Source organism: Bombina bombina, chromosome 7 (genome assembly GCF_027579735.1).
Source record: "Bombina bombina isolate aBomBom1 chromosome 7, aBomBom1.pri, whole genome shotgun sequence".
NCBI classification, from domain to species: domain Eukaryota; kingdom Metazoa; phylum Chordata; class Amphibia; order Anura; family Bombinatoridae; genus Bombina; species Bombina bombina.
In genome coordinates, this window is record NC_069505.1 from 158,666,953 (window position 1) to 158,739,041 (window position 72,089).

The following is a 72,089-nucleotide window of genomic DNA, read 5'->3' on the forward strand; positions in this document are numbered from 1 at the left end:
TGTGTAACTATATGGATGGCGTCCTGGGCTTTTTACACTATGAATACACTGCGAGTACAGGTATCTTATATGTGATCGAATACAAATAGACACATTATGTTATGCACTTTTGCACACTGAGTCTCGCCTGATTAGATCCAAGTACAATGGCATAGGTATAAGTTCTTTATTCTGCCTTATCCTAGCTTATTCCCACTTATTCCTTGCTTTGCAATTAGCATTACATACTCTATAGTCCTACACATGTATATAAGTAGTCACATGCACGTATACACATTACTACCACAGTTTTTGTACAAAAATGTGTATATATTTGAATGCCACATGCGTTTTATTTGGATATTTTGGTGATTTAATACTGGGCCAGCATACGGCTAATGGCAATTAGCAAATTGATTGAAATGCTATTAGGCTCAGATGTTATTGGTGGAGCACTGTGGGGAGGGGCTTATGTATGTCTATATATTGTTTCATTGTTCACTATTTCTTTGTCTGAGAAAGGGGTGAAAACCTTGAAATGTCCCACAGTGAAGCTTGGTGAAATTTGTAAAATCAAAGAGTGCATTTTCTTCATTTATCTATATATATATATATATATATATATATATATATATATATATATATATATATATATATTTATTTATTTATTTATTTATACTGTGTGTGTATATATATATATATATATATATATATATTTATACTGTGTGTATATATATATATATATTTATACTGTGCGTATATATATATATATATATATATATATATATATATATATATATATATATATATAAAATGTGCAGTCATTTTTGGATGAATGCACATGGGTCAGAAAAATGGGGATTTTATTTAGATTTAATGAAATGAATATCCAAAAAATGCACCAACAAAAATAAAGAAACCGAAAATCTTCAGTATTAGCTTTAGCACATTGAGGTTCTATGCAGTCAATTGAGGAACATTGTCTACCAAAAAAAAGTGTGGGGCAAAACAGCACATAAGATAGGGGGGGTGTAGTGGTTTCTGCATCTGATGAGAGCTCTGATGTGACCCCATACTGGCATAAGAGGAGTGCAAGGCACCAGGCATGAACAGAACACCATTTGCTCACAGGTAGGGTTGCGACCTTGGTCATGTTTTTCTGGACACTTATGAGTTGCACATGCTGCAGGGTAAGCAGGGAGGACCATGTATTGTGCTGTTTATCAGCACTATTCCTGTGATGTCCTGCAGCATGTGTAACTTATAAGTGTTCAGTAAAACATGGTTGATGTGGCAACCCTACTCACAGGTCTGATTTAGACCCATCCTAGCATAACTGGAGTAGAGCTGGCCATGCAGCCGTGTGCTCATACTAGATATGATATCAGCAGCACGTACTGCATAAAGGGACAGCAAGAAATGCAATGTAAGAAGGGCATAATTGTACACTGAGAAGGTTCATACATGTGCCCAGGGGTCTTATGCTGGCAAATATTGCCACAAGAGGGGAGCAGCAAAACCATAAATCTTATCAGAAGTATGGTATGTGGGTAGTCATATCATACTTCTAATAAGATTTATGGCTTTCCCGCTTCCCTCTTGAGACAATATTTGCCAGAATAAGACCACTGGGCATATGCATGAACCTTGCTGTCCCCTTATACAGTTTGGGTACATATTTGGCATAAGGGAGGACTACAGCCTGTAAGCAATAAGTTAGGGAGGGTTCAAATCTGCTGCATTGGATTTGGCTGAAATAAAGAATATCTGGTTGCAGCTTGTAGTCTAATTATGACTAATGATGATGAGTCTGACTGACAATTTGACAAATAAAGTGTGCAACTGCGCCTTTAATATGAATTAGGAACTGTTGCACCAGTGACTGGTGATGTTAAAATAAAAAGTAAATCTCTCTGAAACCCCGTGCAGGACAGCTGAGCCTGCTGGCAGAGGTAGGTTGGTGCGGATGGGTCACAAGACTGGCAGCTACGTAAGTGAAATTAGACGGTAGGTAGCTCATCTCTTTATTAGTACAAAAGTTAAAAGTACCAGAGCCTGTAGTAATAAAGATAGTATATGGAGCCATTCTGCGGTTTTGATGTCATTGGCTACTGGCTGGGCAAATCTTACAGCATGCTTGTTTTCCCGGTATAAAAAAAAATCCCCAAACTTACAATTGAGATGCTCCTTCCCTCTCCACAATCAGCCATATGTGCAACATCCCACTGTCGCCACTCCTAACTCAGCTGCTGTGAGGATTGTGGCACACTGAGGGCTCAGAGATTGTAAACGCCCCCTGTGATGCTTGGCCTTAATTGTCATGTGCATGGGGACTAACAAATTAATGTGCGTCCACCTGGCTGCGCTTGTTAGAGGGAGCATTGCTCTTGATCTGATAGTCAATTGTGCTTTTAAGAGGTGCCGGTATGGCGTGCAGAGGTGCCGATAAGGCATACCATTGCGTACTGGCAAAAAAAGCCCTGTAATATATTTATATTAATAAATACCATTATACATGTGTTCCTATGGATCCCTATGTAAAAGCACTTTCTGCCCATTTTTTTTTATCTAACACCTCACATCTCATAACTTTGCGCCCTTTTTAATGCAATGTTACTGTACTGTGACATGTATTTTTGATATGTTTTATACCACTTTAGGTTTGCGCATATTTTAACACTAGCTTTTCCTAAGCAGTGTTTAACAAATCACGATTTACTTTCAACTTGTAATATCAAGGGTATTTAAAATGCATGTAGCAACAAATCTGCTTACCATACTGCATATTGACATTGATGCATTATTAACATATTTATTATTGTAATTTTTTAAGCACATATGTAAGCATGACTTATGTGACATAAGTCATGCTTACATATGTGCTTAAAAAAATGTTTTGGGGGGGGGAATGAGGAATGCGAATATGCGATAGTGTTTGCACGATATTGAGGTGTTAAGTTATGGGTGAATACGGAAAAACACGATCGCAAAATAATAAAAAAATATTCCTATTCTAATACCCTTTTAAAAAAATAAAAAACCCACCCCAAAATAAAAAAGCCTAATCTAAAATAAACTACCAACGGCCCATAAAAGGGGATTTGTATGGACATTGCCCTTAAAAGAGCATTCAGCTCTTTTTCCTGCCATTAAAAGGGCATTCAGCTCTTTTATGAAATGCCCAACCCCTAATTTAAAGATAAAAACCCACCCCAAAATGAAAAAAAAACATTACACAAAATAACAAACGAATTATCAAAAATAATAAAAAATATTCCTATTCTCATACCCAATTAAAAAAAACACCCCAAAATAAAAAACCTAATCTATAATAAACTACCAATAGTCATTAAAAGGGCCTTTTGTAGGGCATTGCCCTATGTTAAACAGCTCTTTTACCTGAAAAAAAATAAGTCCCACTAACATTATACAAACCCCCACTCCCCAAAACCCACAAAATAAAAAAAACTATCTAAAAAAACCTAAGATAACCATTGCTCTGGAAAGGGCATTTGTATGGGCATTGCCCTTAAAAGGGCATTTAGATCTTTTGCATTGCCCTGAAAAGGGCATTTAGCTCTTTTACGAAAAGCTCAAACCCTAAACTAAAAAAAACCTACCCAAAAAAAGTTTAAAAAGTCCTAACACTAACCCCTGATGTTCCACTTACAGTTGTTGAAGTCCCTCTTGAAGGATTTTGTCCCTGCGGCTCCATCTTCATCCTAGCCGCAGGCGGCTCCATCTTCATCCAGGCGGCATCTTCTATCTTCATCCCGGCGACATCTTCTGTCTTCATCCCAGCGGCACAGAGCAGGTCCATTATGAAGACATCCGGCATGGAGCATCCTCTTCATACGGTCACCGCCGTATACTGAATCTTCAATGTAAGGTACGCAATTCAAAATGGCATATCTTGCATTCCTATTGGCTGATTTGATTTTGGAAATTCAAATCAGCCAATAGGATGAGAGCTACTGAAATCCCATTGGCTGTTTAAATCAGCCAATAGGATGAGAGCTACTGAAATTCTATTGGCTATTCAAATCAGCCAATAGAATTTCAGTAGCATTTTGAATTACGTACCTTGCATTGAAGATTCAGTGTACGGCAGCGACGGTATGAAGAGGATGCTCCATGCTGGATGTCTTCAGGATGGACACCCTCCGCGGCACCGGGATGAAGATTGAAGATACTGCCTGGATGAAGATGGAGCCACCTGCCACCTGGATAAAGATGGAGCCGCCTGGATGAAGATGGAGCCACCGGGATGAAGATCCTTCAAGTGGGACTTCAACAACTGTAAGTGGATCGTCGGGGGTTAGTGTTAGGATTTTTAAAACTTTTTGGGTATTTTTTTTTTTAGTTTAGGGTTTGGGCTTTTCGTAAAAGAGCTAAAAGTCCTTTTAAGGGCAATGCCCATACAAATGCCCCTTTCAGGGCAATGGGTAGCTTAGGATTTTGTTAGAGTAAGGTTTTTTTTTGGGGGGGGGTTGGTTGGGCGGTGGGTTTTACTGTTGGGGGGGGTTTGTGTTTTTTTAACTGGTAAAAGAGCTGTTTAACTTAGGGCAATGCCCTACAAAAGGTCCTTTTAAGGGCTATTGGTAGTTTATTGTAGGCTAAGGTTTTTTTTATTTTGGGTGGGCTTTTTTTTTTATAGGGCTATTAGATTAGGTGTAATTCTTTTTTATTTTTGATGATTTTGTTTGTTATTTTTCGTAATTTAGTGTTTGTTATTTTTTGTAATTTAGTATTTTTTATTATTTGTAATTAGATAGTTTGTAATTTTTATAGTAGTGTTTGAATTTATTTAATGCATATTTTATTTTTATTTAATTGGTAGTTAGTTTAATATTAGTTAAATAGTTATCTTAGTTTAATTGTTAGTTTAAACTTACGGCTAGATTACGAGTTTTTCGTTTTGAGCTGTGCGGTGCTAACGAGCAGTTTATGCTCACCGCTCACTTACAGACAGCGCTGGTATTACGGGTTTTGACAACCCAGACAAGAAGTGAGCGTTGAGCAAAATTCTGCTCATTACCGCACTCCAATACCAGCGCTGCTTACGTTAGCGGTGAGCTGGTGTAACATGCTCGTGCACGATTTCCCCATAGGTATAAACGGGGAGAGCCGGCTGAAAAAAAGTCTAACACCTGCCAAAAAGCAGCGTAAAGCTCCTTAACACAGCCCCATTGATTTCTATGGGGAAATAAAAGTTATGTCTACACCTAACACCCTAACATGAACCCCGAGTCTAAACACCTCTAATCTTACACTTATTAACCCCTAATTTGCTGCTCCCAACACTGCAACCTACATTATATTATTAACCCCTAATCTGACGCTCCGGACGCCGACGCCACCTACATTATACATATGAACCCCTAATCTGCTGCTCCCAACATCGCCGACACCTACATTATATTTATTAACCCCTAATCTGCCACCCCCAAATGTCGCCGCCACCTACCTACATTTATTAACCCCTAATCTGCTGCCCCCAATGTCCCCGCCACTATAATAAACATATTAACCCCTAAACCACTGCACTCCCGCCTCGCAAACATTAGTAAAATATTATTAACCCCTAATCTGCCGGCCCTAACATCGACGCCACCTACCTACATTTATTAACCCCTAATCTGCCGCCCCCAATGTCGCCGCCATTATATTAAAGTTATTAACCCCTAAACCTAACACCCCCTAACTTAAATATAATTAAAACAAATCTAAATAAAATTCCTATCATTAACTAAATAATTCCTATTTAAAACTAAATACTTACCTATAAAATAAACTCTAAGATAGCTACAATATAACTAATAGTTACATTGTAGCTAGCTCAGGGTTTATTTTTATTTTACAGGCAAGTTTGTATTTATTTTAACTAGGTAGAATAGTTACTAAATAGTTATTAACTATTTAATAACTACCTAGCTAAAATAAAGACAAAAGTACCTGTAAAATAAAACCTAACCTAAGTTACAATTACACCTAACACTACCCTATAATTAAATAAATTAACTAATTTAACAACAATTTAATACAATTATCTAAAGTACAAAAACAAACAAACACTACATTACAGAAAATAATAAACAAATTACAAGATTTTTAAACTAATTACACCTAATCTAATCCCCCTAGCAAAATAAAAAAGCCCCCCAAAATAAAAAAAGCCCTACCCTACACTAAATTACAAATAGCCCTTAAAAGGGCCTTTTGTGGGGCATTGCTCCAAAGTAATCAGCTCTTTTACCTGTAAATAAAAAGTACAAATCCCCCCCAACATTAAAACCCACCACCCACACAACCAACCCTACTCTAAAACCCTCCCAATACCACCTTAAAAAAACCTAACATTAACCCCTTGAAGATCACCTTACCGGGAGAAGTCTTCACCCAACTGGGCCGAAGTCCTTAACGAAGCCGGGAGAAGTCTTCATCCAAGCCGGGTGAAGTGGTCCTCCAGACGGGCAGAAGTCTTCATCCAGATGGCATCTTCTATCTTCATCCATCCGGCGCAGAGCGGGTCCATCTTCAAGACATCCGACGCAGAGCATCCTCTTCAATTGACGGCTAACACAGAATGAAGGTACCTTTAAGTGACGTCATCCAAGATGGCGTCCCTTCAATTCTGATTGACTGATAGAATTCTATCAGCCAATCGGAATTAAGGTAGAAAAAATCCTATTGGCTGATGCAATCAGCCAATAGGATTGAAGTTCAATCCTGCTGGCTGATCCAATCAGCCAATAGGATTGAGCTCGCATTCTATTGGCTGATTGGATTAGCCAATAGGATTGAACTTTAATCCTATTGGCTGATTGCATCAGCCAATAGGATTTTTTCTACCTTAATTCCGATTGGCTGATAGATATTTATCAGCCAATCGGAATTGAAGGGACGCCATCTTCGATGACGTCGCTTAAAGGTACCTTCATTCTCTGTAAGCCGTCAATTGAAGAGGATTCTCCATGTCGGATGTCTTGCAGATGGACCCGCTCCGCGCTGGATGGATAAAGCTAGAAGATGCCATCTGGATGACCACTTTGCCCGGCTTGGATGAAGACTTCTCCCAGCTTCGTTGAGGACTTCGGCCCGGTTGGGTGAAGACTTCTCCCGGTAAGGTGATCTTCAAGGGGTTAGTGTTAGGTTTTTTTAAGGGGGTATTGGGTGGGTTTTAGAGTAGGGTTGGTTGTGTGGGTGGTGGGTTTTAATGTTGGGGGGGGATTTGAACTTTTTTTTTACAGGTAAAAGAGCTGATTACTTTTGGGCAATGCCCCGCAAAAGGCCCTTTTAGGGGCTATTTGTAATGTAGTGTAGGGTAGGGCTTTTTATTTTGGGGGGACTTTTTTATTTTGTTAGGGGGATTAGATTAGGTGTAATTAGTTTAAAAATCTTGTTATTTGTTTATTATTTTCTGTAATTTAGTGCGTTTTTTTATACTTTAGATAATTTTATTTAATTGTATTTAATTGTTGTTAAATTAGTTAATTTATTTAATTATAGTGTAGTGTTAGGTGTATTTGTAACTTAGGTTAGGTTTTATTTTACAGGTACTTTTGTCTTTATTTTAGCTAGGTAGTTATTAAATAGTTAATAACTATTTAGTAACTATTCTACCTAGTTAAAATAAATTTGCCTGTAAATTAAAAATAAACCCTAAGATAGCTACAATGTAACTATTAGTTATATTGTAGCTATCTTAAAGTTTATTTTATAGGTAAATATTTAGTTTTAAATCGGAATTATTTATTTAATGATAGGAATTTTATTTAGATTTATTTAAATTATATTTAAGTTAGGGGGTGTTAGGGTTAGATTTAGGGGTTAATAACCTTAGTATAGTGGCGGCGACGTTGGGAGCGGCAGATTAGGGGTTAATAAATGTAGGTAGGTGTTGGCGATGTTAGGGACGCCAGATTAGGGGTTAATCATATTTAACTAATGTTTGCGAGACAGGAGTGCGGCGGTTTAGGGATTAATATATTTTTTATAGTGGCAGCAATGTCCGGTTTGGCAGATTAGGGGTTAAAAAAATTATTTTAGTGTTTGCGATGTGGGAGGGCCTCGGTTTAGGGGTTAATAGGTAGCTTATGGGTGTTAGTGTACTTTTTAGCACTTTAGTTAAGAGTTTTATGCTACGGCGTTGTAGTGTAAATCTCTTAACTACTGACTTTAAAATGCGGTACCGGTGTTGACAGGAGAGAGTCTACCGCTCACTTTTTGGCAGACTCGTAATACCGGCGCTATGGAAGTCCCATTGAAAATGTAGTATACGCAATTTACGTAAGTGGATTTGTCGTATTTCCAAGTCTGGCCAAAAAAGTGAGTGGTACACCTGTACCTTCAAGACTCGTAATACCAGCGGGCGTTAAAAAGCAGCGTTGGGACCGGTCAACGCTGCTTTTTAAGCCTAACGCCAAACTAGTAATCTAGCTGTTAGGTTTTTTTATTTGACAGGTAAGTTTTCATTTAATTTAAGATAGGGAAATTGTAATTTTAATATAAATTTAGGGGGCGTTAGGTTTAGGAGTTACTAGTTTAAATTAGTTTATCACGATGTGGGGGCTTTCGGTTTAGGAGTTACTAGTTTAATTTAGTATACTTCGTTGTGGGGCGGCTTGCAGTTTAGGGGTTAATAGGTTTATTATAGTAGAGGCGGTGTAGGGCTTAATAACTTTAGTATAGTGGGGGCGATGTGGGCGGATGGCATATTAGGGGTTAATAATATTTAAATAGTGTTTGTGATGCGGTAGGGCGGCGATTTAGGGGTTAATAACTTTATTATAGTGGTGACGATGTCAGAGAGCGGAGGAATACTGGTTAATAAATATTATTAGTGGCGCGATGTCGGGAGCAGCAGATTAGGAGTTAGTAAATTTAATATAGTATTTGCAATGCGGGAGGGCCTTGGTTTATTGGTTAATAGGTAATTTATGAGTGTTAGTGTACATTTTAACACTTTAGTTATGAGTTTTATGTAACAGTTTTGCTGCGTTAAACTCATGACTGCTGCTCTCAGATGGCGGTACGGATGTTGTCGGTATAGGCTGTAACGCAAGCTTTTTAGCCAGAACGCAAAACTTGTAATGGCAGCGCTATGGAAGTCCCATGAAAAAACGTGCGTTACAGGCTAAAAGGCTTGCAGTACAGCTATACCAACAAGACTTAAAATGGCTGCGGTGCTGTTTTAACGCTGAAATTACTATTTAAAACACGAACGCACAACTTGTAATCTAGGTGATAGCCTTTACTGCATTGGCTTTATCAATTGCACATACAGCATAATGCTTCGAACATGCACAGGATGCAGAGTTAAAAATAGTTGCTTTATTAGCACCTACAAATTTGGATAATTTTAAATACATCATTTACTTTCTATATATACTTATATAAATCACCAGCTTGAAACAGATACAGACAATGACTTCATTAAAGTATTTTTAAACATTTGATTTATTTTTACAGATCCATGGAAACCAAAATACCTCATACCTACATGTTAATTGATAGCTGAACAGTGAGTAAGACTGTAACATGAAATACCATTTATTACCTTAATTGTTTTCAACTTTCTAAAACATAACAATTCATACATTATATAACAACAACACATACTTCCAGATGGGTATTATGTATATAGACAGAACAATTTCTACAATGCACACGAGAAAATAATCAAAACAGAACACGCAAAAGGACATATGTTTCTAAGGCTCTCAAACAGAAATTAAGACCCATATGCTAGCATTTCAAATAGTTTAAGTGGTAAATGGAAATCATAACATTGCAGGTAATGAAATTAGTTTGATTAATCAAAAAGCAATTTTCCAGTTTCATGTGCATTTATGCGTTTAATAAAAACAAATGTTTAGGAGCAAATATCTGCCATAATTATCTTATCTTTCTAATAAGTGAAAACGGTTGTTGTTTTCTGTTAGTCCATTAAAATACTTAAAGGTACATTCAATGATAATGAAAAAAACATAATTTATGTGAGAACTTACCTGATAAAATCATTTCTTTCATATTGGCAAGAGTCCATGAGCTAGTGACATATGGGATATACAATCCTACCAGGAGGGGCAAAGTTTCCCAAACCTCAAAATGCCTATAAATACACCCCTCACCACACCCACAATTCAGTTTAATGAATAGCCAAGCAGTGGGATGATAAAGAAAGGAGTAGAAAGCATCAACAAAGGAAATTTGGAAATAATTGTGCTTTATACAAAAAATCATAACCACCATAAAAAGGGTGGGCCTCATGGACTCTTGCCAATATAAAAGAAATGAATTTATCAGGTAAGTTCTTACATAAATTATGTTTTCTTTCATGTAATTGGCAAGAGTCCATGAGCTAGTGACATATGGGATATCAATACCCAAGATGTGGATCTCCACTCAAGAGTCACTAGAGAGGGAGGGAATAAAATAAAAACAGGCATATGCTGCTGAAAAAAAATAATCCACAAGCCAAAAAAAAAAAAGTTTATTTCATTTTTGAAAGAAAAAAACTTAAATCAAAAGCAGAAGAATCAAAGTGAAACAGCTGGCTGAAGAACTTTTCTACCAAAAACTGCTTCCGAAGAAGCAAATACATCAAAATGGTAGAATTTAGTAAATGTATGCAAAGAAGACCAAGTTGCCGCTTTGCAAATCTGATCAACCTTATGCTTCATTCTTAAAAGCCCATGAAGTGGAGACTGATCTAGTAGAATGAGCTGTAATTCTCTGAGGCGGGGCCTGATCCGATTCCAAATAAGCTTGATGAATCAAAAGTTTCAACCAAGAAGCCAAGGAAATAGCAGAAGCCTTCTGACCTTTCCTAGGACCAGAAAATAAAACAGACTGGAAGTCTTACTGAAATCTTTAGTAGCTTCCACATAATATTTCAAAGCTCTTACCACATCCAAAGAATGTAAGGATCTTTCCAAAGAATTCTTAGGATTAGGACACAAGGAAGGGACAACAATTTCTCTACTAATGTTGTTAGAATTCATAACCTTAGGTAAAAATTGAAAAGAAGTCCGCAAAACTGCCTTATCCTGATGAAAAATCAGAAAAGGAGACTCACAAGAAAGAGCAGATAATTCAGAAACTCTTCTAGCAGAAGAGATTGCCAAAAGGAACAACACTTTCCAAGAAAGTAGTTTAATGTCCAAGAATGCATAGGTTCAAATGGAGGAGCCTGTAAAGCCTTCAGAACCAAATTAAGACTCCAAGGAGGAGAAATTGATTTAATAACAGGCTTAATATGAACTAAAGCCTGTACAAAACAGTGTATATCAGGAAGTATAGCAATCTTTCTGTGAAATAAAACAGAAAGAGCGGAGATTTGTCCTTCCAAGGAACTTGCAGACAAACCCTTATCCAAACCATCCTGAAGAAACTGTAAAATTCTAGAAATTCTAAAAGAATGCCAGGAGAATTTATGAGAAGAACACCATGAAATGTAAGTCTTCCAAACTCTATAATAAATCTTTCTAGAGACAGATTTACGAGCTTGTAACATGGTATTAATCACTGAGTCAGAGAAACCTCTATGACTTAGTACTAAGCGTTCAATTTCCATACCTTCAAATTTAATGATTTGAGATCCTGATGGAAAAACGGACCTTGAGATAGTAGGTCTGGCCGTAACGGAAGTGGCCAAGGCGGGCAACTGGACATCCGAACCAGATCCGAATACCAAAACCTGTGTGGCCATGCTGGAGCCACCAGCAACACAAATGATTGTTCCATGATGATTTTGGAGATCACTCTTGGAAGGAGAACTAGAGGCGGGAAAATGTAAGCAGGATGATAACACCAAGGAAGTGTCAGCGCATCCACTGCTTCCACCTGAACATCCCTGTACCTGGACAGGTATCTGGGAAGTTTCTTGTTTAGATGAGAGGCCATGAGATATATCTCTGGAAGACCACACAACTGAACAATCTGAGAAAACACATCAGGATGGAGAGACCACTCCCCTGGATGTAAAGTCTGGCGGCTGAGATAATCCGCCTCCCAATTGTCTACACCTGGGATATGCACTGCAGAGATTAGACAAGAGCTGGATTCCGCCCAAACAAGTATCCGAGATACTTCTTTCACAGCTTGGGGACCGTGAGTCCCACCCTGATGATTGACATATGCCATGTCTGAAAACAAATGAACAGTTCTCTCTATAGCAGAGGCCAAAACTGAAGAGCTCTGAGAATTGCACAGAGTTCTAAAATATTTATTGGTAATCTCGCCTCTTGAGATTTCCAAACCCCTTGTGCTGTCAGAGATCCCCAAACAGCTCCCCAACCTGAAAGACTCGCATCTGTTGTGATCACAGTCCAGGTTGGCCAAACAAAAGAAGCCCCTTGAACTAAACGATGGTGATCAATCCATGTCAGAAAGTGTCGTACATTGGAATTTAAGGATATTAATTGTGATATCTTTGTATAATCCCTGCACCATTGATTCAGCATACAAAGCTGTAGAGGTCTCATGTGAAAACGAGCAAAGGGGATCGCGTCCAATGCTGCAGTCATGAGACCTAAAACTTCCATGCACATAGTCACTGAAGGGAATGACTGAGACTGAAGGTGCCGGCATGCTGCAACCAATTTTAAACGTCTCTTGTCTGTTAGAGACAGAGTCATGGACACTGAATCTATCTGGAAGCCTAAAAAGGTGACCCTTGTCTGAGGAATCAAGAAACTTTTTGGTAAATTGATCCTCCAACCATGTTTCCGAAGAAACAACACTAGTTGATTTGTGTGAGATTCTGCAGTACATAAAGACTGAGCTAGTTCCAAGATATCGTCCAAATAAGGAAACACCGCAATACCCTGTTCTCTGATTACAGAGAGTAGGGCACCTAGAACCTTTGAAAATATTCTTGGAGCTGTTGCTAGGCCAAATGGAAGAGCAACAAATTGGTAATGCTTGTTTAGAAAAGAGAATCTCAGAAACTGATAATGTTCTGGATGAATCGGAATATGTAGGTATGCATCCTGCAAGTCTATTGTGGATATATAATGTCCTTGCTGAACAAAAGGCAGAATAGTCCTTATAGTCACCATCTTGAAAGTTGGTACTCTTACATAACGATTCAAAATTTTCAGATCCAGAACTGGTCTGAATAAATTTTCCTTCTTTGGTACAATGAATAGATTTGAATAAAACCCCAACCTTGTTCCTGAGGAGGAACTGGCATGATTACCCCTGAAGACTCCAGGTCTGAAACACACTTCAGGAAAACCTGAGCTTTTACTGGATTTGCTGGGATACGTGAGAGAAAAAATCTTCTCACAGGAGGTCTTACTCTGAATCCTATTCAATACCCTTGAGAGACAATGCTCTGAATCCATTGATTTTGGACAGATTTTATCCAAATATCCTTGAAAAACTTTAATCTGCCCCCTACCAGCTGAGCTGAAATGAGGGTCGCACCTTCATGCGGACTTAGGGGCTGACTTTGGTTTCCTAAATGGCTTGGATTTATTCCAATTTGAGGAAGGCTTCCAATTGGAAGCAGACTCCTTGGGGGGAGGATTGAGTTTTTGTTCCTTATTCTGACAAAAGGAACGAAAACAGTTAGAAGCCTTAGATTTACCCTTAGGTTTTTTATCCTGAGGCAATAAAACTCCCTTTCCCCCAGTGACAGTTGAAGTAATAGAATCCAACTGAGAACCAAATAAATTATTACCTTGGAAAGAGAGAGAGAGTAATCTAGATTTAGATGTCACATCAGCATTCCAAGATTTAAGCCACAAAGCTCTTCTAGCTAAAATAGCTAAAGACATGGATCTAAAATCAATTTTGATAATATAAAAAATGGCATCACAAATAAAATGATTAGCATATTGCAGTAAGCGAATAATGCTAGATAAATTTTCCTTCTTTGGTACAATGAATAGATTTGAATAAAACCCCAAACCTTGTTCCTGAGGAGGAACTGGCATGATTATCCCTGAAGACTCCAGGTCTGAAACACACTTCAGGAAAGCCTGAGCTTTTACTGGATTTGCTGGGATACGTGAGAGAATAAATCTTCTCACAGGAGGTCTTACTCTGAATCCTATTCGATACCCTTGAGAGACAATGCTCTGAATCCATTGATTTTGGACAGATTTTATCCAAATATCCTTGAAAAACTTTAATCTGCCCCCTACCAGCTGAGATGGAATGAGGGCCGCACCTTCATGCGGACTTAGGTGTCAGATTCTACAGTGTAGCTTATGCTGTCTCTTTAAGCAATTGTCCTTACTCCCTATATAACCTCCCACTTCTCTTACCTCATTGCTGGATTAATGTTTTCACATCCCTGCATGAGAAAGCTTCTCAGCCAATCTGCTATCTGACATAGGGGAATCATTCTTCTGCTACACAGAGCAACCACTTCCTGTGCTGCAGCTCTCTCCCTTTCACACAGAACCACCTGTGTGCAGGACTGACGTCATCAGCTACTGCTACAACTCTCACCTCTCACTCTCAAGCTTGTTACTTGAAGTTCAGCATTCTCATACACACTGAACTCTTCTGTTCCTGGGAAGCCTGTAGCAGCACTGGACTCTAACTCACTAAGGTCTAAGGCAGGTCGTATAACTTATTATCTTATGCTAAGTCAATTTAGCTTCATGCTTAGTAACCTGTGAATTGTTACTGAAATCTCTCTCATTTATACCTGATTGTATTTGTATGGTTACCTTCTGCTTAAAGCTATAACCTCCAAGTCTGCAGTGACTCTGGAGAAATAGTTATAGGCAAACATTAAGACAGATAGTTTAATATTACCAATTGCATATTGTAATTAAGCTATATGTAACATCTATCACTTTGCTTAAGTTAACCTATTCAAGTAAGCTGCATAAATTCTACAGAACTGCTTTCAGGAAATCCTCACAAATACAAGTACACTCACACTTTTTGTTCAGGGTTATAACAGATTAATCCAGCCTAAATTTGTAGAGGTTGAAAGCAGTTATGGAATTAACTGAAATCACTAATCAAGTCACAGCACTTTCACAGTGTATGGATAACGTTACCCAGTCAATTAGAGAATTGAAAACTGAGTATCAATTGTTGAAAGATTGTGTTAGAGAAATGTACGCTTCAAAAACCGCTCAACCTGAACCGCAAGTTTAATTACCTGATAAATTTAGCGGTAATAGGTCTAATTTCAAAGAATTTAGAAATGCATGTTTACTCCTGTTTGAGCTCAAGCCTAAAACCTATAGCACTGATCGCCTTAAGGTTTTAACCATGATTTCCTATTTAAGGGGAGAGCCTCGCAGTTGGGCTGATAGTTTATTTGAAAACCAAAATACCTTATTGGATTCTTTTCAAGACTTTCTAAAAGCACTTTCTTCTCTGTATGACGATCCTTTCAAGCAGGAATCTGCTGAGGCTTCACTCAGGGCCTTAAAACAAGGCCGGCATCCTGTGGAGGATTATATTTCACAATTTAAAATATTCGCCATTGAGTCAAAATGGAATGAGGCGTCACTGAGACACCAGTTTAGAAGTGGGCTTAGTGAAGATATTAAGGATTAGTTGTCCCGCACAGGCGTACCCCAGAGACTGGAGGATCTTTGCAATCTCTGTACCACTATAGACCGACGACTACGTGAGCGTAAACATGAGAGGTCTAATACGTCAGCTCCCTACAAAAGGTTCACCCCCTCTCCATCAAGTTCCAAGGAAACCGAATCACCTATGGAAATAGGTTTTATGCGTGGTCCTCTCTCCACTGACGAGAAAAGTAGAAGGCGGGCATTGAGACTATGCTTGTACTGTGCCTCCCCAGAGCATGATGTGTCATCTTGTCCACTTCTTAAAAAGACAAAAGCTGGTAAGATAGAATTTAACACACTTAGTCTGTCTCTATCTAAACATTCTCATTCTCATATAACATTACCTCTTACTTTGCAGTGGGATCGCCACCACATAGAAGTTGAGGCTCTTATTGACACAGGAGCGTCATCAAGTTATATTGATATTCATTTTGTCAATTTAAATAAAATTCCCTTCCTAGCAAAACAGTCTCCTGTCTCCATTAATTTAGTTGATGGCTCTTCTCTCTCCACAGGCCCCATTACACATGAAACAACACCTTTATTACTCTGTACTAGATCTGGACATAGGGAATCGATATCTTTCAACTTAATTCCAAGTCCTCTATACCCAATTATCCTTGGGTTGTCTTGGTTACACATACACAAACCAACCTTTGACTGGCAACGTATGACTGTTGATTTAACTTCTTCCTACTGCACTCAGTCTTGTTTTCCATTACCTCATATTTTACTCACAATGGATGTTATATTACCTAGTGATCTAGAGGATTTTCAGGATGTGTTCAACAAAACAGAGGCACAGGTTCTTTCGCCCCATAGGTCATACGATTGCCCCATTGACCTTTTGCCTGGTGCAACAATTCCTGTTGGACACATATATCCTCTATCAAGACCTGAATTAGATCACTTAAAGTTATACTTACAAGAAAACCTAGCAAAAGGTTTTATTAGACCATCCACGTCCCCAGCTGGAGCTGGAATCTTTTTTAGGCCCATAATTGACTATCGGGAGCTAAATAAAAGAACAAAGAAAAACCGTTACCCACTCCCGTTAATACCCGAACTTATTGAGAGGTTACGCACTGCCAAGATCTTTACAAAATTGGATCTCAGGGGTGCATATAACCTCATACGAATGAGGGCTGGAGATGAATGGTTGACAGCATTTAGAACTCGATATGGCCTTTACGAATATACTGTCATGCCGTATGGCCTTTGTAATGCTCCAGCAACATTTCAATGCTTTATTAATGACATCTTTCATGACATCTTAGACAATTTTGTAGTCGTGTACCTAGACGATATACTTATCTTCTCTGAATCCCAACAACAACATTTAACTCATGTTAGAACAGTATTAGCTTGTTTAAGACAACACAAATTGTACGCCAAATTAGAGAAATGTGAGTTCAACAGGCCTAAAGTGACATTTCTGGGTTATGCTATCTCAAGCACAGGAATCACTATGGACGATTCAAAAATACATGCTATAACACAGTGGCCAACTCCTAAAACCAAGAAACAGGTACAGAGGTTTCTTGGCTTTGCCAACTTTTACCGAAAATGTATACATAATTTTGCACACACTGCTAAACCTCTAACTGACCTAACTAAGGGAAAAACTAATTTGACTGGACTAAAGACTGTGAAAGGGTATTCGAAAAACTAAAAACAGATTTCACCACAGCACCCATTATGCAGTTCCCAGACCCCAACTTACAGTTTATTGTCGAAGTGGACGCATCAGATTATGCTCTCGGGGCTATACTCTCGCAAAAAACATCTTTATCAGATAAGTTACATCCAGTAGCATATCTCTCCAGACTTCTGTCTCCTGCTGAACGCAATTATCCCGTGGGAGAAAAATAATTATTGGCAATTAAAACTGCATTTGAACAGTGGCGACACCTTCTAGAAGGTGCTACTTTCCCTGTTATAGTTATAACTGATCACAAAAACTTGCAATATTTACAGCAGAACAGAACCCTATCTTCCTGACAACTACGATGGAATCTATATTTCTCTCGTTTTGACTTTCTGATTATGTACCATCCGGGAAGTCGTAATGGTAAAGCGGACGCACTATCCAGACGGGATTCTAGACCTTCTTCTGAAGAAGTTCCATCCACAGTCATTCCTAGTTCTAAAATTCTGGGATTACTTATATCCCCACATCCTGAATTCCAAACCTGTCAAACCCAGGATTCCTCAAAGCCACTGCATCTCTTGCAAGCAAAGGCGGACGGCTTATACTACCATGGAAACCTCCTTTACATACCACCGCAATATAGGTTACAACTCCTTTACTCCTGCCATGACTCTCCAACATCTGGACACTTAGGTCTTAATAAAACTCTGGACTTACTACGACGACACTATTGGTGGCCAGCGATGACCTCAACAGTTCAGGAATACATCGCACAGTGTACAACCTGTTCTACTTCCAAACCGTCTCGTCATTTCCCTGTTGGGTTACTCCAATCTTATCCAGTACCCGAAACTCCCTGGAGCCATATTGCTATGGATTTTATCGTTGACCTCCCAAGCTCTTTTTCCTTCTCTACAATACTAGTTGTTGTAGATCTTTTGAGTAAAATGGCACATTTTATTCCAGCAGTTGGGTTGCCGACAGCTCAGGAAACCAGTGAGTTATTCATTAAAGAAGTTGTTCGGTTACATGAACTTCCCACGGTGAACCTCTCGGACAGGGGTTCACAGTTTACCTCACGTTTTTGGAAATCTCTTTGTCAAACTCTGCATATCACTCAAAAACTTACGACCTCTTACCATCCCCAATCCAACGGGCAAGTGGAACGAACAAACCAATGGTTGGAGCAGTATCTGCGTTGCTTTTGCTCAAATCAACAAGAAATGTGGACAAAGCATTTAGCTTTGGCAGAGTTTGCCTACAACAATGCTACCAACTCCTCCACTCGACTTAGTGCATTAAACGTCAACTATGGCTTACATCCTAGAATCTCTAATTTACCCATACTTACCAAGTTCCAACCCAAAAGTGAATGATACAGTTAACGATATCTCTCAAACTTTCACCATTGCTCAACAAAATATACAACACGCTCAAAATTCGCAGAAAAAATACTATGACTTACGTCACACTCCTCAACCAACGTATCAGATAGGCCAAATGGTATGGTTGTCAACGAAAAATTTAAAATTACATACTCCCTCAAAGAAATTGAGTAAATTATTCATTGAACCATTTCCAATTGTGGATATTAAAAATCCTGCTACTGTTACACTTCGTCTTCCCGACATCTATAAAATTCATCCCACATTTCACGTCTCTCTGGTAAAGCCTTGTCTTTCTGACAAATTATCTGCAAATGCAGTCTCGCATACAGTCTCACACAATCAAGAGTATGAGGTGCAGTCTATCATTGACTCCAGACGTAGACGCGGGACACTGGAATACTTGATTCACTGGAAGGGCTTTGATCATTCTGAGGATACTTGGGAACCAGCTGCTTCTGTATCTGCTCCGAGATGTGTTTCCCTGTTTCATCGCCGAAACCCAGACCGTCCAGCTCCCTGAACCCTCTTGGTGGGTTCCTTTTCGGGGGGGCTATGTCAGATTCTACAGTGTAGCTTATGCTGTCTCTTTAAGCAATTGTCCTTACTCCCTATATAATCTCCCACTTCTCTTACCTCATTGCTGGATTAATGTTTTCACATCCCTGCATGAGAAAGCTTCTCAGCCAATCTGCTATCTGACATAGGGAAATCATTCTTCTGCTACACAGAGCAACCACTTCCTGTGCTGCAGCTCTCTCCCTTTCACACAGAACCACCTGTGTGCAGGACTGACGTCATCAGCTACTGCCACAGCTCTCACCTCTCACTCTCAAGCTTGTTACTTGCAGTTCAGCATTCTCATACACGCTGAACTCTTCTGTTCCTGGGAAGCCTGTAGCAGCACTGGACTCTAACTCACTAAGGTCTAAGGCAGGTCGTATAACTTATTATCTTATGCTAAGTCAATTTAGCTTCATGCTTAGTAACCTGTGAATTGTTACTGAAATCTCTCTCATTTATACCTGATTGTATTTGTATGGTTACCTTCTGCTTAAAGCTATAACCTCCAAGTCTGCAGTGACTCTGGAGAAATAGTTATAGGCAAACATTAAGACAGATAGTTTAATATTGCCAATTGCATATTGTAATTAAGCTATCTGTAACATCTATCACTTTGCTTAAGTTAACCTATTCAAGTAAGCTGCATAAATTCTACAGAACTGCTTTCAGGAAATCCTCACAAAAACAAGTACACTCACACTTTTTGTTCAGGGTTATAACATTAAGGGCTGACTTTGGTTTCCTAAATGGCTTGGATTTATTCCAATTTGAGGAAGGCTTCCAATTGGAAGCAGACTCCTTGAGGGGAGGATTGAGTTTTTGTTCCTTATTCTGACGAACGGAACGAAAACGGTTAGAAGCCTTAGATTTACCCTTAGGTTTTTTATCCTGAGGCAGAAAAACTCCCTTTCCTCCAGTGACAGTTGAAGTAATAGAATCCAACTGAGAACCAAATAAATTATTACCTTGGAAAGAGAGAGATAGTAATCTAGATTTAGATGTCATATCAGCATTCCAAGATTTAAGCCACAAAGCTCTTCTAGCTAAAATAGCTAAAGACATGGATCTAACATCAATTTTGATAATATAAAAAATGGCATCACAAATAAAATGATTAACATATTGCAGTAAGCGAATAATGCTAGATAAGTCAGAATCCAATTCCTGTTGCACTAAATTCTCCAACCAGAAAGTTGATGCAGCCGCAACATCAGCCAAAGAAATTGTAGGTCTGAGAAGATGACCTGAATATAAATAGGCCTTCCTTAGATAAGATTCAAGCTTCCTATCTAAAGGATCCTTAAAGGAAGTACTATCTTCCATAGGAATAGTGGTACGTTTAGCAAGAGTAGAAATAGCCCCATCAACTTTGGGGATTTTTTCCCAAAACTCTATAGATTTTGCTGGTAAAGGATACAATTTTTTAAACCTTGAAGAAGGAATAAAAGAAATACCTGGCTTATTCCATTCCCTAGAAATCATATCAGAAATATCCTCAGGAATAGGAAACCACAGGAGGTTTAAAAACAGCATTTAAACAATTATTAGACTGAACGTCAATAGGACTGGTTACCTCAATATCCAAAGTAATTAACACTTCTTTTAATAAAGAACGCATATACTCTATTTTAAATAAGTAAGTAGATTTGTCAGTGTCAATGTCTGAGGAAGGATCTTCTGTATCAGATAGATCCTCATCAGAAGAGGATAAATTATTATGTTGTTGGTCATTTGAAATTTCATCAACTAAATGAGAAGTTTTAAAAGACCTTTTACGTTTATTAGAAGGTGAAAATGCAGACAAAGCCTTCAAGATAGAATCAGAAACAAATTCTTTAAAATTTACAGGTATATCATGCACATTAGAAGTTGAAGGAACTGCAACTGGCAATGTACTATTACTGATGGATACACTATCTGCATGTAAAAGTTTATCATGACAGCTATTACAAATGACATTCGGCGAAATAATTTCAACAATTTTACAACAAATGCACTTAGCTTTGGTAGAACCGATGTCAGGCAGCAATGTTCCATCAGAAACTTCTGAGGCAGGATCAGATTGAGACATCTTGCAAAATGTAAGAGAAAAAACAACATATAAAGCAAAATTATCTATTTCCTTATATGACAGTTTCAGGAATGGGAAAAAAATGCAAATAGCATAGGCCTCTGATAGAGAAAAAAGCAAGAGGCAAACATCAATGGGGTATTGAAATAATGAAAATGTTTGGCGCCAATTATGACGCACAACGTAACGTAATTTTTTGGCGCCAAAAATAACCGGAAATGACACACTCGCGTCACTAATGACGCAACCGTGTGAAATGATGAAGTTGCGTCATAGATGTATTTTTCCGCGGCAAAAATATTTTCGCGCCAAGAATGACGCAATAAAGTTTAGCATTTGATGCACCCGCGGGCCTAATGCTGCCCGCAATTTGCAAGAAGTAGTCAATTGTAAAAAAGACTAAACCCTAGGTAAGAAAAAAAATTCTTTAAAAGATGTTTATATTACCCAAATATGAAACTGACAGTCTGCAGAAGGAAATACACGAACCTGACTCATGGCAAATATAAGTACAACTTCAAAGTGTGGAGCTACACCCAATTAACCCTATTAAATATTCCAATATCACAGGTCAACGATATCTTTAATATCATTAGTTATATAGTGAGCAAGCTAATGAGTATAGGGCAGGCTCTGAGAAACAGATAAAAAACACACGATGTGGTAAGGCTTATCAAACTTGAATAGACATCCTCCCAAAGAAATGACAGTTAGTAGTTGCGTCTGAGCCAGGCAGATGATATAAATAGCACAATCAAACAAAATGCTTCAATATCCCAAATCATAGCCAATTGAATAATCCGTTTGAAGATATAAGTTCATATGCAAACCATCTGAATCCAAACAGACAGAATGAAACATAGAGGTAATAAAAGGATAAGTTTTCACCCCTCTATAGCAGCTCCACCCGTGTATCAGTGCGGTATCTTCAAGGGGGACCAGCCGGTATGAGGATTCCTTACCGCTGCTTCAGCGTTGCCTTCCAGCTGGTACACTCACCTTCTTCCAACCGCACGCCAATTCACCAGGCCACGAGGAGCGAGAGGGCAGTGACGTCATCTAGTGAAAAACAAGCTGTTCTGGGATCCGACATCCAATGTAGGCCAATGGGATAGGAGTTGTGTCTGTAGCCAGCAGGTCCGTGTACAGCACTGGCCCTATATCTCACGGCTCACTATATCTGTGCAATAAATGAACTGTAAATATATAGTTCCAGCGCCAAGAATGCCACTATACCAGCTCCTATGTGCAAAATCTCCCGATCAGATTTTAAGTTAAACAAAAGGTATATGCTAGAAGGAGCGCTTTGATCTCTTTAAAGGGATCTTAGCTGTGTATAGTCTAAGGGTAATTAAGAAATGATCTGTGTATGTTTAAAATGTATACATATTTATTTCAAATATTAAAAGTTAATAAAACCAATCACAACTGCTAAAAACATATAATGATAATTCACAGTACTAAATTCTTGAAATACCTTAAAAAACTTATGTTGACACAACAATATGTGCTATATGAGTGTAAAAGTAATGCTGAGATTTAAAAAAAATATAAAATATAAGAATGGTGACCTTTAGGTGTACACCCTGTTAGAGTCAATTATCACACGCGGCGTGAGAGTGAATAAAAAATTGGAGTAAAAAATTGGAGTAAAAAATTAGTGACACAAAAATATAGTTCATGTGAAAAAATAGTTCACGTGAAAAAAATCATGTGGAAAAATATCAAGTGAAAAAATATATCAAGTAAAAATAGTCCAAGTAAAAGTGAATGTTATTATCTTTTATGGTGTCTTTTTGAAATTATATCCTTGTGATCCGTATCCTAAGAAGAGTTGTCCAACTGTTCTTCAAATGGCACAATTATAATCCACTTTGGGTGTATCCATAAAGCTTTAAACCTAAGTGAAAAAATAAACATACATAGTGCAATATGCTTCGCTAAAAGTGGCTGAATAGGTATTAAACTCACCGATTAGGGACCTGAGCCGTGAATATCAGTAACAGTCTACGCGTTTCAATCCTCCTGGATCTTTCTCAAGACTGATATTGGCTCTAATGGTCCCCTACCTTAAATAGGGTGTGTGTTCTAAATTGTGGTCCGCCAAAGGGCGCCAAAAACCGCTTCCGTTGGTTACCTTTGACCCGGAAATGTCTCCAGTTTTTAGTATCAGCGGTTGTTGCGCAAAACCGGAAGTGTTATTACAGCCGGAATCGGCACTTCTTGCCTGTGTATGAGAGTATATGGCACGAAACCGGAAGTGACGCTTCGCTTTGTGACGTCACTTCCGCAGTTTCACTTTCGTTCCAAGCGTATACTAATCCAATTGGTACCTTGTTTATAGAAACAATTGGAAGAATATTCACTTTCAAGTCCCTTAATCATGAGAGTCTATACCTTTACATAATACAGCCAATATTACTTGTGCTAAAAATATCAAACATAATTATGTTTAAAATTATGTTTAAAATATCGGACACAGTTATGTTTAAAATGCATAATTCTAATTGGAGTAATATGTGTAAATGGTAGTGGTAGAGCTCAGTGTGGGCTAAAGTTAATCTATAATTCTTAGTGAATTACCACAACTACCTCATACCTTCCTATACATACTACTATCTAAATATAGATGAATGACTAAGTTAACAATTTTGAGGGGAGGAGAGAGATGGAGTCGTGTGACCTACGTTAAAACGTGGCCCCCCATATACCCTTCTAAGACATAGACTGGGTCAGTTAGTAAAAACATTTGACTCGGCTTGTATTGCAATCTATATCTTAATCCTCAAAGACTATAGTGTAGTGCGATCCAGAGAGATCTCTATTTGAGATCATTCTTGGAGGAAAATATGGATACAAATATAAAATATAAAAATATAAAAATATATAAATATATAAATATAAAAATATATGAGAATAATAGAGAGTACTAAAAATATTATAATAAAAATATTATAATAAAAAAATATCCTTGGAAGTGGATTATTTGTAATAAATAATGGATAAGTTAGGAGCCTGTTGGGGAGGATTTTTTTAGAGAGGTTTTGTTTTATAGTAAATGTAATATTTCTATATTACTATTGAAACCTTTGGGGAATATGCAGTCCATATTGAAGATCCATTTTGACTCTTCTTTTAAAAGTGACTTTTCAAAGTCCCCTCCTCTCCAATTCTTCTTTACTTTACTTATACCCATGTATCTGAGAGTTTTACTGTTACTGTTGTGGAATTCTTTAAAGTGCTTAGATAGGGAGAAGTCCTCCTTCTTCCATTTGATTTGTAACAGGTGTTCCCTTATCCTGTCTTTAAGTTTCCTGGAGGATTGGCCTATATACTGAAGTCCACAACCACACTCTATCAGATATATAATACCACTATCCTGACATTTTATCACATCATTCATATTAAAAGTTTCCCCTGTTATTTTGGATTTGAAAGTCCGTGCTTTTTTGCCATGTTTACACGCTTTACACGAGTGGCATGGGAAGAACCCTTTTAATTGTTGGCCTAGGACATCATTTATTGTCTTCTTCTGAATTTTTGAAACACTTGGTGCAAGAATACTTTTCAAGTTTCTTGTTTTCCGATATATGAACCTTGGTGTCTCATTCAGATCTTTTCCGATAATGTTGTCTTCTTTTAGGAAATGCCAATTTTTCTTTATGATCTTTTCGATTAAAAATCGATTTTCGCTATATTCAGTTATAAAAGGTACTTCTATTCCTGTGCCATTCTTACATGTTTTTTCTTTGTCTTTATAGTGTAACATAGGTCCTCTGTCCATGGTTTCAATTTCTTTTATGGTCTTGTCTATAGTTTCCTCTTCATATCCCCTATCTAAGAACCTCTTTTTCAGGATCTTTGATTGTTCCTTCCATTTATTAACATCGGAACAGTTTTTTCTGATTCTCATCAGTTGGCCTTTGGGGATATTAGCCTTCCATCTTTGAAGGTGGCAACTAGTTTGGTGAATGTAGTTGCAGCAATCTACTTCCTTGAAATAGGTTGAGGTCGAGATTTTTCCTTTCTCCATATTGATATCTAAATCCAAAAAATGAATGTTCCTTTTACTTATCTCATATGTAAACTTTAAATTTGCGGTATTCTTATTCATCACGTGTATAGTGTGTTCCAGATCTTCAATACTTCCTTTCCACACTATTAGGATGTCGTCTATATACCTTTTGAAGAGGATCAGGTCTGCGCCCGCTGGGCAGGAATCCCAGAATAGGTTCTCCCATTTGCCCATAGAGAGGTTTGCGTAGCTGGGCGCAAACCTGGTCCCCATGGCTGTACCGCAAATCTGGTTATAGAATTTTCCTCCATTATGAAAATAATTGTGTGTTAAAATGAAAAGAATGCTATCCAAGATAAACTCTCTCTGGTCGGGACTCACTTCATCGTCTTTTTCTAGGAAATAGCTGACTGCCTCTATACCCGAGTTGTGTGGAATACTCGTGTATAGGGCAGTCACATCACAAGTGGCTAAAATATAATCCTCTTCCCATTCTAGATTGTTTAATGTATTGAGGACATCAGTTGAGTCCCTTAGGTAGGAAGGGAGAGCCTTAACATATTTTTGAAGTTTCTTGTCGATGTACTCTGACAAATTACATGTAATGGATCCAATGCCTGAAATTATAGGCCTACCCGGGGGGTTGGTCAGACTTTTGTGTATTTTGGGCAGGTAATAGAATACAGGTATTCTAGGGTGCTCTGTCCTTATATATCTGTATTCGTTTTGGTTCAATATCCCCTTTCTTTTAGCTGACATTATCATAATGTCCAAATCTTTTTTATAAGATTCTGTGGGGTCTTTTGTTAAAACCTTATATGTCTCAATATCGCCCAAAATCCTTTTTGACTCTATTTCATAATCTTCCTTGTTCAGGATTATAATCCCTCCCCCCTTGTCCGCTGGTTTTATTACGATATTTCTATTTCTCTCAAAGTTTGTGATGGTCTCTAATTGTGTTTTGTTCAGATTATGATGAAATTTCTTAAGTGACATATTATTCAATTTCTTTATCTCATTGCAGACTATATTTTCAAGTGTCTCAATGTGAGGCCCTTTTTGTGTTATAGGGAAAAACGTGGATTTTGGTTTTAAAGTTGTGTGTCCCGTCTTGTTCTGGCTGGGTGTTAGTGTTCTATTATTCTCTAATGTGCTGTTAGATCTTTCTAACGCTGATTTACAAAAGAACCTTTTGAGCGTCAGTTTTCTTATCAATTGTTTTACATGTGTATATGTTTGAAATTTATCAAGACCTCTAGATGGAGCATAAGATAGACCCAATGATAAAACCTCAATGTCTTTCGGATTGAGATCAATTTTACTCAAATTATAGATCCCTTTCTGTTTGGGATCTGTATTACTGGTGGATGGTGTTATGGTGGACTCTATGTGTAATGCATCTTTTTGTTTTTGTTCATCTTTTAGTCTTTTCTGCTGTATTTTTAATCCTGCTCTTCCACCCCTGTGGTTTTTCTTTTTAGAACCGGACTTTCTTCTATGTCCTGTGTTCTGTTTTTCCTTTTGGACTGTTTGTTTCTGTCTATTGGGGCCAAATTTCCTTCCCCTAAAAAATGATTTTCAATCTGTCCTTCCTTATTTCCAGATGTGTTATTAATTGTTTGTCTTGGGGTGGTTGGAGTAGATTTGTGTGTATCTCCCTCATGTCTCAGAGGTTCAAACCTATTTTTGGGTGATACTTGAGTTTCATCCCAATGGTTTCTAACACCTGTATGATGTATATTCTTTTGTGGGAATCTTTCATTCTGTTCTTTGAATTGTACTCTAGGATTTGTGTTCCTATAGTTTTGTCTATGATAGTATTATTGGGTATAGTTCCCTCTTCCTTCATAGGAAGGAAATCTGGTTTGGAATCTATTATCCCACCTAGGTGGTGATCTGTTCCTCAGTCTCTCTTCCCTCATGAAGTGTCTCGGTGACCTACCTCTAGGATATTCCTCCCTCTTTGGATACCAGGGGGATCTCTCTCCATAATGACCATATCCCACCTTATCCATAGGGCTTTGATAGTGGTTGGAGTGATAATTCATGTGGTAATTTGTATAGGATCTGTTGGATGGGGATTTGTAATAAGAGTTATGTGGCTGATCCCACCCTTGTTTATGTCCTCTATTACCTTCTCTCATATGTTCTCTAGAGCTAGGGTGGTCTTTAAAGTACCTATCCCTTGATCTTGGATGGTGCCTTTCATAATTACTCATATTTCCACTATGATTATGTTAGTGGTTATCATCATTAGCCCACTGTCTTTGTGGGTTTCTATTACCATTTTTCTTTGGAGCCACCATTGTCCACTCAGTTTCTATATGTGTAATCTCATCCTCTCCTGATGTTTCATTGTTAATGTTTGTGTTTGTCTTCATATTCATTTCAACACTGTTCTGTGTAGCTATGTTCAAATCTCTATGTATTTTCTTTGTTTTCTTTGAAATAATTTCATCTTTAATTTTCTTTATTCTAGAGTTTAATTGCTCTTGTTTAGTCTTAAATATATTAAGGTCATTGATATGCTCCATCTTTGTTTCCTCTTCCTTTATATTTTTATCCAAGTCTTTTAATAGATATGTTTTTTTTTAATATCTGCTATCCCTTTAAAAGGACAGTAAATTTATGTTTAAATTGTTTTTATTGATTTTACAAATAAAAAACAAGACAGAAATCATTTAGAATAAGTACAACAAAGGTCTTCAAGATTCAACAGTAACAGGAAGAAACGGAATGGCCAATGTAGATATCATTGTAAGAGCTGCCTAGGGTATCAGGTCGCCATCAACCCCTGGCACAACTTGTTAGATAATAGGGCCAAACCATCTTGAGAAGATATAATAATAAGACCAGATAACTCTTAGTTCTTGTGTTCAATAAAAAAAAGGAGGAATGAGAAGTAGGGTAAGATGAAAGATGAAAAAGTAAAGGATAAAAAATATAGAGTGTAGTTATGCCCGTTGTTCTTGTGTATAATTCTAGTCAAGTAATCCGGAATTATGTTGGGTAAATACACGGAGAGTAAAGCATAAGACAGAAGGCTAGAAATGATAGGACAAGGTTAGGTTAGGACATCCAGACCCCCCTCTGAGCAATGTATTTACTGTGTTCTGTGTGTCTGTGATATCTCAAGAGAAATAGCTATACAGCTAAGTTTCTGTTTAGTGTCCAGTAGAACCAGACTTTCTCAAATTGTGTTTGTGTATCTAGGATGTGTGATGCAGACTCATACATACGGTGGGTTAACGAGATCTTGTTCCTCACTTCCTCCCATGGGGGGGCCTTCGTTTTCCAGTATTTTGCAATACTCATTCTAGTCACCGTGCAGGTGATCTTAATGAAGGTGTTTATGTGTTTATTAAATCGAGGGAGGGGTTTGTGGAGGAGTGCTTGTGCTGGAGTGAGTTGGATTCTCTCCTCTAGGACCGTACCCAGGAGGGAGGATAGATGGTCCCATGTGGGCTGGATTATATTGCAGTCCCACCACATATGGCGGTATGAACCAATTTCCCCACATCCTCTGTAACAGAGTCTATTGTTGGTGAGGGACATGTGTTGAGTTCTAATCGGGGTTAGGTACCATCTATACATAGTTTTAATAGTGTTTTCCCGTAAGTTTGCGCTTAAAAGCCCCGAACAGGCTGAGTGAAATATTTCATCCCATGTCTCTTTATGTTTGTTGATATCTAGGTCGGCTTCCCATGTCATGGCTAATGTGGGTTTAGTAGCATTGTTTAGTGCTTGAATCTCTAGGTATAGTCTGGAAATCATCTTTTTGGGTCTATATGTCGATCGTATTAAGTTTTCTATGGCCGTGAGTGTGTTGGTTCTATTTGATTTTAGATGTTGTTGAATAGCTGAATTAACCTGAAGATATTGGAACCATAAAAGTTTTAGTGGGGCTATTTGTTCCTGAATTTGTGTGAATGTCTTGGATTTACCCCCCTCCAGCCAATCTGCTACCCTATACAGGCCCTTGTTTGCCCACTTATCCACTACAGTACAGACTTCGCTAGAAAGGATGCATCTGAGTGGGTACATAATTGTTTGAGAAGGTAATATCTTCTGTTGTTTTGTTAGTAGAGACCATAGGTGTTTAGCGTGATCCATTATGTGTGAGCGATATCTGTTGGTGGTGTGTCCGGGGTGAGTTTTTGCCATAGAATGTCATCTGCATGAGTGGATCCCCCTAGATCTGCCTCCAATTTGGTCCAGAGGACCAGTTTCTCTCTGATTCCTAAGAGTAGTGTTTGTGCTAGCCTTGAAGCTCTATAATATTCTAATAAGTTGGGGGCTCCTATGCCTCCTAGTGTCCTGTGTTTTGTAATTAATGAGGTTGGGATCCTGGCTGTTTTCTTCCCTCTAATGAACGCAATTAGTTCCGCTTGTAACTTTTTTAAATCTAGTATCGGGACCTCTATGGGAAGTGTCCTGAAAAGATATAGAAGGCGGGGTAAAACAGTCATCTTAATTGTCGCCAGTCTGCCCATCCACGAGAAATTGTACGTCTTCCACTTATTCAGATCTTTCCTAATATTTCTATATATGACGTTATAATTATATTTATATAATTGGTTGATTTGGGGAGTCAGATGGATTCCCAGATATTTGAGGGAGTGAGTAGTCCAAGCTAGGTCGAAGTTGGATTCTATTAATTTTTTGGTGTGTTGTGGGAGACCTAGCGACATCGCTTCACATTTATCAAGGTTAACTTTGTAACCTGAGATCTGGGAGAATTCCTCTAGGGTTTTGTATAGGTTAGGTAGGGAGATGAGAGGTTGTGATTCTTCCCAGGTTTCGGGATTACCACTATTCTGGCTTGCAAAAGGTCGTCTGGAATAGTGTGGCCTTCTAGTATATAATTGCAGAAATCAGTGAGGTGTGGTACTAGTAATCCTTTGAAGGTTTTATAGTATTCACTGGCGAACCCGTCTGGCCCTGCGGCTTTCCCTGATTTGAGGTCTCTTATTACGCCTAAAACTTCCTCTCTAGTCACCGGGGAATTTAAGCTATCTAAATCTTCCGAAAGAGAATTTAGCTCTGTTTCCTCCAAGAAATTTGCAGTCTGTAAGGCTACTGATTGTGTGTGTGATACCTTGTTTCCGTCATAAAGTTTCCCATAGAAGTCTGCAAAGGTCTCCGCTATGTGTTGAGGATGAGATAACGAAACGCCAGTCGGGAGTAATATGGACATAATGGTAGAAGCTTTGCATCGTTCTCTTAATTTATGAGCTAAGAACCTATCCGGTTTATTGGCATATATGTAGTATTGTGTGTCAAGCTTCTGAATTGCTCTAGTGGAGAATTCTTTTAGAAGATTAGCTAAATGGGATCTTTTGGTTTCTAGGGAGGCTAATATGTCCTTGTTTTGAGTAAGTCTGTGCCTGGTTTCTAGATCTTTAATTTCATTGTGGAGTTGTGAGAGTAATGTTCTATGTTTTTTGTTTCGTATTGCCTTTTCTCGAATGAGAAGACCCCTGAGGTATGTCTTGTGGGCTGCCCAGGGGGAGATAGGATTAGTCGTGGACCCTTTATTTATGTCCCAGAATTCCTTTAGTGAGTTGCTAAGTTTTTCTTTAAGTAGGGGGTCCTTCAACTATGTGGGGTCATATGTCCATGTCCGGGATCTGCCCGTGTCAACAAATCCATCCAAGTGCAGCATCAGCACAGAATGGTCAGACCATACACAAGGGTGGATTGTCGACCTGTTATAGAGAGGTTGTAAAACTTGGCTAGTGTAGATATAATCTATTCTGGTGTATTGTTTGTGTGCTGAGGAGTAGAATGTAGTATCTGATGTCTGTCCATATAGTGTGGACCAGGAGTCTAGTAGTGCATGTGAGGTCAAGTGGTCTTGTATGACATTAACTAGTCTGTTGTGTCGGAGCTGTTTGGGTGATAATTTGGTATTCGTATCTGAATGTTTGGTCATGGTGATATTAAAGTCTCCTGCTAATATTATTTTATGTTGAGACCAGTTAGTAATCAGGTTGGATATGGTCTGGAAAAAGACATGTTGGTTGTCATTGGGGGCATAAACATTACATAGGATGACATCTGACTCCTGCAATCGACCCTTAACAATAACATATCTCCCCTCTTTGTCTGCTATAGTGGATTCGTGTTCAAACGATAGGTTAGAGTGAATCAGGATTGAAACTCCTCTTTTTTTGGAGTCTGTGGTTGCATGATAGTGTTGGGTGTAATGTTTAGCCCAGTATTTTGGAATAATGTTTTGAGTGAAATGTGTTTCTTGGAGGAATATGAGGTTGGCTCCTAGATGTAGATAGTGGGACATAGCTGTACGTCTTTTTACATTAGTGTTTAACCCTCTCACATTGTGTGATATGAGGTGTATTCGGGGGGTCATCTTAATGCTGTGTTAGGTATGTTTGATGGAATATGTTCGTGTATAAATATCTGCGATACATACATTTCCGGCGAGATGACACAGTCAGAGTGGTGAACAAAAGTTCTCTTGTGTAATGTGAGGAGGAGAGCAGCCCAGATGCCCTTAGAGAGAGGAAGAGGAGAAAAGGGTAAATTCAAGGAATAATAAAGAAAACAATAGAACAAACATAACATTAACTGTGACCCAATCTGTGGGTCCTTATGCAAAACATAACTAAACATTCCTAGCCTGAGTTTAAAGCTGCTAGTATATTAAACTACTCCTATTTTAAAAGTCAGCAACGAGTAAACTTATTAAGCTTTATTAGGTAGAGTCATTCAAGTCTCAAATCCGACATCTCTGTATCAGATCATGGCTCTAACTGTAAAGTTTTTCCCCAGGGTCCATTGCTGGTAACTCCGAGGGGAAGGAATCTTGATATAGATCTTGTCATCATGGCATACAGGCTCCTGAAAGTTCCAATGAGGTCTTGTATCAGGCTCTTGTTGTTTTGTGGGGCCTTGCCCGAAATATTAGATGGTGCAGAGTGAGGAAAAAAAAATTAGGTGATGAGGGTGAAAGGTTCTTGGTTTTGTGTTATTTCTTGGATCCTTTCCGGTTTACTTTTGACCATTTGGAGTGCACGGGCTGGGTATTTTGTTTTGGTGATTGGTTTTCTGAGGGGTGCTTCCAGTCCTAGCAGCTTGCATGTTGGAGTGATCTCTTCAAGCTCACGAATCGTGATGGTCTTGTTATATTTAAGGATGTACAAAGCAAAGGGAAAGCCCCATTTATATTTAACTTGGTGCTTCCTGAGAAGGGTGGTCAGTGGGCGTAGGGTGCTTCTTCTTTGAAGTGTGCGGAGGCTGAGGTCTTGAAAAAATTGTATGATGTTACCTTGAAATTTATATGTGGGCTTGTTTCTTGATGCTTGGAGTATTTTTTCTTTGTCCTGAAAAAATGAAAATTTAATAATAACGTCTCTGGGAGGCGCATCACCTTTTGGTTTTGCGCGTAGGGCTCTGTGAGCGTGTTCCATGTCATAGTCGGAATCTTCAGAGTCACTTGTGATATTGTGGAATAGTTGCTGTAGGTAAGTATGCAGCTCTGAATTTGATATGGTTTCTGGGACTCCCTTTAGTCTGATATTGTTTCTGCGAGATCTATTTTCCAAATCGTCTACCTTATCTTGCAGATCTGTAATGGATTGTTGCTGTGTTTGGATAGTGTGAGAAGTTGATGCTAATTCTTCTGAGACTATGTCTCTAGTTTCCTCAAGTGCGTCAAGTCTCCCACCTAGTTCAGCAATATCTGAACGAATATCAGTCAGGCTGGAAGTAACAGCATTGTGCATAGAGTCTATTTTTTCCCAAAGTTTTTCAAAATTGCTTGTAATATCTTTCTTAGAAACCAGGTCTTTTAAATCAGCTTTAGTTACTGGGATTTTGTGTGCCCCCTCTTCCTGAGGATTAGATTCAGGGTCTGAGTCCCCTATTGCCTCCATTGTTTGCTGCTCTGGATTTTTACTGAGTCTAGAGGATTTAAAAAAAAGTACTCACTGCAGTGGGCTTATGTGGTTTTTCTCCCTTAGCCGGCTTTCTGGCTGACATACTAGCCAAGTAGAGTTATAAATGAGTAATCAGGTTTCTAGTTTTTAACTTTCCAAAAATTGCAAAGGAATAAGTTATGTTGCAGATTCGTGTAGCAGAATAGACTTCCCAAAGCAAGTATTGTTAAAGATATCAGAGTCCTCGTGTGTATGAGGCCTGCAATTACATGGCAATCTGTAGTGTTTATTTTAACTCTGTTCTGGTTCTGCACCTCTATGAGGCAGAGGACAGGAGGGAGAAAAAGCAGTGCTGCTAGTCTGCAGCGATGTATTTTTCAGGGGATCTGTGTGTTCTGTATTGTTCTGCCTCTTTAAGAGGTTAATATCTTGTTCCACCTGTGTTGCTGTGTGTCCTTATGTCTATCAAACTTTTGTAAGGCCTCTATTTCACCCCTGCATCTCTCTTAGATTGTTATAGCACTGAGTATCCGAAAAAATCCTCTATCTTCACCTCATCTCCCCCTCCTCACCTTAATGGGTATATTTTGCAGTGAACATAAGTGATATCTTTCCCCTGTAGCTTCAGTAGAAAAGCTGCGTTTATAAGAGTGTCAGTCTCAATCCAGTCCCTCTGCAGCCCATTGCATATCAGCCCGTGTATCTATGGCCCTTCAAAGTATATCCCGGGGCCTCTGGTATCTTAGCACTGTGAGCCTTTTAGCTTTTACTTAATGTGTCCGCTGCCGCGGCTTACCTCATGGGTCTTATGTAAACCGGATTGAAATAAAGACCATCTCTTTCTGTGTTCCGGTGTGAATTACAGTCTGGGTCTGGGCACTGAAGTTGCCTCCGTTATGAGACCTGTATCTCTGTGATGCTCTTTCGCCGGTCTGTGCGCCACAAATTTTTCGGCGCGAAAATCCGGCTCAGCTAGCAAAAGTGAATTTTATCTCCATGCTTGGATTAAAAAAGCTCAGTCCATTTGTCCTTGGGTCCCCTCGCTCCTATTTGTGTTGAATGGGTATTTTTCTAGTGGTTCCCCTTATTTTGACGCTAACTTTTGTATTGTGCAGCAGGGAGCTCAGAGATTATGCTGCCATCTCTAAACTCAGTCAGGCTCCGCCCTCTAATAGATATGTTTTTATAGTCTATAATTATTTGCATCAGAGTGTGTGAGATATCTTTAGTGGCTGTTGCCCACCTGTCAGAATATTCTTTATGTTCAATGTTAAATGAACAATTTTTCTGTACTATTAACCCCCTAGGAATAATACTTAACTCTAGACATTTTTTCAAATATGAGATTTCTGCTGTATATTTAGTTTCTGAAATTAATAATTTTTCTAAAATCTTAAACGTGGCATCTATATCTACCACTTGACCATCAGGTTGTTTGTTGTCCTTATTGAGAGCTTGGATTATATCAAAATTAATATCTGTTCTTAAGCTACTAATAGTAGATAGGGGGTTGTGCAAAGGTGTGTTAGAGGGTATATCTTCCATTCCGTAGATTCTCACTAAATTTGTCCTATTGATAGTAATATAGGGACTATCCCTTATAATTTGATGAACCCTTGACTACTGCACTCTAGGCTGCTTAGGAGATTGATCGAGATGGAGAATTTAAACAATAAATATATAGCTCCAGCGCCAAGAATGCCACTATACCAGCTCCTATGTGCAAAATCTCCCGATCAGATTTTAAGTTAAACAAAAGGTATATGCTAGAAGGAGCGCTTTGATCTCTTTAAAGGGATCTTAGCTGTGTATAGTCTAAGGGTAATTAAGAAATGATCTGTGTATGTTTAAAATGTATACATATTTATTTCAAATATTAAAAGTTAATAAAACCAATCACAACTGCTAAAAACATATAATGATAATTCACAGTACTAAATTCTTGAAATACCTTAAAAAACTTATGTTGACACAACAATATGTGCTATATGAGTGTAAAAGTAATGCTGAGATTTCCAAAAAATATAAAATATAAGAATGGTGACCTTTAGGTGTACACCCTGTTAGAGTCAATTATCACACGTGGCGTGAGAGTGAATAAAAAATTGGAGTAAAAAATTGGAGTAAAAAATTAGTGACACAAAAATATAGTTTATGTAAAAAAATAGTTCACGTGAAAAAAATCATGTGGAAAAATATCAAGTGAAAAAATATATCAAGTAAAAATAGTCCAAGTAAAAGTGAATGTTATTATGTTTTATGGTGTCTTTTTGAAATTATATCCTTGTGATCCGTATCCTAAGAAGAGTTGTCCAACTGTTCTTCAAATGGCACAATTATAATCCACTTTGGGTGTATCCATAAAGCTTTAAACCTAAGTGAAAAAATAAACATACATAGTGCAATATGCTTCGCTAAAAGTGGCTGAATAGGTATTAAACTCACCGATTAGGGACCTGAGCCGTGAATATCAGTAACAGTCTACGCGTTTCGATCCTCCTGGATCTTTCTCAAGACTGATATTGGCTCTAATGGTCCCCTACCTTAAATAGGGTGTGTGTTCCCTATTCACTAAGAATTATAGATTAACTTTAGCCCACACTGAGCTCTACCACTACCATTTACACATATTACTCCAATTAGAATTATGCATTTTAAACATAACTGTGTCCGATATTTTAAACATAATTTTAAACATAATTATGTTTGATATTTTTAGCACAAGTAATATTGGCTGTATTATGTAAAGGTATAGACTCTCATGATTAAGGGACTTGAAAGTGAATATTCTTCCAATTGTTTCTATAAACAAGGTACCAATTGGATTAGTATACGCTTGGAACGAAAGTGAAACTGCGGAAGTGACGTCACAAAGCGAAGCGTCACTTCCGGTTTCGTGCCATATACTCTCATACACAGGCAAGAAGTGCCAATTCCGGCTGTAATAACACTTCCGGTTTCGCGCAACAACCGCTGATACTAAAAACTGGAGACATTTCCGGGTCAAAGGTAACCAACGGAAGCGGTTTTTGGCGCCCTTTGGCGGACCACAATTTAGAACACACACCCTATTTAAGGTAGGGGATCATTAGAGCCAATATCAGTCTTGAGAAAGATCCAGGAGGATCGAAACGCGTAGACTGTTACTGATATTCACGGCTCAGGTCCCTAATCGGTGAGTTTAATACCTATTCAGCCACTTTTAGCGAAGCATATTGCACTATGTATGTTTATTTTTTCACTTAGGTTTAAAGCTTTATGGATACACCCAAAGTGGATTATAATTGTGCCATTTGAAGAACAGTTGGACAACTCTTCTTAGGATACGGATCACAAGGATATAATTTCAAAAAGACACCATAAAAGATAATAACATTCACTTTTACTTGGACTATTTTTACTTGATATATTTTTTCACTTGATATTTTTCCACATGATTTTTTTCACGTGAACTATTTTTTCACATGAACTATATTTTTGTGTCACTAATTTTTTACTCCAATTTTTTACTCCAATTGTTTATTCACTCTCACGCCGCGTGTGATAATTGACTCTAACAGGGTGTACACCTAAAGGTCACCATTCTTATATTTTATATTTTTTGGAAATCTCAGCATTACTTTTACACTCATATAGCACATATTGTTGTGTCAACATAAGTTTTTTAAGGTATTTCAAGAATTTAGTACTGTGAATTATCATTATATGTTTTTAGCAGTTGTGATTGGTTTTATTAACTTTTAATATTTGAAATAAATATGTATACATTTTAAACATACACAGATCATTTCTTAATTACCCTTAGACTATACACAGCTAAGATCCCTTTAAAGAGATCAAAGCGCTCCTTCTAGCATATACCTTTTGTTTCAATAAATGAACTGTCCTTCAGGCATAATAAGAATCAAGTATCAAGAGGTGCGGACAGTTCATTAAAACAAAAATATTTATTGGTAATAATTAAAAATACATGGAAAAAACGTTATCATATAGGCAGAGTAGGCTGACACCTAAACTGGCTTACGCGTTTCGGCTGTTGCCGTAGTCATAGCCATAGGTGCTGGGTCAACTCCCCCTTCTTTTAAAAGACATTATAAAATTTGATTGGTTAACAACTTTCAACTTACTTAAAAACACAAGCACGCCTACTAGCCTTATTAACACTTAAGATACTCGCTAGTTTACAATAATTAGATATTGAGCTGATTTTAGTATATACACACTAGGTTAAAGAAATGTCATTGGGTAAAGCAAAAAATATATGTAATACTAAACAATACATATATATATCAAACAATGGGCATGATTAGTCAAACTAGATTTTAAAGACAGTATATAACTCATCTCATGCACATTTAAAGAGACATACAGAGAAGTCAAATTAGTTTCAAAGAACACTATATCCATTATCCTATGCATATTTAAAGAGACATGCAGAGTAAATATTATTGTTTAGAGTTGAGGATTCATGAAATGGAGTATAATATTTGTTGTTTAAGCATTGGACCAAAGGACTTAATCAATATAGTCAAATGCATTTGTAAGTAAATAAACAGGTACCTGATTCCTGTCAGTAAGTCTACATATATAAATATACAACGGTATAAAGTCCATCTTCTGCATGAATCATCCAAAACTCTTCCATAGTGTATACAAACCCTGGAAATAATCAATACATATGTTTAAAACAGAGCAAATATAATGTCATGAAAAAATTCCAAAAGTGAACCTAATACAGTCGCTAATATGAAAATATATGCTAAACTCTTTTGAAAGGACCATTGGTTAATTCATAACATCTTTAAATGCTTATATGTATGTTTATATGTTATGATTCAAAGCCATATCCAAATATTATTCAGTCCATATGAACTGTCTGCACCTCTTGATACTTGAAATATAAGTACAATACATATATTTAGAACTTTATATAAATGCATAAAGTGCCAAACCATAGCAGAGGTGTCTTAAGTAATAAAAAACATACTTACCAAAAGGCACCCATCCACATATAGCAGATAGCCAAACCAGTACTAAAACAGTTATCAGTAGAGGTAATGGTAAATTGAGAGTATATCGTCGATCTGAAAAGGGAGGTAGGAGATGAATCTCTACGACCGATAACAGAGAACCTATGAAATAGACCCCCGTTAGGGAAATCAGCGTATTCAATATGTGATACTCTCTTCACGTCCCTCTGACATTCGCTGTACTCTGAGAGGAATCGGGCTTCAACAATGCTGAGAAGCGCATATCAACGTAGAAATCTTAGCACAAACTTACTTCACCACCTCCATAGGAAGCAAAGTTTGTAAAACTGAATTGTGGGTGTGCTGAGGGGTGTATTTATAGGCATTTTGAGGTTTGGGAAACTTTGCCCCTCCTGGTAGGATTGTATATCCCATACGTCACTAGCTCATGGACTCTTGCCAATTACATGAAAGAAATGTAGTTTTTAATTATTTAGTGCCAGTAAACCGCATTACCTCCTTTACAAAAATGTAATATTTATTTCTTATGTTTATTTCTACCTGCAAAATTGTTATTCAAATAGTGCCCTGACAAATGTTTATTTTTTAATTTATTTTTTATTTAAAGGACCACTAAACACAGAAGAATAGCATAATCAATAAACGCATAGTAAATAGAGAATGCACTTAGTTCTAATTTTACATGAGTAGTAGATATTTTTATGACTAATTTCAAAGTTAGTTTTATTTTACTCCCACTGCATCATGTGACAGCTGTCAACCAATCACAAAATGCATATACTTATATTCTGTGATATAGCACTTACTAAGGATATTGAATCCTGAGATCTTTCAGCAGAGACAGACTTTAAAACAAAGGGAAAAGCAAATAGTGAGCTCCTGCAGGATGAATAATGGATGAGTACAAGGTGTTTTACTCACACTTGGTAGAGCTATGACTTAGCTCTAAGTTTGAACGCTCATGTATAAAAATAAAGATAAACCGCTCTCAAACGCAACTCAGCCGGTATCATGTACTATTCCTTTAAGATGGGATAGCTTCCACTTAAGCCTGTCCCTTTAAATAGGGGGAGTTATCCATTTCCAAATTGCTTGGAAATTTGTATCCTGCTCGTTTCCTAGCATAGCAGCTTCGAGTTCTATGTAACTTACTTATTATTCCCCTCATATTTCCTACGTTAAGACCTGGATAATATTTCAGGAAATTTTAATTGTGTTTCCTCTCAAGTTTATTTCCTCTAGATAATACACCTACATGTGTTGAATTTCCTTACTTTGTATATAACTGTTACATCCTGTGAAGTCAGAGCCACGCTCAGCAAACACGCTTTAACCATCAAGCCGAAGTTAACTTCGACCCGTCATCTGACTCAATCAGCTGCTCACACCGCTACAGCTTCAACTCATCAGTCGACAAGACTGCACTCCTCTTCCGTGTATTGCAGATTTCATCGGCTCCCGTCTTCACCTCTTCAAAGTGGCACTATCTTCTGTGATGGCTGTTGCGACGAAGCTTCTCTCACTTAACCTCAGTAAGAGGTACTCTCCCTGCAGCAATTCAAGGTACTTTAGTTTACATTACCTAGTTAGGTTCCCGTGTATCTTTTCTTGTGCTGTTCAAAAGTCTCAGCTCATGCAAATTATTGTTCCTCAGCCAGTGAACTTATAATTAATTTTGTTCATATGTTAAATTACCGGTGGTTCTTCCTCCTATGGTTATTTTCACGCTTAAATTAACACAGTCCTGTAAAAGCAAGTGTCTATTAATTAGCTATGCTTTATTTTATGTAAATATACATTTCAGAGAATACTCATATGCCTAAGAATAGAAGGAAATTATTCTTATGGGATACAATTGTTTGTATACTAAGTTGCAAAATTAGATCAACAGTAACTCAAGTGTGTTATAGTTGTACTATATTTGCTACATTATGTCAAATATTATAAAAGCTACTTGATTTTCTCTACATAATAGATCCTCTCAAGAAAATTGTGACAGCCGGTTAACAAAGGTGTGTGAAGAGATCAGCTGTGTTCGAGGATCAAGGCTATCATACTTGAAAAAGCCGACCATGACCGGTAACACGTGCGTTGCATTGGACATACAAAACTCTGATGTCACTAGGAGGCTTGGGACTTGGACTTTGAACATAGCTGATCTAGTCTTCACACACACTGTTGTTAACCCGCTGAGTAGCATTTGAGAGCGTGTTCCTTTTTACCTTTTGCCTGTAATATACCCGAGTGACCTGTGAGTTTGAATAAATATTTCTACTTACCTGATGTTCCCTGGTTTATCTTTATTTTCATAGCTCTACCAAGTGTGAGTACAACACCTTCCACTTATCCATTATTCATCCTGCAGGATTTCACTATTTGCTTTTCCCTTTCTTTTAAGGACTGTCTCTGCTGAGAGATCTCAGGATTCGATATCCTTATTCAGTGCTATACCACATTTTTTGTTCACATCTATTGTGTTTGTAACAAGTTCATGCATTTTTATGATACTTATATTCTGTGAATCTTGCACATGCTCAGTAGGAGTTGGTACTTCAGATTGTGTGCATATAAAACAATTTTGCACATTTTGATAATAGATCAAAATTGGAAAGTTGTTTAAAATTGTCCTTCTGAATTATGAAACTTTAATTTTGACTTTAGTGGTCCTTTAAATGAGCAGTCAGCGGGGCTTGAAATTTACAGTGGTCTAGTGGTCCTGGACAACTTAGAAATTGCAGCGGACAACTAAGTAATTTTACTTTTTCCTATCTTTAACATTGAGTGGACTACTATTTTTTTCCCCTCTGTGTTATGTAGCTTTTAACCCCTGACTAGTAAACCATAGTGATATTTTTCCATGTATATATATATATATATATATATATATATACAGTAAATATATATATATATATATATATATATATATATTTATTTATATATATATATATATATATATATATATATATATATATATATTTATAGAAACAAGAAAGTCTTCGGCACTCCAGGATCAATAGGTAAAAAATTCCTTTATTCAGTACAATGCCTTTAAAAACATGGTTATGGATGGCAGCCCAATTAAAACCATAATAGCAAGCCAAGACCCTCCTGTGACATCATATGCATTTCATGCATCTAGGGCACTAGTTCACTATATATGTAAGGCTGGACTGACCTTGTGAGGCAGGGCAATGCTGGTATACTTCAGGAAAATTCTTGTATGTGAAAACCATTATTGGGCTAAAAGAAGCTGCTCCAGGTGGTAAATAGTCACTGAACAAACTAACAAGTTATTGAGCTGGTTGTTCATACCTGTGAAAGTGCTTCTCTGTGGGTGAATTATGTCTCCCTAAGGGAAAAAGGGGAACCAGACATGGACTCCTTGCCCAATATAATCAAAGGAATATGGCTATACCTCACTGACAAGGCCCAATAAAGGCCGAAATGATTGTCTGGGGTTGCCATGTTCCTTGGTTAGAGAAGGATTGCCTGGTATTTTGAGGCTGGACTGAACTGGGATCAGACTGATATACTGCAGGAAAGATCTTCTCTGTGAGAAGCAATACTGGGCTTAAAGAATCTGTTCCCAGGTGGTAAATATCCATAGAACAAGCTAACAACAAGTTATTGAGCTGTTGTTTGTTCTGAGAGAGCGCTTGTGTTGTTACAAGGAACACTTTAAACCACAGTCTTCTAGAGTAGAAATGCAGCACAGGAAAGTTCACTTTAGCTTCAAGTGTTTTATTGAGACAGCAACAGCAAATAGGCCGTTTAACATTTAAAGGGTAAATTCATCCTCTGCAGCACATCACAGTATTTCAAAGCATAGCACAACACTTTACAGAACAATGTCTTTTTTACAAATGATTCACAGCAACAAAGTCTCTTTGAACACACCAGCCCTCCTCGTGTAATGACAATCAAATAGACTGTTGGATTATCGTTTGTCACTGGGATTTTGGGCTGGGGCATGATTATTGTTAATTGCAGTTTGGGGCCAGGTCAAGTAAGGTTAAATGAGGGGAGATAATTGGGGTACTGGGCATAACAATGGCACCTTTATAGCATAAGAATCGTGTTTTTGTGGCTTAGCAGCTAGAAAGGAGCCTCTATTATTTAGTTGCATGCAAACCTTTGCTAAAAACTGAGCTTATAAGAAACTTTATTTGATGTTTCGTTTTTTAATGAAAGAAGCATTTGAGAGATAAACATAAGTTCAAGCCCATATTGGATCTGTGCTTTGCAACATGAAAGGAATAAGGATGTGAATCATTAATTCATCACTTTCAGGGAATCAGTTAAAATATGAATGCAACCAGCACTAGTGCATCTTTTTAAAAGGTTAAAGGGACAGTATACACCAATTTTCATATAACTGCATGTAATAGATACTACTATAAAGAAGAATATGCTCAGATACTGATCTAAAAATCAAGTCTAAAACCTTTTAAAAAACATACTTAGAAGCTCCCAGTTTAGCACTGTTGATGAGGTAGTCTGGGACACCCACTGAAAGGGTCTGGGTAAACAAAAAGAGCAGACACTCCCCTCTTACATGCATATGAAAAGACAGATAACATAAACAGGAGCCTGCAGGAGTCTGTAAACGTGTGTATACATCTGGCATTGTGGGGCTTGGTTAGGAGTCTGAAAATCAGCACAATGTTCTTAAAAATAAGCAAAACTATACATTTTTATTAAAAAAACACTACCAGATGGGCTATAGAAACATTTATGCAAAGAAAAATCTAGTGTACAATGTCCCTTTAAGTTAAAGCTGTTTTTATTGATTTTGAAACTAACCGGAAATCCATGTTTGTGCAGAACTCATCCATAGGACATCCCCTACAGCTCTGTTGGTAGACAGTGACAAACCCTATAACATATATACATTTTTTTTAATTTCACACAAGAACATATGTTTACAAAATATGTAATCATTTTAAATACACCCACATATAGATAAAAAAACAGAAATCGGAATTTAATGTGCCTGTAAACGAACGCATTTGCTTTTGATTACAAAATAATAAATTAAATGGTAATTCTGCATATTTGTCAGTATTTTTCATTAAAATTATTTTAAAAATATCTAAAAGGCTAATCTTTTAGGTTGGTTTAATTAATTTGTACCAATTAGCAATTTAAATTGTATTAGTAAACATTGCCCATGGCCAACGCAAAACCTTCTGATTATTCATCTATAATAAATGTGCATATTTTGCAGCTCACCTCCCCTCCACTCCCCTTCCCTTGGTCTCTTTTTTCTTTGTCTCATTTTTATCCTTTCTTTTGTTGAAAACCCTCTTGTATGATTAAAGGGACATACACAACACTATTAAAATACCGTAGTACATTAAAATATTTTAGCATTGAACTATTTTCTGTAAAGGGTTTAAATACATAGGTAAAGTCAGCCCCAGACTGGCAATACACTCCTGTTTCAGGCTGAACCATTCAGAAGAAGCATTTATGTGTAGCATCTCATTATGTTTTCAACTCTGGTTAGCCACTCCCTATCTAAGTATGTGTTTACAAGTGTGTGTGCAAGCAATTGTACGTTAATACAATAAAAAAAACAGGTACAATTTCAAACTTGGAGAAAAATATCCATGTCAGCTATTCTGTAAATACAAGTTAGTTCTAAAGTCACTTATTACAAACAATTTGCATATCATAAGTTGGTTTTGTGTCTATTATTGAATAAAATAGCTGACTCGCTATTAGAAGTATAGTAAGCTGATTATCCATAAATAACCAACGTGCAAATGTATTGTCAAATTTAGAGGTTTATATTAATATAACAATGTTGGTTGTGCAAAGCTGGGGAATGGGTAGTAAAGTCGTTATCTATCTTTTTAAATAATAAAAAAAATTCAAGTAGAGGACTGAGATGGCTGCACATTAAGGGGTAGATTTAGCAATGTCTGTCCGACATGATATGCTGTAGCGTATCATGTCCGACAGACATCGCTGAATGCTGACAGCATACACTGTTGACATTTATCATTACACAAGCAGTTCACCATAACTGCTTGTGCAATGCCGCCTCCGGCAGATTCATGGCCAATTGGCCACTAGCAGGGGGGTGTCAATCAGCCCGATCATCATATAGGACCGGGCGGATTGAAGACTGCAACCTCAGACGCAGCGGACAAGTTATGGAGCAGCGGTCTTTAGACAGCTGCTTCATAACTGCTGTTTCCGGCGAGCCATTCGGCCCTTGTTAAATCTACCCCTTGGTGTGCTCCGGCTTCTTCACGGAAAAAATCCCCATAACATTTTCTTTAATTGCATTTCACACCACACTCTGGTGCTATAAATAATTGAGACACCCAACCTGCTAAGTTTTGGAGAAAACCGGCTCTGTCAAGATACGCCGCAAGAGAGAATTTAAGTGCCATGCAATCTGAGTGCAACTGGCCTCAAACAATAAGTCCTATGCACTAGAAAACCTCCCCTCTAATGCTCCAGAGTTCCCTGCTTATGGAGAAAGATCATCTATATTAAGCGGTATATAGGACTTTCAGGCCTAGATTACGTGTGGCACACTAACTGTTGCGCACAAGCAAAAAGGGGTTTATAGCAGCTCTTAGCCCAAGTCCCAAACACCACATGTATCAAAGTTCAAAGTAAATGCGTTTGCTCAAGCACAATTTAATTTAACGCGCATCATGATAGCAGGACTTGTTGCTCTTTCATGTCGTGTTAGCGCACTTGAGAAAACGTGATCGGGTTTGCACGACTTTTTGGGTGTTAGTTTTTTTTTTCCCACTTTTTGCACTCCATTGAAATCTATGGGAGAATACGTTATTTCAAGTTTGTCTTTTTGCACGCGAGTCGGGTATACTGGTATTATAAATTACAAACCTGGGATATACTTTCTATTTCTGATAAGTAGTTTCCAACAATATTACTGAAATTGTTTTCCCCAGATAATTCATCCTCTAACACTCTTTATTGTTGTGCCCCTATTTCAGTCACTGAGCCTATTATATCATAGTACTTATTTAGCACTATGTCCCCTAAAAAGCTAAATAAATCTGACAAATCAACAAAAAAAAGTTATTACCACTCCTTCAGTAAATAATTTTTGTAAGTTACTGGAGCCTAATTCAACCCCAGTAGGCCCAACAAATACACCTCAACCTAGTCCTTTTTCTCCGTCTTCAGAATCTGACATAGAACAGTCCAACACTACAATATCTGTATCTAAAGTTTTATTGGACTCTTTTCACCATAAAAAATATACTTTATTTTGACAAGTTAAACAATGCATATGCGAAGAGATATCAGAAATAAAGAATGAGCTTTTAGAATAGGGACCAAGAGTGGAAAAACTAGAAGGGGACCCTGAACTCCATACTTCAGATAGGAATAATATGTGCAACTGCCACATACAACAGGAATGCACCATCATGGAGCTTGAAAACAAAATTGATGACTTAGAAAACTGAGGTCATCATCATAATAAACGAATAAGAGACATTCCAGAAATTGTCATAGCTTCTGAGTTAGAATCTTATTTTCAAGGGCTATTTGCATTCTTGACAGATGAAGACAAGGGCCCTACCATTGCCCTGGATAGAACACACAGGGCTCTAAGAGCTAGGCCATTGGAGGGCTGTCAGGATTCTTCACTAACTGTGTTTACCTTTAATTCTCAGCCTTCAACTGTTTAGCCCTGCCCACAGAGTCTTTAAATTCACCTGTTCTCCTAATGGCCAGTGCTTAGTATTTTGTTGTTTGCACTGAACAGCATCTGCTCATACTGAGCTTGTCCTATTCCTTACCAGGATTACTTCAACTTCTACATTTGCTATTGTGGATTACAAACAACTTTGCGTTATCTCCATAACGCTCCTAAAGATCAGCCTGCACTTTCTGTGTCTACATTCAATCAGAGCTCACCTGTGCCTTAGTATTACGACACTTGCCGTGTTCACAACCAACCTGCCGCAACTGAGTTCTCTCATTCTCAAGCTTCTTGCAGTCTCCTCTCTAACTCTCTTACTTACCTCCGGAGTCTAATCACTGCCTGTCTCTCAACCGGTTTCCTTGTAGCAGCATTTGCAAAGAAAACAATCGGGACTCAGTAGCGGTCTGCCCTGTCAATCATCCAGCGCGTCAGTGAGTAACTCCTCCCCAGACTCCTGCGCTCCAGCTGCCTGTGTGCTGCGTGAAGCAGCTGAAGATAGCAGGTAAAGGATTTTCACTCTATCTCCTTGCTACTGTGAATTTGAACGGGATTCTTATATATTAAACAGAGAGTGGGGTTTACTCCTATAAGATCTACACTCGCTCAAGGTTGCTAGAGACTTTCTGTTACCTATATAAATACCATTTATATCTAAGCAGTTGATGAACTTTTAAAACCACCCTGGCAATTTAACTAAAGTTTCTTTATAAGTTCTACCATCCATATAACCTTGTGATACATAATCACTGGGTCCTGACTAATACTAATTCGCTCCTCTATCTCTACTGATATCACTGACTTCCCATAGTGATATCATTCAGAGGGGTGAAACATTTCTAACATTTACTTCAACTTCTGCAGTTGTGTTCCTTAAAGCTACTAATTCAGATCAGCATTACAAGGGCCAACCCCCTGGAGATGTCATTGTCAAAATAACCAGTTTACTATTAAAGAGGAAAAGCTTGACAGAAACAGCCAGTAAAATACCGGTCCGTTGAACTGCACATTTACGCAAACTAAACAACCAGATTTTTAAAAAAATATAAAGACTTACCACCCCTCACCACCACGTTACGTCACCACAATTTTTTCCCTTTTATTGATTATTTTTGTTGCCTTAATAGCTTATATAGTGTTGTTCAATTAAACTAGGCCTACTTAGGAGTTGTTCACAGCTGTTTCTTTATAAAAGGGGAGGAAAAAATCTTACTTTTGCAGGAAACACTTTAAAGCTAACAGGATTGCAAAGTATTTCTCAACCTATAATCCCCAACATATTCACAGCACCAATCAAAAAATATAATTCAGTGCAAAGTTTATTTCAACACAAATAGAATTATCATCTGTATTAACAGCCAATGAGAATGTATAACACAATTTACTAACTGCACGATAAAAAAATATATAAATTAGACCACTTCCTTAAATCCCATTATTCATGAAAAATATTACCATGATGGCATCAGTGAACAAGTGCCCTAGCGGCATGAAACGCATCTGATGCTGTGGGGGCTGTGTTCCCCCTTTTCCTGTGTTTGTTTTTACATGGACTGCCGTCCATAGCCTTCTGTTTTTATAGATCTATAATAAAGAATTATACATTTTATTCCGGAGTCCTGGAAAATCTTGTTTGGTTATCGCTTACTCATGCTTGGACAGGGGCGTCTATCTTCCGTATGCACTTATCTCACCACGTCACGTCTCAGCGTCTTCACACAGGAATAGCGCAGAAGACCGCCACGGCCTTGCCGGTTAGAGCATCCCACCCGTTCGTTGTGCTCTATGGCATCACACTTTACCCTGGAAGAAAATTAAGTGCTTGTGGCCGCCTTAGAGACACAATATATCTAACTAATGGGATTGCGGAGGAGGGAGAAGAGTGACATGCAGAGTGATATTGCAGATATTGTCAACTTGACTGTGCAGAATGAGAAATCTATTCCGCAATGTGATAAAAGAATTTCCGTCATCAAACAAAACAAAACAATTAGGCAAATTAAAAAAACTAAAAGCTAAGAACATAATTGGAACAAATCAGCAATCAAAATTTAAACTGTTTGAAAACGATTTCCTGAACCTCTTGAGGAAAATCCAGTTTACGACAGATTAATATTTGTTCTGAGGACCCATCACATCCCTTTCATGTGAGTTCTGTGTATCATTCCCATCCTGCAAATATTGGAAAAAATGTACACGGCAAAGATGAGCATTCAGCAGGTAAGAAACTTTTTTTAAATGTCCATTGTCAAATTATGTACAAGTCGTTTGGCTACAAAAATGTTTAATTTATAATTCAAACACTCTAGATTATGGTAATATTTTTCAGGACTCATTTGTTTCAAAAATGTCATATTTCACTATACTGATATTGGATTCCTCAGGTAACTTTACATTTAATTAACTATTTCCAATGTAACATTTCAGACATTAACAAATACAAATTTAAATGTATTCACACACACACACACATATATATATATATATATATATATATATATATTTATATTTATATTTTTCTTAGTGAATGCAGATTTTTGGTAATTAACAGTCAGCTAGATTACGAGTTTTGAGCGAAATTAACGAGCGCCACAAAAGCGTCGTTATTTCACCTCCCTATAGCGCTGCTATTACAGGTTTTAAAAAAGCAGGCTTGTGCGGACGATATGGCGGCGCTGAGCTCCATACCGCTCCGAAATACCAGCACTGCTTTGACGTGCTCGTGCACAATTTCCCCATAGACGTCAATGGGGAGAGCTGGCAAAATAAAAGTCTAACACCTGCGATCGTGGAAACAAAAGCTCCATAACGCAGCCCCATTGATGTCTATGGGGAAAGAAAAAGTTATGTTTAAACCTAACACCCTAACATAAAAACCACATCTAAACACCCCTAATCTGCCGCCCCTAACATCGCCGCCACCTACATTACACTTATTAACCCCTAATCTGCCGCATCCAATGTCGCCGCCATTATACTAAAGATATTAACCCCTAAACCTCTGGCCTCCCACATCACTAACACTACAGAAATATATTAACCCCTAAACCTAACCCTAATGTAACCCTAACCCTAAGCATAACCCTAACCCTAACACCCCCTAACTTAAATATAATTAAAATAAATCTAAATTAAACTTACAATTATTACCTAAATAATTCCTATTTAAAACTAAATACTTACCTGTAAAAAAATCCTAAACTGGCTACAAAATAACTAATAGTTACATTGTAGCTATCTTAGGTTTTATTTTTATTTCACAGGTAAGTTTGTATTTATTTTAACTAGTTAGTAAATAGTTATTAACTATTTACTAACTACCTAGCTTTGGCCATCACGCAACGTCAGTACCACACTTTTAAAAAAGTCCTGTTTCTTTTTTTATTTATTTTTTTTTTTTATTTATAATTGTTTATTAGCCATTTCAGCATGCCATTCCATTGACAGAAAGAAAAAAAAAAATGGAGCAACACAAAAACCTCAGGTATCCCTGAAGATGTAATACAAACGATACACTTAATCATAGTGTCATGTCATCACATTATTATACATAGATTTAAATAAAACACATTGCTCCGAACATTTGAAAGTATGTATCTAAATATATTAACAAAAAAAAGAAAAGTATTTCTATAGGGTCAATAATTGTTACTAAAACCTTATTTGCATGATGAAATTGGAATTTTCTTATATCATAAAAAAAAGAAAAGAAAAAAGAAAAAGAACAGCGGGGCAGCAACAAGATTTACCCTCCCGGCCCCCTCGTCCCCCATCCCCATACCAACCCCCAATGGTTAACTACACAGGGTATTCATTATTCGCTATAGCTTGTTCCATGTGTATTGTACCCCTGAAAGGTGCAATTATCTGTCTCTGCATGTTTTCTGGTAAGCTAGTAATTACACTTTTCCATTTGCAAAAAAATTTCTTAACTTGAGCTTCCAGACGTGTCAATTTGTTTGAATTCTTTCAAACTTGGGGCCTTTTTAGATTTCCAGTATTTTAAAATTAATAGCCTTCCCGTGATAATTATATTATTCAGTTGTCGAATGTTTTTAAGTACTGTCTCTTCTTGATTAATGAAAAAAAAGACATTCTTCTCTGTTATTTGAAAATTACATTGATTAATTTTACTAACCCAGTTACCTATCTTGTACCAAAATCTTTTAATTTTATAACAGTACCAGAAACAATGCTGCAGATCTGCGCTATTACTCTTACACTTCTGGCAAGATGTCATAGATTTGTCTCATTTAGCCTTTACTTGTGGGGTAATATAGGCTCTATTTATAAATTTGGTATGTGTCTCCCTCCATGAGGTGGATACTGTCGCTCTATCTATAAGGCTAAAACTTTCTTGGATTCTTTCTGGCGGGATCAGCCAGATTTCTGCTAGTTTTTGTAGATTACTGAAACCGTTATTAGAAATTATCAGTCTATATATTGTTGAAATACTATACCTACCTGCCTTGAAGAGCTTTAAAATGGGTTCTATAGGGTCCCAGGCATCTATCACCAGATTATTTTGTAATATTTCTTGTAGATAGTGCCTAATTTGTAGAAAGGCATAGAATTCTTTGTTTTTTATCTCATAATCTTGGTTTATTTTAGCAAAGGTCTTACAAGTCCATGCTTCTCTATCTATAAATTGAAATACATTGGTAATCCCTTTTTGAGCCCAAGTCTTAAATACACTTGAATCCAATGCTGGCACAAAGTTAGGGTTTCCCACTATAGGTAGATAGGTAGAAAAAGAGCTGTCGATGTCTAAAATGTGTAGTATTCTTTGCCATGCAGTAATTACCATCTGTATAACGGGTAGGTCTTTGATTTTATAAGGCCTTTTATCTCTAGGTATATGAAGAAGAGCATTAAGCGAGAATGGGTATACTAGGACTCTTTCTAATGGGAGGGCTGCGTTGTAATCAGTTTCTGTCAGCCAATCTAAGGCGATCTTACCAATGCAGACTAAATTATACATTTCTATATCAGGTAACCCTAGCCCTCCTTCGGTTCTAAACAACATAAGTTTTTTATATGAGATTGCCTTCCTTTTTTCCCCCCAGAGAAATTGTATACACTCTTGTTTGAACCTATTAAGGTCCTTTTTTTTAATTATTATTGGTAAATTTTGCATTAGGTACAACAATTTGGGGAATAGGAGCATTTTAATTAAATTAACTTTGCCTGTTAACGTAAGCTTAAATTTTGCCCACTTTTCCATATAGTATTTTATTTTAAGAAAGATTGGTGGGTAGTTAAGGTCGTACCAATCTTCAAAATTAATTGACAGTTTGATACCCAGATACGTGAAGTGATCTTTTGTTTCTCTAAAGGGGGAAATTTGTAAACCTCACAAAAATTTCTGTTTTTGTGAGGTTTACTTTATAGCCCGAAAAAACCCCGAAATCACGTAGTATTTGGTTTAAAGTAGGAATATTTTTTTTTTGTATTGGATAATAACACTAATAGATCATCCGCATATAGCAGTGTTGTTATCTTCCTTTTACCTATTTTAATCCCCTCCAGTTCTTTCCTAAGCTGGATAGCCAGAGGCTCGAGCGCTAGATTAAATAAATAAGGAGACAATGGGCAACCCTGTCTTGAGCCCTTGTGTAAAGGAAAATAATCTGTAATGGTGTCATTAATAATGACTGCGGCAGACGATAACTGGTATATTGCTTGTATAAATTGAAAGAAAGGGCCCTCGACTCCATATTTTTTCAATGCTGTAAATAGATGATCCCAAGTTATGGAGTCGAAGGCCTTCTCTGCATCAATTGATACTATTGCTGCGTCTAAATCTGTGGTATATAATTCCGTTTCTACTTGTTTGTGGTATATATTAAGTACTAGCTGGAGTTTACGTAGATTGCGTGATGAGTTTCTGCCTGGCATGAAGCCCACCTGGTCTTTATGAATAAGGGATCCAATAACATGTTTAAATCTTTGTGCAATTATAGACATTAAAAGTTTATAATCACTATTTAGTAATGAGATCGGCCTATATGAGCCTATTTCCTCTGGGTTTTTGTTTTTTTTAAGGATCAAAGTTATAAGTGATGCCGCAAAATATTTTGAACGTAAATTATTTTTAATAAAAAATTGGTTGAATAAGGAGACTAGTAATGGTGCAATGTCCTCCGCTAGTAATTTGTAGAGTTCTGAAGGGAGTTGGTCTGGACCAGCAGCTTTATTAGATGCCAGTTTTTTAATTGCATTAGTTACTTCAAGTAAAGTGATAGGAAGATTTAGTTCGTCCAGACTTGATTTATCTAATTTTGGGACCCCAATTTTGTCCCAGAACTCATTTTTAGCTTGTGTATCGATTACTGTCTCTGAGTAGACTTCCTTAAAATATTTACATATATAACTTTGAATTGCTGAGTTATTTATAATGCGGCCTTCTGTAGTCTTAATAGCTGTAACTGGCTCTTTTTTCTTTTTGGCTCTAGTTAAATTAGCTAACGCTTTGCTTGCTTTACCCCCATGTCTATAGAAAAAAAAACCTCTTCCTAAGATCGTCTTGTGCCACCTTTTGTGTCAGAAATAATTCCCTTTCTTTTTTAACTTTTTGATATGATAGCCAAAGTACCTCAGATGGGTCACTAGTGTAAGAATTAAACGCATTACGTAACTGTGAGGCAAGTTCTAAATCCCTAGCCATTTGCTTTCTTTTATGTACTACCAAATATGCTTTTATTTCACCCCTTATCACTGCCTTAAAGGGTCCCAAATGTTGCATCAACCATTTTCAGCCACTGGACCCTGGAGATCTGCCACTGGAGGGCCCAGCTAATCTCTTTACTCTCCTCTATTTACAACCAGATAACAAATAAAGTTGCATTTCCCTGCTGGTGCTCTCACACTTAACCTAGGGCTTGCAATGCCCCTCCTCCTGCTAGCCCACTTACTACAGAGCTGAAGTGAGATGAAGACATCATCAGACCTCTGCAGGAAGTGCTGGGAGAAGCTAACAGTCAGTGAGAGGGAAGGCAGAAGTAATTTTGTGAAAACACAGCCGTATAACCAATGTGTGTGTGAGAGTAGTATCCCTTCCCTATTGTGCTTTATACCCTAGCAGTCACAGATAAAGAAGCAAATTGGGAATTCCTTGGTTTCTCCACTGCAGGTCACACAAAACAAGTGTGCATTGTGCCTGCTTTATCTGCAGTGATCAGTGTAAAATGTGTGTCAGATTATAGGTGCTCAAATACACAGACTTCAAATGTAGCTGTGGGACAATGAGTGAAATAGCCTTATGTTTATTATTTACATGTTTCAAAACATCTCCTATTTGTCCCCAAGGTTGTTTTAAAAATATATATATATATATATACATACACAGACACACACATACATAAACACAATACACACACTGTGTATATATATATATATATATGTGTGTGTGTATATATATATATATATATATATATATATATATATACACACACAGTGTGTGTGTGTGTGTGTGTGTATATATATATATATATATATATATATATATATACTGTGTGTGTATACATATATATATGTGTGTGTGTGTATATGTATGTGTATATATATATATATATATATATATAAATAATTTGTGTGTATATACATACTGTATATACTGTGTGTGTGCTGGTAAATATCATTAATAATATCTGTACAAGTAATGTACTGCTTGGCACTCAAACTTATTGTCACATAAAAGCTTATTTGATCATTAGTAGGGTCATTGGTAGAGCTACACATGCAAACAGTGTCCACTGGCTGTGTCATATGTGGGAGACATTCCTGAGATATGACAAATGTAACCCCTGCACTGCCATAAATCTGGTAAATGTAACTGCTGCAGCACTGCCAGACATCTTATAAATGTAACCCCTATACTCCTTGAGATATGACACATGTAACCACTGCACTTCCAGAAATATAAACAAATCTAACTCCTGCACAGCCATAGATCTGATAAATGTAACCCCTGGACTGCCACAGTAGGTCTGCTCTTATTTTGACTCTCATACATGCTTTTTAAATGCGTGCCCCCTTGTGAAAAAAAATGCCCCCCCATTTCATTCGTTCTGGAGCCAGTTTTACGAGTTTTGCCTGGGAGGCCAAAAAGTGAGCGGTACACCCTATACTGACAAGATCCGTACCGCCATCTGAAGTCAGTAGTTATGAGTTTTACGTTACAAAGCTGTAGCATAAAACTCATAACTAAAGTGTTAAAAAGTACACTAACACCCATAAACTACCTATTAACCCCTAAACTGAGGCCCTCCCTCATCGCAAACACTATAATAAAAATATTAACCCCCTAATCTGCCGCTCCGGACATCGCCGCCACTTAAAACATTTTAATTTTACAGAGGCTTGTCATTTGTGTTTTGTCACTGGGTTGTGCAGGGCTAAATTTACATGCTGTCATTATACTAATTTTAAAAAGAACATATCCCTTTTAGTTGCTCCAAATGATGTTTTCCAAAACCATTCCACATCTACTTGATACGTCTCATTCAGTAATATAATCCACTGCAGATTATTTCAGTGATTATATTTCCAACAAATCTAATCTTAATTGAAAAGTAAGACATGTAATAAATGACAACATTTTCCAATACAAATACCAAGTCCCTAAAATCCTGGGCTTAATTCCTCTGTCTAAATGTCTGCCTCTGTCTTGTCACTAACACAATAGAATGCATGGGAAACACATAAATAGAGTATGCTTACAATCTGAAGGTCTTTGGATCCATGAAGATGCCAATATCAATGTCCTATGTTTGGAGTTTCCTTGTGAAGATCCCACCACTGTTGCTGCTGACCCTGCCACTGGCCTTCTGTGCTGCTAGTAATTAAGTGCACTTTTGGTGGGGCAACGAGCATTGCATGGCAGTGTGATTATTGATGTAGAGAAAAATGGAGACATTTCAGATCAAAATAAACCTTGGTTGACACAAATGTCTGAGTGCATTTAAAAAGGACCTCCAATCCTATACTGTCCATTGTAAATGTATATATACATGCTGTGCATTAATACTGATTAACACTGATCCATCTGTGATGGTACTTTTTGGCCTCTGACTGTGGTTATTATTATTATTATCAGTTATTTGTAGAGCGCCAACAGATTTCGCAGCACAGTGGTTGTATTGAGACAGAGTTGTTTACGAGGAAATGAACAAGCAAACTGGGATTCATATTTACATTTTAGATAAGGTTGAAAAAAGACCATTGAATTCAACCTATACAATCTTAATATACTTAATATACTTTTTTAATTGGACTAATTTAAGCCTGCTGAGCTTAAATTAGTCCAATTAAAAAAGGTGACCCATTTAACACAAGCAATCATATCCCTGAATTCTGTTTCTAGCCAGAAATGTATCTAAACCATTTTTAACTGTATCTAAGGTATTAGCATTTACTACCTCCTTGGGTATTGAGTTCCACCATTTTTTTACTCTTACAGTGAAGACATTTTTACGTTGCAGGAGATTATACCTCCTTTCCTCCAGCCTTAAATTGTGACCCCTTGTCACAAACAATTTTCTTTGTATAAACAGAGCTTCTGCCATCTCTGTATATGCGGCTTGAATATATTTATTAAAAGTAATCATGTCACCTCTCAAGCGTCTTTTTTTCTAGAGAAAACAAACCCAGTTTTGCTTGTCTCTCCTCATAGCTTGAATTATCCATTCCCCTTATTAGTTGTTTTGCCCTTCTCTGAACTTTTTCTAATTCTGCAATGTCTTTTTTTTGGGATTGGTCCCCAGAACTGCACTCCATTTTCTAGGTGAGGACTTACCAGGTATTAATATAGTGACAGAATTATGCTTTCCTCGCTTGCATCAATGCCTCTTTTAATACATGTTAATATCTTATTAGCCATAGAAGCCACTGCCCGGCATTGTGCAACCATCTTTAGCTTGTTTTCTATTACTACTCTCAAATCCCTTTCCATCTGTTTTGCAATTTAAATAATAGAAGGCCTGCTTATTTCTACTTCCAAATGGCAGAACCTTGCATTTTCCTGTATTAAATCATTTTCCATTTACCTGCCCATTCTTCAAATATTTGTAGATCCCCTTGTAAATTAAGTTCATCCTGCCCTGACCTAATGAGCTTACAAACTTCGTATCATCTGCAAAAATGGAGATGTTGCTATTTAATCCTTGTCATCCTTGTCCTTGTCATACAAGTCATTAATAAAAATATTAGAAAGAACAGCGCCCAGTTTTACTCGTTGCTCCCTGTCTTTTATCCAGTTATTTATCAATGAGCTAATATTTTCAGCTATTCCCAGTCCCTTCATTTTGTACTTTAATCTCTCATGTGGCACTGTATTAAATGACAAGTTGACCCTTCTACAGTCCGAAGAATCTTGATCAGGAATGTTCTTTGTGGAAGGGTAGCAGCCAAGAAATTACTTTTACGGAAGGGAAACAGGGTAAAAAGGCTAAGATATGCTAAAGCTCACAAAGATTGAAAGGAAGATCAGTGGAAAAGAGTATTATGGAGTGACGAATACAAGTTTGAAATTTTTGGGTCCAATTCTCAATAATATGTAAGAAGAAGTGTTTGTAGAGAGATGGAAGAATGAGTGCTTGCGGCTTTCAGTGAAACATGGTGGAGAGTCTTTCCTGGTTTGGGGCTGCATTTCTGCCAGCGATGATGGTGATATTTTCTGAATTGATGGGATTATGAATGCTGAAAAGTACAGAAAAGTTTTAATTCATCATGCATTCCTTCTGGAAAGCACCTGATTGGCAATGGTTTTATTTTTCAGCATGATAACGATCCCAAGCACACTGCTAATGCAGTGAAATCATATTTGGAGAGAAAAACAGATGATAAAACAGTGACACTCATGGACTGACCTCCATAGAGTCCAGACCTGAATATTATAGAGGCAGCATGGGATCAGCTGGACAGAGAAATAAATTAAACACAACCTAAATCTAAAGAAGAACTCTGGGAAGTGCTAAAAGAAGCCTGGTATAATATACCAAAAGATTACTTCTGAAAACTTAAAGACAATCTCCCCAAAAGAGTTCAATATGTATTTAGTGCCAAGGGAGGTCACACTAAATATTGACTTTTGCCTGAAAAAGCAATTTTGTTCTTAAAAAATGTGTTTTTTTTATATTTTGTTATTTTTGTTATTTGTTATAAAAACAATTCTATGTGAACATTGGTGTGTAAAATATGCGTAACGTGCTTCGGATTTTGTGCTTTAGGTCTCACGAGGTGTCGGGTTAGGGCACCTGAAGAATTGGCTATCTAAAGGCGCGTTATGGAAATGTTAAAATATTAATAATAATTAATAATAATGTTATAGATAATAAATATATATATATATATATATATATATATATATATTCTATGGATTATTTTGAATTTTTAGTATATCTATAATTATTTAAATAATTTATTCAAATATTTCAATATTTTATAAATACATAATGCACATTAAGATAACTCATATTGGGTTAGGTACTGTTGGGTTTATGTGTGCAATCCCGACAGAAGTACACTAGGGGGCCCATTTATCAAGCTCCGTATGGAGCTTGAAGTGCCATGTTTCTGGCGAGCCTTCAGACTCGCCAGAAACACCAGTTATGAAGCAGCGGTCTAAAGACCGCTGCTTTATAACCTGTCCGCCTGCTCCAAGGAGGCGTACAGAGATTGCATGAAATCAACCCGATCGAATAAGATTGGGTTGATTGACACCCCCTGTTAGCGGCCAATTGGCCCGAATCTGCAGGGGGCAGCTGCTGGTGCAATGCTGAATGCGGAAAGCGTATTGCTCTCCGCATTCAGCGATGTCTGTCAGACATGATCCGCTAATCATGTAGGACAGACATTTGTTAAATAGGACCCTAATTCTTCATGTGTGTTAACCCGACATGAGTTATCTTAATATGCATTATGTATTTATTAAATATAAAATATCGACAAATATTTAATGTAAATAATTATAGATGTACTTAAAAATGAAAAAATAATCCATAAAATAATCCACAAAACAAAACATATATATATATATATTTATTTTTTCAGTATCTTTATTTTTTTATTTTTTTTTAAATATTTATTTTATTTGTGTACCAGTAGGGAAAAAATATTACAACATAGATATAAATAGAAAAAAACAGAGACATATTCTTTGTGTATGTGCCACGCAGGGCGTCAAAACATATAAAACAAAAACATGAGATATTTATCCTGCGTATAAAAAAAAAAACTTTAGTAGTGTCTCAACAGACTTAACTATATTCTCCCTGTTGGAGTTTTTAACTTTCATTTACATTCTTTTTTTATTAACTCCATGTTTTAATTTTATTTTCGGTATTGCTGTTTCAGATAATTATAGAAATCAAAAATAAACAGTTAGTTTGGCTAGGTGTACCTCGAACCAAAGAGAAAAAAATAAAAAAAATAAAAAATTCCCACAGATGAGTGCATATATAAACACTTATAATCGTTTTCCTCCATCCCCCTCTCGCACATTATAATCCTGCGTTGGCTGGAAGCCAGGTACTAGGGAAAGTCCCCGCCAGTATCTGTAGTTGGAAAAAAACTGATTTGACATATGGTTTGACTATAATATTTTGCGTACCAGCTGGTAAAGATACTATAAAGACTTTCCAGTGTTTAAAGAACCTTTCTACTTGATCGTCCGGCAGCCCATGTAGATTATAATGTTCAGACATGCACTGAGTTAGCAAGGCCTGTTTAAGCTCTCTCATAGTAGGCACCTTTTTTGCTTTCCATTTTCTCAGTATCAAGTTTCTGCCCAGAAATATAATTATATTAATCAATTTCAGATTACGAACTGTTCCTTGATGTTTGGCTAAAAATACGATCTCCATGGGCTGGATAGTGTAATCAAGTCTAAGAACTGTATTCATCCAGTATACTGTCTTAGCCCAAAACTGCCGAATCTTAGGACAGAACCAAAAACAATGTATAATATCTGCACAGCTGGCACTGCATCTAGTACAAGGAATGTCCACCCCATACCATCTTGATAATTTTGCGGGCGACAGATATGTCATTAGGGCTATCTTAATTTGGGATTCTCTCCATGCTGTCAACACCCAACTCTTTTCAGTTACCTTGAAGGTGTCCACTATTACCTGTGTATCAATATATGGAAATGTGGGACGCCATTTGGCTACTATGTAATCTAATTGTTCTAGGGAGGAATTTTGATTGAGGGGGGAGTAGAGAGCAGAGATAGAGTAGCATCCTGATGAGTAGATATTAATCTTAAATTGTAAATCCTTAAGTGACCAGTCTAACCCATATCTTTGTTTAAGTTCACCTATATAACTCCTTACTTGGAAAAATGCATAAAAGTCACGCTTTGAAAGACCAAATAGATTACTTAATTCTTCGAAAGTTAATACATTTAAGTTTGCATCCACCATTTGCGTAATATAGATCGAACCCTTTTGCAACCATTGTATGAATAGACCGTTACCTAGCCCAGGCAAGAAGTTAGGATTCCCGACTATGGGGAGAAATTTAGAGACGTGCGGCGAGCAACCAGTTTCGTTGCATAATTCCTGCCATGCCATAATAATATTCCTATAAGTTATTAAATGGAAAGGATCTGAAGGGAGTTCTGTAATGGTACAGTGTAACAATGCATCTAATCTAAATGGTGAAACCAATGCGGTTTCCCAAGCTGCCGAGGAAATCTGTTCCTGCTCTAAGAGCCAATCTATCGCAACCTTACTACGCGTGGCTAAACTATAACGTTGCAAGTTCGGAAGTGCCAGACCTGCAGTTATTTTATTATTCATAAGCCGAGCTGTCGCTATACGCGGTTTAGCGCCTTTCCAAAGAAATTTTGAACAGGCCCTGTTATATTCTGTTAAATCAGCTCTATGAATCGGGATTGGGATATTTTGTATGTAATACAGCAATTTGGGAAATATCACTGTTTTGATTAACATAACCCTAGCAGTTAACGAAATTGGAAGTTTGATCCAATCCTCCAGTTTCCGTTTACAGGCAGTGAAGCACTTACGAAAGTTAATGTTATACCATTCCTCTGGATTAGGACTTAACATAATACCCAAATACAGTATATTCTGCACCTCAGCAAAAGGATGTATAATATCATAGTCTTTTTTTCTGTACAGCCACATCAATTCCGATTTTGTCAGATTGATCTTATAGCCCGAAATTTTCCCGAAAATATTAATTAATTCCATGAATTTGGGTAAAATGTCTTTAATATTACTCATAAATAGGAGTAGATCATCTGCATATAATAAAAGCACTAATTTTTGCCCCGCAATTTGAATGCCCTCCAATTGTTGTCGCAAAATAATCGCTAAAGGCTCTAAAGATATATTAAATAGTAAAGGTGAGAGCGGACAGCCTTGACGGGTCCCCCTTTGTAACAAGAACCGTTCTGAGATCTCCCCATTGATAATTAAAGCGGACCTTGGGTCTGAATAGATTAACTGAATGTATTGATTAAAGTTTCCCGTGATTCCAAATTGTTCTAATGAAAAGAACAGATGCTCCCAAGAAATACGGTCAAATGCCTTTTCCGCATCGACCGATAGTAAGGTCAAATCTTCAGTGCTCCCCTGTATATCTTTTTTAATCCTGTTAAAACAGAAGTCTAGCAGGGTCAGGACTTTAGGCATATTTTTAGCAGGATTCCTATTCGGCATAAAGCCGGATTGATTTTCATGTATTATTGAGCTAAGATGCGGCTTTAAACGGTTTGCCAGAATGTTCATTAGTAATTTATAGTCCGTATTTAAAATTGATATTGGTCTATAAGAGGCTGTTTGCTCAGGGTCTTTATTTTTTTTTGCGATCAAGGTGATATTTGCGGCCGTAAAATATTGGGAACATCTGTTCCCCTCAACAAAATAGAAATTAAATAATTTCTGGAGGGATGGGACAACATGCTCCCCTAAAATCCTATAGAATTCAGTTGGTAGACAGTCTGGTCCGGCTGCTTTGCTGGTTTTTGCTGCCTTAATAGCTGTTTAAATCTCAATCGCTGATATAGGAGCATTAATCTCTGTCAGCATGTCCACAGAGAGTTTAGGTACCATGATCTTCTCCCAAAACAGTTTTCTTTTATCTATGGTACATTCTTCTAATTTATATAACTCTTTAAAATAATCTACAAAAATGTTGCTAATATCTCTGTTACTTGTTACTCTCGTGTTATCTTTGTTGATAGCTGTTATCGTGTTTTTGTTTACTCGTTTCGTGATTCTAGCTAAAAATTTTGCCGATGTACCACCAAACCCCCCATATAAGGCCTTTTGTCTGTGTATTTCTTGGATGGTATTTTGTTTTAGAAGCACATCTCTAATTTCCTTAGCTTTTGTATATTTATTCCAATTATAATTAGTACTGTTCGCCAAATATGCTCTGTAATTATTCTTGACCTGATTAGCCAATTGCATTTCGCGGGGCCTAAATTTCTTTTTACGCTGACACAAGTAAGCCTTAATTTTCCCATTCAACACTACTTTGGCTGCTTCCCAAAATATCTCTGGTTTCTCTATATATGCTCTATTATAGCTTAGGTATTCATTCCACTGGTTACACAACCAGTTTTGAAAATCTATATCATTCATCAAATATTTGGGGAAAAAAAGAGATTGGTTAGACATGGATCGCTTAATTAACATTTTTGTTGTTAATGTGATAATTGCATGATCTGAGATTGCTATCTCTCCTATCTCTGCCCTCCACTCCAATCCCATCAAGGAGTCTGAGATCAGGAATAAATCGATCCTAGACAAGGCTTGATGACCTTTTGACATACAGGTATATGATCTAACATCTGGGTTTTGTGCTCGCCAAATATCAGTCAACCCTAACTGTGTTCGGAATTTCTGCAAAATACGTATTTTTCTATCTGGTTTGAAATGTGATTTTTTTTTTGTCTGTCTATCTAATAGTGGGTCGCCTATTTAGATTAAAATCACCGGCAACTATAAGGTCCATACCTTTATATTTATGTAAACGCAAAGTCATATCATCCCAAAATACCTTATCTACTTTATTCAGGCCATAAATGTTACAAAGAATGAGTCGCTTTCCATTGTAGAGTATTTCCAGAATTTGAAACTGTCCTTCTATGTCTACTATTGAAGTCAAGATTTTATATTCCAAAGCCTTATTAAATAATACCGCGACTCCCCTTTTACGCGAATTATATGGGGCTGCTACTACCTCCCCTACCCATTTCATCTGTAATTTAGAAATTTCGGTATCTTTCAGGTGAATTTCCTGCAGAAAGGCTATATCTGGTTTCTCCCTGGCCAAATGCTTAATTACAGATTTCCTTTTTATCGGGGAGTTTATGCCCCCCACATTCCAGGACAAAATTTTAAGCGGAAAGGACAGTCTCTATTTTTATATAAAAAAAAAAAGAAAAGATAAAAAAATAGCAATAACAATCCCCTCAAGGGATGCTGCATCTGTAGTAAGTAAAAAAGATAAAAAAGAGGGCAGGTAGGTAGGGGGGGAGGGGAGCGAGAGAGGGATGGAGACAGGGCTGCACACCAGGGGAAAAAAAAAAAAAAAAAGAAAAGGACACCAACCTTAGCACAAACATATAATTAAAACTTATACGATTTAATAACCTCAAAGAACATGTATCATCATAATCCATCTTGGGTATTAATTAAAGTATATTAAATAAAAAAAAATGTGGTCTAACCCCAGTTTAAGTCATGGCTAAATCCTTACATAAAGAAGATGCTTCATCTGGATTATTTACGGAGTAGGACTTCCCGTCCTTCATTAACCCTTTAAGGACACAGCTTTCAGTTTGCTCAATTGTTTTATGACGGAAAAATTCTGTCATTGGTCCTTATAAGGTTAAAATAAGTTTTGCAGGATAGACTAATCTAACGTTGTAGCCTGTCTTCATAAACTTTGTAAAGAATGGAGACATTTCCCTTCTTTTGGCTACTGTCTCGGCCGAGAAGTCTTGGAAAATTAGAATTTTGGATGAATCAATACAAAGGGAATCAAGTTTCCTATAATGCTTTAAATATAAAAGCTTATCTTGGTAGTTAACAAATTTAAATATGATTGTTCTGGGTTTAGTTTCAGTATTACTATTTTCTCTCAGGAAACCAATTCGGTGGACTCTCTCTATCTGAAAAGGTGTCGCAGAGGGAGGTACCAAGAGCGCCTGGGGAAAAGTGACAGTTACAAAGGCCATCAAGTCCTGCGGACCCACAGATTCTGGTAGGCCAACAACCCTCAGGTTATTGCGCCTTGACCTATCCTCAAGGTCTTCGATCCTTGCCTGCAGTGACGCGATGGCCCTATCATGTTTAGCCGCAGTGGGCATGATACTATTGATCCTGTCCTCTAACCCAGACACTCGAGTCTCCACCTCCTCGATTCTACAGTTAAATTGTTGAATTTCACAGGATAGATTAGCAATTTCAGATTTAATCTCTTTTTTGGCTGCATCTAAATGAGGAGTGAATATCTTTGCTATTTCTGCCCGCAGCTCAGCCATATCACAGCTGCCTATACCTGACAGTCTGTGCTCTTGTGATATATCTAAGATGGGTTCCGTTGGCTTTAAAGTGTTTTTTTTATCTCTTTTGGGAGGCATGTTTTGGGAGGAGCTCTTTTGTGATATAAATCTATCCATGCACCTGTGTCGATATGTGACGTGTGTTAAGTGTAAGTGAGATTCAATAAACTAAAAGGAAAAGTCTAAGTGAAATAGTCTAAGTGAGAATTATGTGAGCGGTAGAATATGTGAGAAGAAACGAACAAATAAACTAATATCTTAGGGTCTTAAGAGGCCACAAAGTGGATTTATTGAAAATAGAGTTTCTCAACTGATATCTGTGGGAAAGGTGATTGTGTATGAAGAGTGTCGTGGGAGGAAAAAGTGTAGAAGTGGCAAAGGGGAGAAATAAAAAAAAGAAAAATGTGAAGTGTGAATGTGAGTGTTAAGTGAATAGAAAAAGAAAAAACTTAGCTCCTGTCTAAAAAGTACCTATCAGTTTATCCCCTTTACTCAAGTCGGCCACTGTAGAAGGTACAACCCTCAATTAAAACATTCAGAGTACTGTGATTATGCAGAGAACCGTATGACCACTTCATTAACTGGATATGCAATATTCACACAGCTATCTTAACCATACACCTGTAAATTTGCATCTGACAGATTCTTTAAATGATTGCCCCGCCTTCACAAATGCATATTGACCATAAACCTGCAAATACATGTATAGCAACTTGTTTGAAAAATTACACAATATTCACAGATCTAGAACAATCGCCAACCTGTACATATGCATATATAAACATAACTTAGTAACATAGGTGACTGAACGGGTTATAGTGGAACTGATAAGCCTAATAGGCAGCCACTTGCGTGTCTACCCCTAAAGTCAGAGTCAAGATATTGAATTAGCAGTTCACAAAAATGGGCTTGCCAATCATAAGGTTTCTAATCTTCCAGGTAAGCTTGTATGTAAAACCCTTCATATGTGAGGATTAACTAGAAGGGCTTCCTCTTATAGAGCCGTGGCTTATATGTCCTAGGAATAAAGCAAAAAAACAGAGAAAAAAAAAAGAAAAAAGCAAAATGACACTTAGCTTAGCTCCGCTGTTTTTGGAATTTCTCTGGCGTCAGTTAGTAGGATGGGAATAGAGTACTCTTTATTTCAGCTTAGCAAGCGAACCAATTATGTGCCGAGACACACCACGGCGTATCCCAGTGAATAGATATTCCAAATTCTCTCTATTGACATCTGTTGGCCACAAAAAAGAAGAGCATTTGCGGGAGAGCCTGTATCGCTCTCTATTTGCTGGCCCGTTCCATTGACTCCTCTTGGGTGAGGTATGCGGGCTGTTTGTAGCCCTGTGTTGTTGCGAAAAGCCCAGCTCAGAGGGCAACCACAAGGATACTGCCCGTTCTGCCGAAGAGCGCCGCCGGGCCCCGGATCACCCACCAGATTCCTGTGCCGCAGCAGGCCGCGTCACTCCAACCGCTCCAGATGACAGACTCTGCGGCTCCACCACCGCCGCTCACAGGCCACCGCTCATCCGTCTTTCTCCACCGGACAAGAGCGCCTCTACATTCTCCAGGGTGAGTTGAATGTGGGAATGTGGGAACCCTGCGCTGCAATAAGGTAATCCGTCGTATATATTGCGGGTCCAGGAGATCTTGTTATTTAGCCAGCCACCATAGGCAAACCGGTAGTTCGTAAAGTATCTCTTACTTAGCACACAGTGTGTTCCAATTAAAGCCCGGGTATCAGCACACAGAATAGTAGCATCCGTAAGGGAAAGAGTCTCCGCATTCAGCGTTCTCCATTCTCACCTTTGAAGGCGGGGTGTGAACGGAATTTGTAAAGTGTCCGGTTTTCAGAAGAAGCTCAATGCCCCAGGTAACACACAAATGTAGCAATTTGTAGGAGTTAGCTATATGTCCTAATAGGTACACATATCGGGGTAATGTTATCGAGGTGCTGAAGCAACTTAGCACTTTAATGCCTCAGATAGACTTCCAATCTGAGATCCGTAGATCATGTACCAGCCTATATACCAGGAATAGGACACCGGTAGCCTTCAGAATGCCGGGGAATAGTAACTTGAATCCCAAACAGGGAGAGGTGAAGTTTTCAGGCAGCTACCTGCACAGCTACCTGTTGGCTCCACTCACCGGCCGGAAGTCCACCGTCCAGTATCTTTAATTTAGTTTTATTTTTTTAATAATTCTATAATGTGCCTTAAGATAATTAATTCTTTATGTATGCTAACCAAATACTGCGTTAAACCTAAAGCGTGAAATCAGAAGCACGTTACACATATTTTACATTACAATTTTCTTCATATCGAAAAAATATGTATTTTTATTATATATGTATGTGTGTGTGATAATTTTAATGTAAAATGTATATCTATATAAATACTTATATATATGTATGTGTGTGTGTGTGTGTGTGTGTATATGTCTGTGTATACAGTGGGTTTTGAAAAAAATTACCTCCCTTGAAAATAATCACATTTTGTTGCTTTGCAGCCTGAAATAAAGATAGACACAGTGTTTGTTTATCCAGTTGTATTTACTTAGTGCAACTTATAACATCCAAATGAAAGATATAACACCAACATGTCAGACAAAAATAAAGACAATTTGAAAACAGAATCACTGAGTTGGAAAAAGGATCAACCCCTTGTGTCAGTATTTTGTTGAACCACCTTTGCTTGAATTACAGTCTTTATTCTGTTGGGATATGTCTCTACTAACTTTGCACACAATATTTGCCCACTCTTCTTTGCAGAACTGCTCCAATTCTGTTACATTTGATGGTGACCATTTGTGGACTGCAGGCATTGATAAAGCCTTTGATGTTTTCTAGTATCCATCTCCTGCCTGTAAACAACTTTATCCCTGAGATCTTTTGATAGTGCCTTGCCACCCATAGTTGATTGTTTGCTTCAGTTGCACAACCAGGGACTGCAATGCTCCAGGAAAGCTCTTTTCATGCTGAGCTTATCAATATGCCCACAGATGATCACAGTTGAAGGTCAAATGGCTTTGTGTACGCTGTTAAAAAGTTGATTAAAGACACCTAATTGAGTTTACAAGTAATTTTAGGAGGGTGTAATCCTTTTTCCAACTTAGTGATTCTGTTTTCAAATTGTCTTTATTTTTGTCTGACCTGTTGGTGTGATATCTTTCACTTGGATGCTATAGGTTGCACTAAGTAATTACAACTGGATAAACAAAAACTGTGTCTGTCTTTATTTCAGGCTGCAAAGCAAAAAAATTTTTTTTTTCAAGGGGAGTGATTCTTTTCAATACTCACTGTATATATACAGTATATATATATATATATTTATGAAGCGCCAACATATTCCGCAGCGCTGTCCATGGATACAATTCATTTAAATAAAAAAATACAAGACTTGTAAGAGACAGGACAAAATTTACAAACACATACAGGAGGGATTGAGGGCCCTATTCCCGTGGGAACTTACAATCTAGAAGGGTAGGAGGTTGAGAAACAAGAGGTGAGGGAAATGTTAGGTAAGTGAAATTCATTTATTATTGAGTTGGGTGGTAGGCTTCCCTGAACAGAGAAGTCTTCAGGGAACATTTAAAGGAAGACAGATTAGGGCAAAGTCTGACAGCACGAGGGAGAGTGTTCCAGAGGGTAGGTGCTACGCGACAGAAATCCTGCAGTCTAGCATGAGAGGAGTTGATAGTTGCGGATGCAAGGAGCAGGTCATTGTTGGATCTTAGTGGACAGGCTGGAGTATACTTGTGTATTAGAGAAAATAGGTAGAGGGGAGCGGCGTTGGTGAGAGCTTTGTATGTAAGGGTGAGAATTTTGAATTTAATTCTGCTGTGAATGGGGAGCCAATGAAGGGACTCGCAGAGAGGTGCAGCAGATACAGATTGACGCGAAAGGTGGATCAGCCTGGCAGAGGCATTTAGGATGGTTTGAAGGGGGGAGAGGCGGGAAAGAGGAAGGTCAGTGAGTAGGTTATTGCAGTAGTCAAGTCGGGAGATAACAAGGGTGTGGATTATTTGCTTTGTGGTGTCAGCGCTCAGAAAAGGGCGAATTTTGGAAATATTGCGTAGATGGTTGCGGCAGGATGTAGAAAGCGATTGGATATGGGGGACGAAGGATAGATTTGAGTCATGTGACTCCGAGGCAATGGACTTGGGGCGATGGGGAAATGGTGATGCCGTCAACAGGGATAGAGAAGTCAGAAGTTGGTGTAGAGCTTGAGGGGGGATAAGAAGGAGCTCAGTCTTGGACATGTTAATCTTTAGGTGGTGAGAGGCCATCCAGGAAGAAATACCAGATAAGCAGTCACTGACATGATAAAGGACAGAGGGAGAGAGAGCAGGGGTGGAGAAGTAGATCTGGGTGTCATCAGCATAGAGGTGATATTTGAAGTCATAACTGTTTATAAGTTTACATAGCGAAGACGTATAGATGGAGAAGAGTAGAGGACCCAGAACAGATCCTTGAGGTGCTCCAACAGATAGAGGCATAGCAGAGGAGGAGTCGCCGGCAAATGACACAGAAAAAGACCTGTGGAAAGATAGGAGTGAATCCAGGAAAGAGCAGTGTCACAGAGGCAAAAATAGCTAAGGGTCTGTAGGAGGAGGGGGTGGTCAACTGTGTCGAAGGCAGCTGAGAGGTCGAGTAAGATGAGTATAGAGTAGTGGCCAATATTTTTTGCAGAGAGAAGATCGCTTGTAACCTTGGTAAGGGCAGTCTCAGTTGAGTGTTTTGGGCGGAATCCGGATTGCAGTGGGTCAAGCAAGGAGTTGGTGGACAGGAAGTGGGTTAGGCGATTGTAAACTAGTTTTCAAGGAGTTTTGATGTTAGTGGAAGCAGTGATATGGGGCGGTAGCTTTCAGGAGAATTTGGGTCGAGAGAGGGTTTTTTGAGTATGGGAGTGACTTTTGTTTGTTTGAAAGAAGATGGGAATGAGCCGGTAGAGAGAGATAGGTTGAAGATGTGGGTAAGAGCAGGAGTGAGGGTGGAAGATAGGGAGGGTATTAGATGGGAAGGGATAGGGTCGAGTGGGCAGGTAGTGAGGCGTGAGGAAGATAGTAAGTAAGAAACTTCATTCTCAGTGGCTGGATGGAAGATATAGAGGGTGGCAGAGGGAGTAATTGGGCCTGTTGGAATATTGCAGGTTGGTGTTGGGATGTTGCTTCGGATAGTACGTGTTTTGTTTAAAAAGTAGTCTGCCAGGGCTTGAGCACTAAAGACAGACGGGGGTGGTGGAGCAGGTGGGTAGAGGAGAGAGTTAAAGGTGAAAAAGAGTTGTTTAGGGTTTGAGGAAATAGTAGATATGAGAGAAGAGAAGTAGGTTTGCTTGGCTAAGTGAAGGGAAGAAGTGTATGAACGAAGAATAAACTTATAGTGTATGAAATCAGGTTCAGAGTGAGTTTTCCTCCAGACACGCTCAGCAGTACAAGAGCATTTTTGCAAATAGTGTGTTTGCTGAGCATGCCAGGGCTGTAACTGACTGTGTGGTGTTTTGCGCAGCTGGGGAAGGGCAAGTGTGTCTAGTGCAGAGGAGAGAGTTTTGTTATAGTGGGCTGTAGCGAGATCAGGGAAGGTTATAGTGGAAGTGTAAGGGAGGAGATTTTGAATGATTTTTGAAAATTGGAGCGGGTCCACAGCATGTGTATTTCTGCAGGTGCGGGGGCGGGATGGAGAAGTGGGTTTAGCTTTTGCATTAATATTATAGGTGACCAGGTGATGGTCTGAAATGGGAAAAGGGCGACAGGTGGTGTCAGATATAGAGCAGAGGTAGGAAAATACCAGGTCGATGGAGTGTCCATCACGGTGAGTCGGGAGTAGGGTGGATTGAGAGAGACCGAAGGAGGATGTGAGTGAAAGAAGTTTAGAGGCAGCAGGGGCAGATGAGTTGTCAATGGAAATGTTGAAGTCCCCAAGAATTAGGGATGGTATATTTGAAGAGAGAAAGTGAGGAAGCCAGGTGGCGAAGTTGTCAAAAAATTGGGAGGTTGGTCCAGGAGGGCGATAGATGACTGCCACTTTGAGGGAGAGAGGGGAGAACAGACAAATACAGTGGACTTCAAAGGAGGAGAAGGAGAGCGATGGGATTGGAGGTAGGTATTGATAAGTGCAGGAGGGGGAGAGCAGGATGCCAACACCGCTGCCACGTTTCTCACCTGCCTAGGGGTATGGCTAAAGTGAAGGCCACCATGTGTGAGAGCAACAATGGAAACAGTGTCAGAAGGAGATAACCAGGTTTCTGTAATTGCTAAAAGGGTGAAAGCATTTGATATAAACAGGTCATGAATGGCTGTAAGTTTGTTGCAGACAGAGCGAGAGTTCCATAGTGTGCAGGTGAAAGGAGTGTGTGCGTGTGAGATGCATTGGATGGAAATTAGGTTATGTGTGTTGCTTTTATTAAGGTTTCTATAAGGAGTGAGTGATTGGGTAATGGTGGGAATGAGGGTGGGCCCAGGATTTGGAGAGATGTCACCTGATGCTAATAGCATCAAGATGGAAAGTAAGAGTAGGTGAGAATGAGATTTATAGCAGTGGGGGTATTTCTGGGAGGTGGTGCAGTTTGTTGATATAGATTTTAAAATAGAAAATAGTTCATGAGAGCTAAGGTAAGGTGAGAAAACGAGAGAGGGGCCTATATAAACTGCATGTGGAGAAGGGTAAGGTATAAGCATGTGAGCATGCTTGTGGAATAGACATGAGACTGTTAAAAGGAAAAGCAGTCCTGAAAACATAGCAGAATGTTAAGTGCAAAAGATTTTTTGAATGAAAATATTTAGCTTGCCTCAAATCTTCCTCAAATCTTCCTCAAATCTTGTTCAATTATTGTCTAATTCTCAGCCTTGCCACTTAAAGATGGTCACTTAGACAGATGGGAGCTTAGAGAGATGGAATACTCTGCAAACGCTCAGGCCCCAGCAAATGCTCTCCCCTAACTGGTCTTAAATTTATAAGGCTACAGTAGACAGCTGAGTTTAATTGATTGGAGACAGGGAGATAAGTTACACCCAGGTGAGAAGACTAAGAATTGCTACAAGATCAGAGGGATAGGTTCAAGAAAGGAAATTGGGTGGGGATTAATTAATTCATTAAGCAAAGTTTGATAATAGAGAGATGCCCATGCTGGGGACAGGAAAGAGAAGATTAATGGAGTTGACAGTTGGTTCACAAGAGTTAAAAACAGTGTAATAAATCCAGCAAAGACAGAGGGTTTTAAAGGGACATACCAGGAGTTAAAAACAGTGTAATATATCATTTTAAAATACAAAACAAAATCCTGTATGTGAAGAACTTTAGAATGTTAAATATTTCAAGTAAAACATTTTAATATGGAACAATTATTAAGACACACACACATATAAATCATATAAATTGATTAAAGATTGCAATGAAGAAATGTTCGAATGGTGGATAAAGAACCTCGATCAACTTCCAGACAAATTCAAGCTGACCTTTAGGCACAGGGTACAAATGTGTCAGCTTGCACTATACGTCGCCATCTGAATGAAAATAGAAACTATCTATGATAGGAGACCTAGGAGGACCCCACTGCTGACACAGAAAAATAAAAAAGCAAGATTGGAGTTTGCCAAAACTTACCTGAGGAAGCCAAAATCCTTTTGGGAGAATGTGCTGTGGACAGACGAAACAAAATTATGTGGTGCAATGTAGGGCCCAGTGTCAGAAAGTTGGGTCTCCATCAGAGGTCATGGGTCTTACAGCAGGACAATGACCCAAAGCACACTTCAAAAAAACACCCATAAACACCCATAAATGGTTTAAGACAAAAATATTAAGTATTGTTTTTAATATTTATGTCAATCATTTTAATGTACAGTATTTATGTTATATTTGGTGCAACTTTTGTTTTATCCCTAACCCTAGAGTTAAATTAAATTGTGCTGGAGCGAACACGTTTACTTTAAACTTGTAATACACACACAAATTAACGCCCCGTGATATTCTGATCATGCCATTTGTGATCTAGCCCTCTAAAGGTAATACTATAATCTGAGTGGTGGCAGATAGGTTCTCAAAAATGTCAGCACATTTTATTATATTGCAGAAATTGCCATCAGCAGTTGAGCTTTCAAAACTCTTTGGGGTCAATTTATTAAGCTCCGTACGGAAGTTATGAAGTAGCGGTCTGAGGTGCTGTCGGCATTTTTTCGATGTGCAGTGGACATGATACGCTACATCGTATCATGTCCGCTTGCACATTAATAAATGGACCCCTTTGTTTAACATGTAATACAAGGTCATGGTCTACCTGAAGATATTGTTTCCGACAAAGGAACCAAGTTTGTGTTAAAAATTTGGAAAGATGTTTGTACAAATTGTGAGTGTTAATCTCATTACCATCCTCACACAAATAGACAAGCGGAGCTAACCAGTCCTTAAAATCGTATCTACAAAACTATTTTTACTGTCGGGTTACCTCTTTAGTGCAACATTGGCGATGAATTTGACGGATACTTAAGGCATCAATTTTTAAATATAAGATGTCTGCAGATTGTTGCCGCCAATGAACCCCAAAATTTCATGTTGGTGATAATATCTGGCAAGCTAGCAAGAATTTATGCTCAAAACAAGTTTCAGCAAACTTGATCCTTGCTTTATTGGACCATTCCGCATACTCTGACTAGTGAATCGTGTGGTTTATCAGCTAGCTTTGTTTTCTTCTCTTCGGGTTCATTTCCTTATTGAAACCATATGCACAAAGCTAGTTTACTTCCAGAA